General features: G+C 43.4%; 1 long non-coding RNA gene across 1 annotated transcript; it reads left to right on the forward strand.

Annotated features, from left to right (window-relative positions):
• The first annotated feature begins 19,997 nt into the window (after window positions 1–19,997).
• On the forward strand, window positions 19,998–47,305 carry LOC117201637 (uncharacterized). The gene is made up of 4 exons (XR_007477829.1): window positions 19,998–20,149; window positions 26,994–27,139; window positions 33,736–33,878; window positions 36,440–47,305. It is a non-coding gene; the product is annotated as an uncharacterized LOC117201637 (long non-coding RNA).
• Window positions 47,306–72,089: the final 24,784 nt, after the last annotated feature.

The raw sequence follows: 72,089 nt of genomic DNA on the forward strand, positions 1-72,089 counted from the left end.
CAGGTCACTTATCCGTTTTTCTGCCTCAGTTATTCTGCTATTGATCCCAACTAGAGTATTTTTCATTTCATTTATTGTGTTGTTCATCATTGTTTGTTTCACCTTTAGTTCTTCTAGGTCCTTGTTAAATGTTTCTTGCATCTTGTCTATTCTATTTCCAAGATTTTGGATCATCTTTACTATCACTATTCTGAATTCTTTTTCAGGTAGACTGCCTATTTCCTCTTCATTTGTTAGGTCTGGCGGGTTTTGATCTTGCTCCTTCATCTGCTGTGTGTTTTTCTGTCTTCTCATTTTGCTTATCTTACTGTGTTTGGGGTCTCCTTTTTGCAGGCTGCAGGTTCATAGTTCCCGTTGTTTTTGGTGTCTGTCCCCAGTGGCTAAGGTTGGTTCAGTGGGCTGTGTAGACTTCCTGGTGGAGGGGACTAGTGCTTGTGTTCTGGTGGATGAGGCTGGATCTTGTCTTTCTGGTGGGCAGGTCCACGTCTGGTGGTGTCTGTGGACTTCTTATGATTTTAGGCAGCCTCTCTGATAATGGGTGGGGTTGTGTTCCTGTCTTGCTAGTTGTTTGGCATAGGATGTCCAGCACTGTAGCTTGCTGGTCGTTGAGTGAAGCTGGGTGCTGGCATTGAGATGGAGATCTCTGGGAGATTTTCACCATTTGATATTACGTGGAGCTGGGAGGTCTCTTGTGGACCAGTGTCCTGAAGTTGGCTCTCCCACCTCAGAGGCACAGCACTGACTCCTGGCTGCAGCACCAAGAGCCTTTCATCCACATGGCTCAGAATAAAAGGGAGAAAAAGTAGAAAGAAAGAATTAGTAGAAGTAGAAAGAAAGGAGGGAGGGAGGGAGGGAGGGCGGGAGGGAGGAAGGAAGGAAAAAAAGAAGATAAAGTAAAATAAAATAAAGTTATTAAAATAAAAAATAATTATTAAGAAAAAAAATTAAAACAAAACGGATGGATAGAACCCTAGGACAAATGGTGGAAGCAAAGCTATACAGACAAAATCTCACACAGAAGCATACACATACACACTCACAAAGAGAGGAAAAGGGGAAAAAACCATAAATCTTGCTCTCAAAGTCCACCTCCTTAATTTGGGATGATTGTGGAGCTTTAATCCGCTGCTCCTGAGGCTCCTGGGAGAGATTTCCCTTTCTCTTCTTTGTTCTCACAGCTCCCGGGGCTCACCTTTGGATTGGGCCCTGCCTCTGCGTGTAGGTCGCTGGAGGGCGTCTGTTCTTCGCTCAGACAGGACGGGGTTAAAGGAGCCGCTGATTCGGGGGCTCTGGCGCACTCAGGCCGGGGAGAGGGCGGGGCACGGAGGGCGGGGCGAGCCTGCGGCGGCAGAGGCCGGCGTGACGTTGCACAGCCTGAGGCTCGCCGCGCGTTCTTCCGGGGAAGTTGTCCCTGGATCCCGGGACCCTGGCAGTGGCGGGCTGCACAGGATCCCCGGAATGGGGGTGTGGAGAGTGACCTGTGCTCGCACACAGGCTTCTTGGTGGCGGCAGTAGCAGCCTTAGCGTCTCATGTCCGTCTCTGGGGTCCGCGCTTTTAGCCGCGGCTCGCGCCCGTCTCTGGAGCTCCTTTAAGCAGCGCTCTTAATCCCCTCTCTTCGAGCACCAGGAAACAAAGAGGGAAGAAAAAGTCTTTTGCCTCTTCGGCTGGTCCAGACTTTTCCCCGGACTCCCTCCCGACTAGCCGTGGCGCACTAGCCCCCTACAGGATGTGTTCATGCCGCCAACCCCAGTTCTCTCCCGGCGCTCCGACCGAAGCCCGAACCTCAACTCCAGGCCCCGCCCGCCCCGGCGGGTGAGCAGACAAGCCTTTCGGACTGGTGAGTGCCGGTCGGCCCTGATCTGTGTGGAAATCTCCCCGCTTTGCCCCCCGCACCCCTGTGGCTGTGCTCTCCTCCGCGGCTCCGAAGCTTTCCCCCTCCGCCACCCGCAGTCTCCGCCCGCGAAGGGGCTCCTAGTGTGTAGAAACATTTCCTCCTTCACAGCTCCCTCCCACTGGTGCAGGCCCCGTCCCTGTTCTTTTGTCTCTGTTTATTCTGTTTTCTTTTGCCCTACCCAGGTACGTGGGGGGTTTCTTGCCTTTTGGGAGGTCTGAGGTCTTCTGCCAGCGTTCAGTAGGTGTTCTGTAGGAGTTGTTCCACGTGTAGGTGTATTTTTGGTGTATCTGTGGGGAGGAAGGTGATCTCCGCGTCTTACTCTTCCGCCATCTTCCCGGAAGTCCCCCGTCATTAATGTCTTGACGTCTGAAACTGAAGGAAACAAGTGATGACGCTACTGTGTTTCATCCTGGGCCAAAAGGAAAGAAGAAATGGGATCATCCTTCCACCTACACGCTCATGCTCTTCTCACGTGTTGTTTCATTCTCTGCCTCTCTCTTTCCCCACATATATGGACAGGGATCATGTTAAAACTGTCCTCTGGGCATGATGCTAAGTGAAATAAGTAGACAGAGAAAGGCAATTACTGTGTGATATCACTTATATGTGGAATCTAAAAAACACAACAAACTAGTGAATATAACAAAAAAGAAGCAGACTCACAGATATAGAGAACAAACTAATGGTTACCAGTGGGGAGAGGGAAGGGGGAGTGTTAATCTAGGGGTAGAGGGCAAAAAAAAGGGTTATTATGGGATTAGGTGAAATCATGTGTGTGAAACTTTTGAAAATTGTAAAGCACTATGAAATTTAAAGAATCTCTCATTCAGTTAAAATAAAATAAAATAAAATAACAAATAACCAAAAACTGCCCTCTGAACTACAAACAAATGCTTGTTGTCCTGAAATGAATCATTGGGCATTGTGTACCTGGCCCTTCCATACTCACTGCCAGCAGTAGCACCAGAGCATCTCACCCTGTTCAGGAGGGGCAGCTCTAAGGAAAGGGTAACCACTCTACACACGAGGGTCTCCTGGGTGAAGAATGGGGGGTTCTGTGGGATCTGGACCTGCCTTCATTCATTTAAGGCTCCCTCCCATGCAGGGGTTCTCTGGCTGCTCCCAGGCACTCACCCAGAGTGGGGCTGCTCGCCGGCCCCACCAGGCTGCCTGCTGCCTCCCTTGTAAGTGGGTGTGTGGAAAAGGGGCTGCAGGAGGAAGAATTCAAATGACTCAGAGCATCATGGCTATTGGGCCTGCAAACTGGGGCCGGGGGAGAACCAAAGAGCATCATTTTCCTACAGTCTCTCTATTGCATAAGACTGAACGCTGTATTGCGTTTTCATCTGAAGATGGGGAAATGAACACTTAACTGAAAGTTACGCGTATTAAATAGCAGAGTTGTGCCAAAGGGTCCAGTGGAGTTCACCATGGCGTGTACATGTGGCCCTCAGCCCCCAATTTTCTATGCATCCCTTCAAACATTTTGGAAAATCTATAGGGTTCTTGTCAAGTTTACATGCATTACTTTATCTAATCCTCAGGGTCACAGACTAGGGTGAGGGAGTGAGGTACTTGCCTCTTGTGCAAAATTTAAGGGGGTGCCAAAGACCCCACCCCAACTCAGGAGTCAAGATAAATAATATTTCAATGCAATATTTTTAAAACTAAAAATTAATGAAAAAAAAATCAAGATTTAAAATAAAGACAGGATATCCGTGTTAGTGATTTTTTTCTTTGGCCTCAGCTCCGAAATGTCTGGGCCTGGCACTGCTAATCCTCTCATTATACCCTTGGGGTAGGGCCATGTTGTAAATTGTGATTCCAAAGAGCTCAGCATTTACTCTGGTAAATGGTAGAGAGGCAACTTGAACTCGGAACCCCACTGTTTGTGCTTTTTTCTTAATAATGTAGCCAGCTGCTGGGTTTTGGGGGACCGATGTCTAATTTAGGAACAGGACACTCTGCCTTCTTCAAAGGCAGCTGGGACCCTGAGTCTCTGAAACAATTGCTTTTCAGAGGTGCCGGGAGATAACTCGTGGAGTGCCCTGAGAGTATAAGTCACCACTAACCCTACAATCGTCTGGTCGGGGGTGGAGTGAGCAAAACAGTGACTTCGGCTTGCCCGACAAACACGCTGAGGAAGAATTAGCCTGACCTGGAGCCCTTAAAGCCACATACCCTCTCCTTTAAATCTCTCAGCGGCAGAGTGGTTTTCTCAGGACCAAAGGCTGGAATCAGTTAAAGTATTTAAAAACAAATCTAAGAATCCATTCGGAGAGCGAGGGTGCTTTTTACAACCTCAGCGGAGGCTTTTCCACGCTGCATTTTTTTTTTTTTTTTTAAATTGCAAGCTAGCCTCTAGAGATTTTGTTTCCAGCACAGCAGGCTGACTGAAGGAGAAGGGGAGGCCGGTGGATGGGCGGCTGGAAGGCCTCCGGGATTGTTGCAGGGACCCATTTTCCCGGGTGCAGGGTGTAGACCCGGTTTCAGTCTGGTAGAGGCGCCGGGGTGGCCACGCCCGCCGCCCACCTCGTGGCTGCACGCGCACTGCCACCTACAGAGCTCCGGAGGCAACTCAGCCTCCCTCCCTGTTCTTGCCTCCGCTGGAGCCGCCTGGCTTAGGGATGGAGTCCGGATTCCTGCAGAGGCCTCCCCATTCATTACCATAACAAAGGCTTCATCTTCCCCTGGGCAGCTGAAGACACACTAAAAACCAGTTCTCACTTTAGCAATCTTACCTAGCTAACCTTCTCACCAGAGGCGCTGCACTTTTGTTTGTTAGTTTTTTGGGTTTTAAAAAAATTTTTATTGGAGAATAGTTGCTTTACAATGTTGTGTTAGTTTCAGGTGTACAGCAAAGTGACTCAGTTATACATATACATATATCCACTCTTTTTTAGATTCTTTTCCCATATTGGCCATTACAGAGTATTGAGAAGAGTTCCCTGTTCTATACAGTAGGTCCTTGTTTATGCTAGCAAGACTCCCTCCCAAATGCATCTTTAGGGTCCTTAAGTAAGCTCAACTTGCTTCATCAAGCTATAGTCCCTCTTTGCTGTCCCGCTGATTGTCAAAAGGTAAAAACTGTTGGTATTTACTGAGCACTGCTTGGGTACCAGGCTCAACGTTCTGTTCATGCTACAGGTGAGGAAACAGGCTTAGGACCATTATGTAAATTTGTCCGAGGTAACAGCTAGTAAGCAGCGGTGCGAGATTTTAGATCCACGTAGATTTTTTTTCTTTTTTACTCAAAAGCTTAAAAAATTTATTTTGTTTTATTTAGTCTTTTAAACAGCTTTATTGAAATATAATTTACATAACATATAATTCTCCCATTTAAAGTGTACAATTCAATGTTTTTTTAGTATATTCAGAGGTATGTGCAGCCATCACCACAGTCTATTTTCCTTTTTCTTTTTTTCCAATTAGAATTTTTAAAAATTTTTTGTTTCTGCAATAAAAATAAATAAATAAAAATAAATTCCTCTAAAAAAAAAATCCAGGTAGACTTAAAATCCAGGGCCCACATCCTTACTCCCTTGAATTATAACCCTTGAGAGACTCTGGGATTCAGAGCATCCAATCTTCATATATTGAGCATCTACACAAGCCAAGTGCTCTACTAAGGACATCATGTATTTTATCTTGTTTAATTGTTCCAACAGCTCTGTAAAGTACATACAGATGATAAGGCTATTTTACAAACAAAGAAAGCTAAGCTTAAAGAAATTAACAGCCTTCTTCCACTGGCCATTGTGGCTGGATGCAATGCCTCGAGTTAGGTAGGGCAGAAAGATGGAAAGAACTTGGATTATTGCTAATATTTTTGAGCCACTGAATTAGCCAGCCACCTGAAGCCACCCTGCCACTGGATTCCTTGTCATGAGAAAAAACAGATATACTTATTTTCTAAGGATTTGACTTAGGGTTTCTGTTATTTGTGGATGAAAGCATACTAGCTGATATCACTAGGATCACTTCCTCCAGGCAGCCTTGACTTGCCTTTGTTGCTCTCATCTCTGGTTGTAATTTTTTTTTTGGTTTGTTGTTTTTTAAAAAAATTTATTTTTATTTTTTTTGAAGTATGGTTGATTTACATAGCCACTGCTTTATTTATTTATTTATTTGCTGCACCATTTGGCATGCAGGATCTTAGTTCCCCAACCAGGGATCAAACCCATGCCCCCTGCATTGGGAGCATGGAGTCTTAACCACTGGACCACCAGGGAAGTCCCCTGGTTTGTCATTCTAAAAATTATATTTAATTGTGCCAAAATACACATAACATAAAATTTACCATCTGAACCAGTTTTAAGTGCACGGTTCAGTAGTGTTAGTACATTCACATTGCTGTGCAGCCGTCACCCGCATCCATCTCCAGAACTCTTTTCATCTCGCATCTTTCATTCAAAGAGCAAATCTCCACTCCCCTGCCCCTCACGCCCTGGCAACCACCATTTTACTTTGTCTCTGTGCGTGTGACAACTCTAGGTACCTTATATAAGTAGAATCATATAGTATTTGTCCTTTTGGGACTTCCTTATTTCACTCAGTAGAATGTCCTCAGAATTCATCCATGTTGCAGCATATGTCAGAATTTCCTTCCTTTTTGAGGTTGAATAATATTGCATTGTACGGAGAGACCACGTTTTGTTTTTGCATTCCTCTGTTGATGGACACTTGGATTGCTTCCACCTTTTGGTCATTGTGAATAATGCTGCTATGAACACAGGTGTACAAATATCTTTTTGAGACCCCCGCTTTCGGTCCGTGTGACTAAATACCCAGAAGTGCAATTGCTGGATTATCTGATAATTCGCTTATTAGTATTTTGAGGAACAGCCATATTGTTTTCCATAGTGGCTCTCTGATGTAATTTTACACTGATTTGTGTGATTATTTGATGGCCTGTCTTCCTGCTTTGAGAGCAGGCATCCTGTTTATCTTTGCCACCTTGCCTCCTGCAACTCTGTATCCTGAACAGCAAAGCCTGAGACAGAGTAGTCACTGAAATATCCGCTGAATTAATGAATGAGTCAGCTAATAAGAACACGGCATCGTAGAAAGACTTAGTCTCTGCACTTATGAGTTTACAAATTAGTCGGTGAGATGGGAACAGGGAACAAATAAAGGAAGGATATAATTATGTACTAAACTGTGGTTCTTCTTTTAAGTGTAGGAGGAGTTGAGAGAAGGAGAAATTTTCGTGGGTGGGGACAGTCAAGGGAAGATAGGTAGGTTTGGACTAGAAAGGGGGAAGGCAGTTTAGAAAGAGGAAACAGTCTTTTCCCCCAGCTTTATTGAGATACAGTTTAAAAATAAAAATTGTATATATTCAAGGTGTACAACTGGATTTTTTTTTTTTTCTTGGCCGAGCTGCGTGGCTTGTGGGATCATAGTTCCCTGACCAAGGATTGAACCCGGGCCCTCGGCAGTGAGGGCACGGAGTCTCAACCACTGAACCACCAGGGAATTCCCTGGATGTTTTGAAATACCTCTGCAGTTTGAAATAATCACCACAATCAAGCTAATTAACGTATCCATCACTTCATATAGTTATCTTTGTGTGTGTGAGATGAGAACACTTCATATCTACCCTCCAGCTCATGCAGTAGTTTTCTTTCTTATTTCATTTAGCGTATGTCCCCCAGGTTCATCCACATTGTCACAAATGGCAGGATTTCCATGTTTTTAAAGGCTGAACAATATTCCATTGTGTATATAGACCATGTTTTCTTTTTTCTTTTTGGCCACACCATGCAGCTTGTGGGATCTTAGTTTCCCAACCAGGGATTGAACCCTCGCCCTGGGCAGTGAAAGCGCACAGTCCTAACCACTGGACCGCCAGGGAATTCCCAAGACAGCATCTTCTTTATCCATTCATCCATTGATGAACACTTTGGCTGTTTCCATGTCTTGGCTATTGTAAACAATACTGCCATGAACATGAGAGTTCAAACATCTCTTTGAGATACTGATTTCATTTCTTTTGAATATATACCCAGAAGTGAGATTGTTGGATCATAAGGCAGTCTTATTTTTAATTTTTGGAGGAACCTCCATACTGTTTTCTGTAATGGCTGTACTATTTTACATTCCCACCAACAGTGCACAAGGGGAGGAAACAGTCTTCACTCGTTGCAGGGCTGGGCACAGGGTTAGTTAAGGAATCTGAAGACGTCAGTCCAGGGACAGCCGTAAGAAGTGTGGGTTAGGAGTGGGCCCAGGAGGTCCCAAGCACACTGTTCCAAGCAGCACTGGGGGATGCAGGAAGCAGACTCCACTTGAAAATTAAGCAGGTGGGCAGCACAGGGGGATCCAGCCTGTCTCCCTCCAGGATGCACATCCTAGCTGGGGGCCTGGCCAAAGCGAGGCATGATCCAGTCTAATAGGGTTGGGGGCTTAGGCAGGAATCGGGAATGCAGGTGGGGAGCACAGCATCATGCTAAGAACTCAGATGTAAGATGAAAACCATCACTAGAGGGTGTGAGCTGGGCCTTGCTTAGCCCTGAAACACTACAAACCTACACAATGAGAGGTATTCTTTGTGCTGAGGGGCTGTAGCCACAAAAGTCTTTTTTTGCCCCTTCTGGCTCTGTCAGGATGGGTTCTGGAGCTGGGACAGGACTGGGGCTGCAAGGAAGCAGGCTGGTGACTGGAGCAGTATGGAAACGGGTAAACAAGCCATGTGGGGAGGGAAGGCAGGAGAGTGGCCTGGATGACTGAGAGGCAGGGATCAGTTGTAATGGGGGCCAAGGCTTGATAAAAGCTGATATTTGGGCAAGGTTGGGCGGGGTGCTGGCAGTCAAGTGGAGGCTTCTCCTATTTCACTCTCCTCTTCCTCCAGTGAGGAGAAAAAAAAATCATTGCTTTAATATTTGAGCAATACTTTTCACTTTTAAATTAAAATTTAAAAAAAAAACACAGACAAATACAATAAATACTCCAGTATATTTACAAAGGAATTTTTAAAGATACTGTAGACTTTGTGCAACGTGACTTTAGCTTATGAGAGATCACCATGCCCGATTGTGCATCATGATTGATATTTAGACCAACTGGACCACAAACAGATTCAATGAAAAAGTCCAAGTTGGGGCTTCCCTGTTGGCGCAGTGGTTGAGAGTCTGCCTGCCGATGCAGGGGACACGGGTTCGTGCCCCGGTCCGGGAAGATCCCACATGCCGCGGAGCGGCTGGGCCCGTGAGCCATGGCCGCTGAGCCTGCGCGTCCGGAGCCTGCGCTCCGCAATGGGAGAGACCACAGCAGTGAGAGGCCCGTGTACCGCAAAAAAAAAAAAAAAGTCCAAGTTGGTCACACACACAATGGTAACTAAGCTACAGTGGTTGTAGATGACAGGCCGTCAATGGTGGAACAATAGAAAAAAATGAATTATCCATGGCTAGTAATTGCTAATAAATTCATAAGGTGTCACACACATTCTTAAAAATGTCTATGAATAAGAAGGAGGATGAAAACGGCAGAAAATAGGAATCAAGTAATGTCAAAGGACCTAAGTAGATTGTCTTGGAAAAACAAAACTTCGCTCATGTATGGCTTAACCCAGGAGCTTCAGATGCTAAGGTTGGACACTGGGGATGAATCCAAAGGCAGAACAGTCTGTTAGAGAAAGAGTGAGTTAAGACAAAGTCGTATTGTCAGAGGACTAAAAAGTGTCAGGGCTTCCCTGGTGGCGCAGTGGTTGAGAGTCCGCCTGCCGATGTAGGGGACACGGGTTCGTGCCCTGGTCCGGGAGGATCCCGCGTGCCACGGAGCGGCTGGGCCCGTGAGCCGTGGCCTCTGAGCCTGTGCGTCCGGAGCCTGTGCTCCGTGACGGGAGAGGCCACAGCAGTGGGAGGCCCGCGTACCGCAAAAATAAATAAATAAATAAATAAAATAAAAAGTGTCAATAACCCAATGAGGTCTGAGCTGGCATTTATGTGGTCCCAATTCTAGCCAGGGACCAGAATCAGGGACATCACAGAGCACTGCTATCAGGAGACTGTGATTCAGAGGCAGGAAATCCAATCCTCAAGGTGGAATTCCCAACTGATTCTCGTTTTTATGGCCGCAGGGCATGTGGGATCTTAGTTCCCCAACCAGGGATCAAACCCATGCCCCCTGCATTGGGAGCACAAAGTCTTAACCACTGGACTGCCAGGGAAGTCCCCCCACCTGATTTTGCTAAGACTTCACCAGCTCTCCTAGAAACTGCTTCCTTATCCACAGGCATCCTCTATAGCTGTTTCCCACCAAGTCCAGGGGCAACTCACCAAAGGTCCAGCTAGAAAGCTGAGGGTCCCTAGGCTCCCCTTTATGAGTCCCTGCTACACCCCAAGTCACTGCTGTTCTCTGGCCCCTGAAAACCCACTGACCAAGACTCGGAGCTCTCTCCACCCAAGCAAAGGAGACCCCTCCAACTGGGATTTCTCCCTGCTGGCTGTGGGCAGTTGAGCCCCTGAGCTCTCTGAGAGTTTACAACTCTTTCCACATTCCCAGTGGTAGTCCTGAGTTTTCAGATATCCAACCACCCACCTTTGCCACAGACTGAAACTAAATTCCCATGAACTGGGAAGGAAGCACCTTGGGAAATACTGCTCTATGCTCCTTCTCTAACCCAAGTCCCACAGTGAGGACGCAAGTCCTTCTTTTAAGATGAACTCCCTTTACCTTCCTTTCAGGGAACTTGGGGCCTACATTTTTCTCTTCCCCTTTGTATAGGAACCTTAATACTTATGGCCAGGCATGTGACCTCTGACTTCTAAGTCCCTTTTCAGTTTCTTTCAAGGGACACTTTGGAGGAGAGACTTTGGACTGGGAATGAAGGTCACACTAGCTCCTGTTGCCAGGCTAGAATTATTTTAAGGGAAAGAGGCCTCTTTTATTTTTTTCTTCCACAGGCTCCTTTCCAAAGCATTGTTTGTAGCTATTGTGTCTAAAAAAAATGGAAATGACTGCCTTTAAGTCTGACCCTTGCAAAAGGTCTAAATCTGTCCTGGGAACTGGGGTTACAAGAGAAAACAAGCCCAGGCAAAGAATTTATAGTCTCACAGGTTCCAAAGACAAGTAAACGTTCTGTCTAACACAGATTTGAAGGCATTTTTTTTTTCCTTAGAAAGCTTCCAGGGGTCCCCAGGATAAAGTTTCTAGCACAGTGTACAAGGCTTTTCTTTTTCTTTTTTTTTTCTTGTCTTTGTTTTTGTTTTGGCCACACTGCATAGCTTGCAGAATCTTAGTTCCCTGACTGGTGATTGAACCCAGACCCCTGGCACTGAAAGCCCGAGTCCTAACCACTGGACCACCAGGGAATTCCCTGTAGGGCTTTTCAAGAACCGATCCACCCAGGTTTCCAAACTCATCTCCTCCATCCACAAGTAAGTTTTCTACAGACCCTCTGACGATTTTGTGTTACTCCCTTTGGCTTGTGTGATGATTAATTTTAGGTGTCAGTTTGTCTGGGCTAAGGGATGCCTCAGTAGCTGGTAAAACGTTATTTCTGGGCGTGTGTCTGAGGGTGTTTCCAGAGGAGACTAGCATTCGAATCAGGAGACTGGGTAAAGCAAGTGCCCTCCCCAAGGTGGATGGGCAGAACCTAATCCACTGAGGGCCCAAATAGAACATAAAGATGAGGAAAGGCGAATCCACTCTCCCCGCTTGAGCTGGGATCTCTGTGTTCGCCTGTCCTGATTCTTGGGCTTTTGGACTTGGCCTGAATTACACCCTTGGCTCTTCTGGGTCTCCAGCTTGCAGAGGGCAAATTGTGGGACTTGTTGGCCTCCATAACCACATGAGCCAATCCCTAGAATAAATTTCCTCTTCCACGTATCTCTACACATCCTACTGGTTCTGTTTCTCTGGAGAACACTGACTAATACATCTTGAGTGCCTTTCTCCTTTTTTTTTTTTTTTTTTTTTTGTGGTATGCGGGCCTCTCATTGTTGTGGCCTCTCCAGTTGCGGAGCACAGGCTCCGGACGCGCAGGCTCAGCGGCCATGGCTCACGGGCCCAGCCGCTCCTTGGCATGTGGGATCTTCCCGGACCGGGGCACGAACCCGCGTCCCCTGCATCGGCAGGCGTACTCTCAACCACTGCGCCACCAGGGAAGCCCCTTTCTCCTTTGACTCCGCCTGTAAGCACCTCATCCTTTACGAGGCAGGGTAAATATCACTGGCCTGGTGACACTTTCCCAGATCTTCCCACAGGGACTTAGTAACTCCCTCTCTTCTGCTCCCACTTTGTCCATACCTCCTGTGGTGGCCTTGTAATGATTTATTTAGATTGCTTTCCTAATAGCCTATAAGCTCTGCCAGGGTGAACTTTGTTCATATCTGCGTTGCCAGCACAGAGTAGAAACTCAATGTTTGTTGAGTAAAATGAATGAACGAATAAAGTCTTAATTGGCAGGGTAATTTCGAGGGCTCAGGTGTAACATGGGTTCATTACTAGCATCGAGGAGGGAATAGGAGAGGCAGAAGATGTATCTTGAACAGTAAGATGGGGGGGTACTTAATTCTTAGCAATTTTGCCTCAGATTTGCTCTGCCTGGGGGGTTGTCCCCTATGGGAAAGAATGTCATTTGAATCAACATTTGATCATTGGCTCTATATGGGCATTTCTCAAGAAGCTCTTTCTCCACCTGACCCAAACTTTAAGTTAGGTGGTGATCATGTTTGGATTTCCAAATTTACGGTGTAATTTATTTAATTCTAATATAGTAATAATACCTTATAATTGTATGGTTTCATCTTCAAACATCAAAGCATTTTCTAAATATTAATAGACATGAACAGCCCCAGGGGATTGATGCTACTGGATCCCTTTCTCTGATGGATAATGTATGATGGAGAGCTAGCTAACTTGGCAAGGGATGTACAGATTATTATTTTTTTCAAAAACATTTTTTATTATAGAATATTTTAAACACAGAAGTAAGGAGAATACTGTAATGAACATGGATGTACCTACCATTCAACCATGAATTCATGGCCAATCTTACCCACTTCTACTTTCCCATGTTATATTGATACAAATCTCAGGTATCATACATTTTCATTCATAAAAATTTCATCTCCGAAAGATAAGGACTCTGCAAAAAAAAAAAACCAAAACAAACAACCTATAACCATGATAACTGTATCACACCATGGACAGTAAAGGATAATTTCCTAATATCAAGTATTCAATCCATTTTTAATTTCCAGTTGTTCTATAAACTTCATGAACTTAAAAAAATTTTTGACTTTTTTTTTTTTTTTTGGCTGCACTGTGTGCCATGCGGGATCTTAGTTCTCTGACCAGGGATTGAACCCCTGCCCCCTGCGGTGGAAGGGGTTCCACCAGGAATTCCCCAAATTTTGTGACTTTGACTCAAGATCTACAAATGGCTCACCTATTGTGTTGGTTGATATGTCTTTTATGTCTCTTTTATTTATTTATTCATTCTTTCTCTGTGATTTTTTTTTTTGTGGTACGTGGGCCTCTCACTGTTGTGGCCTCTCCTGTTGCAGAGCACAGGCTCTGGACGCGCAGGCTCAGCGGCCATGGCTCACGGGCCCAGCCACTCTGCGGCATGTGGGATCTTCCCGGACCGGGGCACAAACCCATGTCCCCTGCATCGGCAGGCGGACTCTCAACCACTGCGCCACCAGGGAAGCCCTCTCAGTGATCTTTATTTAAGGTTTGTCTCTTTTTTTTGTTTTATTAATCCAGTCAAATCTTTTTAATCGAGATATAATTGATTTATAACATTATATTAGTTTCAGGTGTACAACTTAATGATTTGATATTTGTATATATTGCAAAATGATCACCACAGTAAGTCTAGTTAACACCTATTGCTGCACATGGTTATAAATATTTTTCTTGTGGTGAGATTATGTTTCTTTTAAACGTATAGGTTCATAGAGTTCCCACTGTCCGGACTTTTTTGATCACATGTTTATGTATCATTTAACATGTTCTTTTTTCTTCTCTTCTTCCTGTAAATTGGTAGTTGGACCTAGAGCCTACATTAGAATTGGGTTTGATTTTTTTTTGACAAGTTTATAGGTGGTGGTGTTTTCATCCATCAAAAAGCAGATAATGTCTGGTTGTCTTTTTTTGTGATGCTAGCAGTTGTTGATGATTTATGTCTACATTAATTTATTAGGGATCACTTCATTGTTTATTAATGGGACTATATCAGGAGAAACTTCATCTACTATCAATGTAGGCCACGAAGAAACATCATGAATTCATCTTCCTTAAAGTTCTTTAAAAATGTATAGTATTAGGGCTTCCCTGGTGGCGTAGTGGTTGGGAGTCCACCTGCCGATGCAGGGGATACGGGTTCGTGCCCTGATCCGGGAAGATCCCATATGCCTCAGAGCGGCTAGGCCTGTGAGCCATGGCCGCTGAGCCTGCGCGTCCAGAGCCTGTGCTCCGCAACGGGAGAGGCCACAACAGTGAGAGGCCTGCGTACCGCATGTATAGTATTAGAGAATAATATTATTTACAATAGACAAGATGTGGAAGCAATCTAAATGTCCAGCTCGTTCAGATGCACCTTTCCATTCCACCAAGGAAAAGGGTAAGTTGTTAGCCAGTGCCGAGCAGGGGAGAAGCAGGGAGGATCCCCAAAACAAATGGTTTGGGCGGCTGCTGAGAACATCCCCCCAGATCCCTCTCTCAGGGTCAGAGAGCCACAAGCAGTGAGCTCATTGCAACCATCTTGGTACATCATCATGGCCATGGCTCTACTCAGGGAAACCCTGGGGAGCCAGGTGTCGTGAGAGCGCAGCCCCACGTTGGGCACAAAAAATGCTCGCTGCTCAAAAGCCAGTAAAGAGGCAAGTTTGGTGGAAAGGGAAGTTTGCTTTATTTTGGATACCAGCAATGGGGTGGGGGAGGGTGGACTCCTGTCCAAAGGCCGACTCCCCGCTACTGACAATCAGGGCAAGAGCTTTTATTGATGGAGGGAAACAGCACAGTCAGCTCTGACAGTCGTCTTGAAATTGGTCATGTGGTGGTCTGCTCAGCGTCGTCTTGATTGTTTTAAGTACGGTTAGTCTTTAGTTCCAGGGTTGGTTTGTTCCCATTTCTTTGACACCAGTTCTCAGAATTGTGGCAGCTTATGTCATGGCTACAGTCTGGTCATCATGTAATTAACTTCTTCTACCTGGTTGGGGCTTCAGTATCTACAAAACAGCTCAAAGGACATGGCTCAGAATATTATCTATAGCCCTTGAGGAGGAACTAAAGGTCCTTGACTTTGCTGAATGACTACACTATTATTATTTAGTCTTGTTGGACTGCTTTCTTTGCTTCTGCATTTTCTCACTTCTCTAATTAAACTAATTCTTTAGCTAAAGTTTTTCCACAGACAAAAGGCAGGTGGAGGACGTGGAGGGGAAGGACCACAGGGTCCTGCTCCATTTCAGCTGCACCGATTTACATTCCCACCAACAGTGTACAAGGGTTCCCTTTTCTCCACAGCCTGTGCATGCTTTCCTGAAAGCACTGAAATAGTATGGAAATTATCCGTGTCTCTCAACCCAACCAGTGTATGAATATTTTGAGAGAGTAAGAACCGAGCCTCATGCATCTATAGCCTTAGCCCCTGGGGCAGCACTTTTGTAGAGTCAGTGCGTAATAAATGTCAGTTGAGTGAATGAACAAATGATGCTCTGTTCTTCTTTACGTTCTCCTTATTTAATCCCTGTAGATCATTTCCTTCCTTCCTCCCTTCCTTCTTTTTTGAAAAAATAACCTACATCTCTTTATTTTTTTCCAGCTTTATTGAGATATAATAGGTAGATAGCATTGTGTACATTTAAGGTGTACAACCTGATGATTTGATATGCGTATATATTGTGAAATGATCACCACAATAAAGTGAGTTATCACCTCCATCATCTCACATAATTAAGATTTTGCGCCCCTGCAGATCATTGTTCTTCTTCTACAGATAGGCTCATCATCACAGATGAAGGCGAGGAACCTGCCCTTTAAATAAACCTGCCAGAATTCGGTATGTCTGAATGAGCATCCTCTCTTTTGCAGCACCAGCATGGCACTCTCCATGCTTGCTCCAGAGGTGACTATGGCTGTGGCCGTCAGTATCAGAGGCACGTTCCTTACATATCCTCAGTGGTCATAACTCTGTGTCATTTCAGAGCAGATTTCATTTTTGAAACCAGCTCCAAATAATCTGGAGTGAAATCTGATAAAAGGAGGTGAGTGACCCAACTTGAGAATGTCATTTTAGATTTAAAAGAAAGTCTTGGATGCCTCGAATCAGAGGCAGTTCCCAAGGAGGAATTCCAAATTCGTTGTCAGCGATGGCAATGTCAAGGGAATAAGCCTATAGACTTTAGGGGAGAGAGGACTCATTTATATTTGTAAATTCTACTGTATGGGTTTGAAAATCTCTTCAATACAGAAACAAACCTTTCAGAGCTGTATTCAAATAACAAATAAGAATGATACATTCAGTCCTCTGAAAGGTACTTTCTTTTCTGGCCAGGCCCCAGCTCAGGCTCCCAAGTTGGTCCTCCTGCAGCCACTGATAACATCACGGGCACCTCCAGACCCCTTCCTGCCATTGTTCTGGGTGTCATTGATGTTAATCAAACGGGGAAGGAAACACAATTCAGAGCTCACAAAGCGAAGGGGAACTGATTTTCAAGTTCATGACTTTCAAATCCATGGCACAAAAGCATATGCGTTTTAACTAACTAGGTATGTGAGGATGGAGTTACTGTTCTTAAATCTGTTCTTTTAATGGGAAATGCTTTTTAATCAGCGTTTTTGGAACTTATTTTACTGCACAAAGAGGTTTGTTCCCTTGCATTTTTGGTTTAATGCCTTCCTACATGGAAGTGTGAAAAGAATGTGTAAATAAGCCCCTGGAAAATCAAAGGTCTCATTAACTCTGAGTCTTACTTAATTCAGCAAATGTTTATTAAACACTCGTATGTTCCAGGCAGTGTAGTAGGAGCTGGAAATAGAAGCAGAGTAAGACATGGTGCCTCCCCTAAAGGAGTTTGCAATCTCATAATAGGATTGACAAACACACAAATAAATGTCAGAATAAGGTGCTAGCAGAGAAGTGTAGGAAAGAGGTAGCCTGGGAGGATGGTAGAAGACTTAGATCAAATGACATTTGAGTTTGATTTTAAAGGGCAGACAAAATCTTAGCTGAATTGGGGATTGTAGGCAGAATGGAAATCCAGATGGAAGGAAGAGAATAAGACCTGGAAAACGCAGAGGATCCTGGAGAAATGGTGCCTAAACCAGTCTCCCTGACCATTGGTGTGGGGAAGAGTAGAAGCATAGTCGCTGAGAGAGAGAATGGGAAAGAATGGACGCCTGAACCAGTCTCCACTCTTACTAAATGGGATTCCTCTTCCCTTCGCTTTTCTCTCAGACCTGACTGATTTCAGGCAGCTGCCCTGCAGACCTGAGAGAGAACGTCTTAATTCACTACTCTTCCTGTATACAGTGGTCCCTCAGTATCCGCGGGAGATTGGTTCTAGGATCTCCCTCGGATACCAAAATCAGAGCATGCTCCAATCCCTTGTAGAAAATGGCGTAGTACAGCTAGCTCTCCGTATCCGCAGGTTCCATGTCCACGGATTCAACCAACCGCACATCAAAATGGGTTTGGTTGAATCTGTGTTGTGAAACCCACAGATCTGGAGGGCCGACTGTGTAGCTACATCTTGAAAAGAAAAACTTTAAAAACACACTTATTGGAATTGCTGTTTTACAGTGGAATTTTATACCTTGAGCAAGAAGCCTATAAGGAACGTACTTTTGACCAGGGAACATTGTTGGAGCACATAATCACAGTGGATAAGTGAGCACTGAACAGGGTCTCTGTCTAGGGGTGTGAGTTTGGGGAGCAGGTATAGGAGGCTGCAGGTATAGGAGGCCTGTGGAGGGATTGATGGCTCTACGTCTTATCTTGGTATCCCCCAGTGAACTTCATTTCTCCCCAGTTGCTTTATTTATGTGCCCATCTATGTGTCTCCTCTCCCATCTTCTTCCCTTAACTCTACTGGCTTTTTCCAGATCCAATACCATCATACATACGCCATATGGCATGATGCTATAATTTGGCAAAAACCAGTAAAGTGAAATTAAAGTCTCCTTTATACTGCCCTTTCCCTTCCCTTTCCTTCTGTTCCTAGTTAATGTACTTTGTGGTTCTGAGGGAGGCTCACACAGCTGGTAGCCTGTGGAAGGAGCCATAAAATGATGTAAGATGCCACTTCAGGAATAAACACATTGATCCTGCAAAAGGCCTGAGCTTAACTGTGTAAAGGAAATCCAGGAGAGACCTGAAACAGACGAGTCCATTGTGATTGTGTTGTTTGGCATTAAAGTAGATCTGTTTTACCATATGTCACATATCCGGTATCTCCAAGGCATGAAGTATTCCACTGAAGCACGTTTTCAGAATAACTGAAGGTTATCATGTCAGGGGTAAAATTAACATTTTTTTATTAGAATCTTTATAAAACATGATCACTCTCTTGCCTTCATTTTGTGTTAGAATATTATAGAAAGAATATAAGAACAACCTTCAGGTACATTTTTTCCCTTTGTTTTAAACAAAAACAAGTTTACAGAAAAGTTGGAAATACTGTACAGAAAACTTGTTTCCCCTGAACCATCTGAGAGTAAATTGCTTACGTAATGCCTCATCATTCCTCTTGATACTTGTTATGGGCTGAATTGTGTCCTCCCCAAATTCATATATATTTTTAAAATTTAATTTATTTTGTTTGAATTTTATTTTATTTATTTTTTTATGCAGCAGGTTCTTATTAGTTATCCATTTTATACATATTAGTGTATACATGTCAATCCCAATCTTCCAATTCATCACACCACCACCACCGCCCCCCCCCCAACAAAATTAATATGTTGAAATCCTAATTCCTGGGACTTCAGAATGTGAGTGAATTTGGAGATAGGGTCCTTAAGGAGGCAATTAAGTTAAAATGAGGTCCAATGTGACTGGTGTCCTCACAGGAAGAGGAAATTTGGACACAGACACGGTACATAGGGAAGACAATGTGAAGACACAGGGAGAAAATGACCATGTACAAGCCAAGGAAAGAGGTCTGAAACAGATCCTTCCTTCATGGCCCTCAGAAGGAACTAACCTTGCTGACACCTTGACCTTGGACTTCCAGTCTCTATAACTGTGGTTTTGGAGGTTCTAAAATATTTCTCTGCCACATTATGACCAATAAAGTTAGATAAACCTCATTCACCTTGGTAGATTAATTTCATATGTGTTTAGTATTCTTTATGTGAGACAGCCTGGAGGATTAGAAATGACATAGGCTTTGGAGTTGGATGGACCTGGCTTGGAATCTTGATGTGACTCATGTCTACCTGTGTGACATTGTACATGTTGCTTAATCTCTCTGAGCCTCAGTTTTCAAATACGTAAAATGGGAATTAGAGTGTACTCCTTATATTAATAGAATTGCATAGCTGTTATCATTTTTATTTCTAGTTTAGAAAATAGGAGGGAGCTGGGTAGGACAGCAAGGAGGTCTCTTCCTTTCCCTCTGTTTCCTTAATTTCTTTCCTGCCCTGCTCTACTAGTTCACCTCTCACAGGAACTATCTTTACTACCTCTTCTATCTTCCTTGTTAAGCCTTCAATGTCATCCTCATTTCTATATAAGGATAGGATCTTCAGGGCTATGCTGTTACATCATGTTCGTTCGTAAGCATCAAGAAAATCATGGCGAAGGCTTTGATCTGGCTGAAATCTGTAAACTGGTGATTTCTCTCTTTCTAGCCCATCTTCTTTTCTGAATCACTAGAATAATTTGAAACTCCCTATATGTGTCATTGGTACAATGTTAAGTAGCATCTAGATTTCAATGACCATTATTTGTCATGGTCAGGACTTTATTGAGGATGGAGTTGGTGAGGCACTTAGGCTCTCAGTGGTTCCTCACTAGGAAGATTCAAGGACACAGCCCAATGAGTACATTCTGTTTGTTTCTGGCCGACTTTCCTTGTCAAGTGAGCTAAAGGTCAACTATTTATTAAGGTGGAGCAACAGCGAGGTGAGCCTTGGCTGAGTCATAGGTTGGGAGTTGGAGCACCTTGAAGCTGGTGATGGTTGGGTCCAAGTAAATTTGATTTATTTCCCACTGTTGCTGTTTTCAAAAGCATGAGGACGACAGGGAGAGGAGATGAGAATCAAGAGGAGAGAAAGCAGGGGAGGAGAAAGGGAAAAAGGTAAGGAGGAAAGAGAGACAAGAAGGAAACAGAACTGTCTGAGTGCCCTTTGTACGCCAGGAGCCATCTTATGCATCTCACACTATTATCTTGTTTGTTCCTTAAAACCATCCTGTGGAGCAGCTATGACTCATGTTTGTCCAATATCTGTTTTGGGCCACACGCTGTGCTGTAGGCGTGGTGATGTCATGATGAATACTTCCTTCACATCTGCCTGAACATGAGGAGTTGACAGTCTAGTAGGGGATTCTGATGTTGAGATAGTTTCCATTCAGGGGCCTTGGGTATGTATAAAGGACAATGAAGGTTTTTTAGGTGGGAGTAATCTATGCCACCTGGGGAAGGAGGTCTGGAAAGAATAAGGTGAATGTGGGGAGGGCCTTCTAGGTGGAGGGAGCAGTATATGCAGACTCATGAAGGCGTAGAAGATCGTTATGTGGCTGGAACGCAAGGAGTGAGGAGAGGAGTGGTTTGATCATGGTGGGCCTTCTAGGCCCACCCAACAAGTTTGGGTTTCATCCTGAGGGGGAGATACCTTAGCAGAGAAGTAAGTTGATGAAATTTGTCTTTTAGGTAAGTTCCTTTGACAGTATTGCAGAGAAGGAGTTGGAAGGAGTTGAGGGTGAAGCCTGGGAGACCCCAGAGAGGATAAAAACAGTCTAGATGCAGGGTGATAAATACCTAAACAGGACATTGATGGTGAGAAAAAGCCATGGACTCAATCAAGTAAATACTATAACATAATAGAATGTAATGATTGATTGGATGACGGAGGGGAGGATGAGGGAAATTGAGGATAACCTCGAGCTACTGGGTAGGGTGATTGGGATCTTGATAGGTCCGCCACCTAGTGCTGGAAATTAGTGTTAGAGATCGGTCCGGGCAAACACCCCTTTCTGCCTCACTATTGAAGTTGCCAAGGAAGCAGCAGCAGCAAACTCGTTCCTGTTGGAACCAGTGTTGGGGATGGAGCATGCAGATGAGGGTCTCTCTCCTCCTCTTCTGAATCCAAATATTGGAGTCCCAATATAGATGTGGGAGAAAGCTGGCCAAGTCAACTTGCCCATCCAGCCATAGGCACAAGTGAGGTAGAAAAGCAAGAGAGGGGAAGAATACACAGACTTTTAATTTATAGTAATTTCAGGCCACCAGTAAACGTGGCTCAGTCTATGTCTTGGATTGAGATCAATCTGTTTTACAGCTCTTCCACTTTGAGTGGGGTGGATGGAAAAGTAGGAGGTAAATGAAAAAAAAAAGGGGCAAAAATTTCCTTTCTATGTATCCTGGAGAAGAAATATAGAAGGAGAAATAGGCTTGGGACAGGGAGATGATAATCATTTCATTTTTGACATGCTGAGTCTAAGATGACTCTAGAAAATCCAGGTGGTTACGTACAATACAAAGTCAAAAATAGGATTCTGGAGTTCAGGAGGGAGTTCTGGGCTAGAGTAATGGGTTATGGCATTTTCAACAAATGGTAAAGTCTTGTCTGTGGTTGACAACAGGGCACAAAGAATGACAAGCATTGGGAACACTGGGAATTAAGGGACAAGTGAGGAAAATGAGCTCATGATGGTGAGTGATGAGAAATTAATAGTTAGGAGGAAAACCTGGGGAGTGTGAGGTCTGGGAAGCTACAGGAAGAAAGTGTCTCTAGAAAGGCTTATTAATAAGGTATAAGGACAGGTAAGGAGAATGACCTGAGACAGCTACAAAGAGAAACTGGAGAGAGAGAAGAAGCAGGATGAGTAAAAGGAAAGCATTTTCCAGCTGCCCCGAGAGTACACCTGAGAATGGAAACACCATCCATCATTAATCATGGAGCCCGTTTCCATGGAAATGCCACTTTCTTCAGCAATGGTCTGTAGTCAGGTTACAGCATTGGCCCAGGATTGGGGATCTGATGGGTGGATGTGGTGAAAGGACAAAGGGACTGGAGCTGAAAATGATGGGTTCAAGTTTAAAGGAAAGGAACAAGTTTCAGGTGAGCTTGAGAGACTGTATCTAACTGCAGGGTTCCAGAGACTCTCCTGGGATCTCTGTAGAATAAAAGAGTAGACTTAGAAGAAGAGAGGTAGTGGAAAGCAGGAAGGCGAGGAGATGGTGGGTGTAGACCGAAGTGTTAGAGTTTAAGGTTTTAGAGGCAGAACCGTTCCTCATGATGACAAGGGCCACCACTGGCCATGGGAGTAGATTGCAGATGGGAAAGGGAGTTGGCAGTTTATTGCCATTGAGGTTAAGGGATTAAGAGGCTATGGTGTTAGATGTGCTGCCCATGTGTATATTGAATTCATTTAAGGTGATGGCAGGTGCTAAGGTGGAGAGGAAGACAACCAGGGGTCAAAGTGCCCAAGGAATGTAGAAGCATGATACTCACTTTAGTAATTACTAATGAGAAGGGTGAAAGGAGGACTAATAAAATGGCCTGAACTTCAAAAAAAGGGATTTGGTATAAGGAGGTAAACATAATATCCTGGTAACATTATTAGAGAATTAAGAGAATGCTAGTACTACCTCTGGTGTCCATATAGAACCTAAAAAGGGTTCTAAGGAATTGAATATTTTTAGGGAAGAAACAGGCTTCAAGAAGTCAAGGACATAGAGAGAGAATTATAGAAGGATAATGTCATTCTGAAGGTTGCATATATTGCATTTGGTATTTTCTGTTTCATGGACTCTCTTCTACTATTTACCATTCATACATCGTTTAAATTACTATAACTCTATAATAGAATTTAATTTCTGGTGTTTCAAGTCCAACTTTGCTGCTCCTTTTATCCCTCCAAAATTTTGCAGCTATTTTCACTTAGTAAAATTATTCCCCTGTCATTCTGATGAGAAATTATATTAAATGTATACTTGGGTATAAGTGATACCCTCACCTTTTGTTGTAGGTCAAGTTTCCTGGGAAGATGAACTTGGAGAAGGAGATGCAGGTGCAGTATGTTTATTAGGGAGTATTCTGAGGGTCAGTACCTATTGGGCATGAAAGAAGTGGGATTGGGCAGAGGAGGGGGTTGAACTGTAGTGAAGTCATGACAAAGGCCTCCGCTGACCCCAGGGGAGCTCTTGAGCGAGGATGGAACTTCATAGTTGTCCCATATTGAGACCAGTGGACCAGGCCTTTGTAAAACTTCCTACCTCACCACTGACCAGTCATTAGAGGAGAACTACCCCAGGAGAGCAGGTGGCTTTCGTCAGTTGAGGGAAATTCCTGGAGAACAGCACAGCTAAGAGCCATCAGTAGCCCATGCTCTCAGCAGCTCAGGGAATAAGTGCCTTGTTCCCTAAGTGGGAAACCTGGATGGTACATCATGGCATCTGCTACAACAAAACGGGAACATACTGTGTCTCCTCACTTATTCAAATCTGCTTTTTTCCAAAGATGTTCAAAGATTCCAAACATCATAAAGACAGTTTTTTTTCATACACTGCCCACCACACTGCTTGTTACATTTATTATAGGTTATTTCATATTTTGTGTTGGAATGTTGAATGAGACATTTTCCCATTGTATTCTCTAGCTGGTTATTCCTACTGTGTAAAAACAGTGTACATGGGTTACTGTATTTATTTATTTATATTTTTTCAGCTTTATTGAGGCATAATTGATACACAATGAATTGCATGTACTGAAAGTGATACATGGGAATTCACTGGTGGTCCAATGGTTAGGACTCCATACATTCACTGCCTAGGGCCCAAGTTCAATCCCTGGTCGGGGCACTAAGATCCCGCAAGTTGCACGGCCAAAAGAAAAAAAAAAGTGATGCTTAGATGAGTTTTGACATAAGTATACATTTATAAAAACCTCTCCACAATTACCACCCCCAAAAGCTTCCTTATATGTCCCTTTGTCTTCCACTGGCCCAAGGCAACCACTCATCTGCTTTCTGGCACTATAGTTTGCATTTTCTAGAATTTTAAATTAATGGAATCCTACAGTATGTACCCTTTCTTGCTTGTCTGCTCAGCATTATTATTTGGAAATTCATCCATGTTGTTTTGTGTATCAATAGTTCGTTTCTTCTTATTGCTATCTAGTATTCTATCATGTGGATAGACCACAATCTGTTTATCCATTTACCTGCTGGTGGAAATTTGCTTATTGTTCTCAGTTTTTGGCAATTACACATAAAGGTGCTATGAATATCTACGTACAAGTCTTTGTGTGGACACGTGATTTCTTTTCTCCTGAGTAAATATCTACAAATGGAATGGCTGGGTCCTGTGGGAGGGATGTGTTTAACTTTTTTAGCAAACTGTCCAACAGTTTTCCAAACAATTTTCAAAATGATCGTGTCATTTTACATTCCCACTAGTGGTAAATGAGAGCTCCAGTTCTACCATAACCTTTGCCAATCTTCAGTGTGGTTTAAATTTTAGCCATTCTAATAGGTATGGATTCGTATATTATTGTGGTTTTAGTTTGTGTTTCCTTAGTGGCCAATGATGTTGAAAAACTTCTCATGTATTTATTGTATTTATTTTTACCAGATAGCCAACTGAACTGTCTATTTCTAAAATACCTTTATTGAATTAATTGGATTTTCTAGGTCCACAAATAAATCACATGCAAGTAATGATATTTATTTCCTTCAATAATGATGTCCCAATTCCTTTTTTTCTTTGTCTGATTTCATTGGTGACAACATAAATAATAGTAGTATCTTTGTCTTTTCCCTGACTCTGACAGAGTCAGTTTCATATTAAAAGTTGATATTTACTGAGCTTCCCTGGTGGCGCAGTGGTTGAGAGTCTGCCTGCCGATGCAGGGGATACGGGTTCGTGCCCTGGTCCGGGAAGATCCCACATGCCGCGGAGCGGCTGGGCCCGTGAGCCGTGGCCGCTGAGCCTGCGAGTCCAGAGCCTGTGCTCCGCAACGGGAGAGGCCACAGCAGTGAAAGGCCCGCGTACCGCAAAAAAAAAAAAAAAAAAAAAGTTGATATTTACATTAGAACGTTTAATTCTTTACATATACTTGTATTCCATCTTTATTTGCTAAGATTATGTTAAGAAGTTTACCTTTACAATTATTTAAATAATTACATAAGTTTCTCTTTTTCCCCTTTTAGATATAAAAATGGAATCAAACTCTATACAGTATTTTCTAATTTTTTGTGGGCTTTTATGATGAGCATCTTCCCATGCATTTAATATCATTTCATAACATTATGATTGAAGGCTGCATAATATTTTATTTTATAGAGGTACCATAATTTAGTTAGCTAGACTTCTATTATAGGACATTTAGGTTATTTATACTTTTTCTTTTGCTATTATAAATTTTGTTGAGATAACTATTCTTGTATTTAAATTTTGGTGTACATCTAGTCCTATTAACGTAGGCTAAAATTTCTAGTTTGCAATGCTACGTCAGAGTCTGAACATTTTAAGGCTTTTGATATTTACAAGGAAATCTCTCTCAAGAAAGCTAGTAGCCATTTATACGCTTACCAACATTCTAATCTGTTGCAGCAATTAGATAGATGACCAGTGCTGCCTCTGTCATTTTCGTTTGCCTTGGATTACTCTGAGTTCTTTAAATGTGTATTTATTTTTTGTTTTCTATTTTAGTGCTTTATTTCCTTTACTTTCTGTCTTCTGTTATATGTATAGTTGATCCACATTATTTGAGGATTCTGTATTTGTGAATTTACCCATTAACTGGAATTTATTTGTAACCTCAAAATCTACACACATGGCATTTTTGCAATCGTATACAGACACGTGCAAAGCAGTGGAGAATTTCAGTTGCTCGAAATACATGTTCCTTGCTGAGGTCAATCCAGGGAATGCTCTGCCTTCTTGGTTCAGCTCTGATTGTAACAAGCATCCTTTGTGTGGTCTATTAGTGCCATCAAGTTTTTGCATTTGTGTGCCTTTTGTTGGTGATTTCATCATTCAAATGGTCCCCAAGCCTATTGCTGAAGCTCTTCTAAGCACAAGAAAGCTGCGATGTGTCTTTTGGAGAAAATATGTGCAGTAGATAAGCTTTGTTCAGGCATAAGCTATATATAGTGCTGTTGACTGTAAGTTCAATGTTAGTGAATCAACAGTATATATTAAATACCTCATTTTATTATGCTTCACTTTATTGCACTTTGCAGATACCATGTTTTTTTTACAAAGTGAAGGTTTGTGGCAACCTTGCACAGTGGAGCAGGTCTACTGACACCATTTTTCCAACAGCGTTTGTTCGCTTTGTGCCTCTATGTCACATTTTGGTAATTCTTGAAATATTTCAAACTTTTTCATTATAATTATAATTGTTATGAGGGTCTGTAATCAGTGATCTTTGATGTTACTACTATAACTTGTTGAAGTATCTGCAAAGTGCAATAAAGTGAAGCACAATAAAATGAGGTATACCTGTATTTAATATATATTGTTGAAGGCTTGGTTGATAGTTAGCATTTTTTAGCAATGAAACATTTTTCAATCAAGGTGGGCACATGGTTTTTTAGAGATTATGCTATTGTACACTTAATAGACAACAGGAGAGTGTATCCATGTCTGTTATATGCACTGAGAAACCAAAAAATTCATGTGACTTGCCTTATTGAGATAATGGCTTTATTACGGTGGTCTGGAATCAAACATACAATATCTCCTAGGTGTGCTTGTAAAGTGTCTTTAAACAGAAAACATAGAAAATAAAGTTGTGTATTGACCAGTTGATGAAAATGTTGTGTCCAGAAACTCAAAGGAACATAACCCTGTATTTCCCGTAGGAGCAATGGCTCAGCGTTTGGTAATTCAGTGCTCAGGGGGGCTTTATAGACTATAACTATTGTATATAATGAGAATTGACTGTACTATGTTTTCTGTGGTTTTCCTTCAGTGATTTAGAAGATTTGCTTCAGCTCATCATCATCTTCACTTCCTTCTGAACACTTGCTTCTCAGAATCCCTTACCATCAGGCTTCCAGTTTAGGTTCTGCCAGTGAGAAGTACCCGTGTGAGATTAAGACGGTGGAAGAGAAGAAGGTACGTCTTCCTCCTCCAGCAGGATAGACAGACACATGGGCAGATGGTGGCGTCCTGGTTTCTGTGTCACACGAGGGCTGCAGCAGCTTCACAGTGAGATCTCACATGGTGCCTGCTTTGGTGCTTCAGGGAGCTGAGTTGATTGAATGGCAACTTCCTGCAACTTCTACATAGAATTTCCCAACACTCAACCAGTTTTCCCTGACCTCTGCTTGCTTAGATCTTCCAGCCATTCTGTAAGCACCCAGTTCCCTGTATTGCATTCCTCATTTGAGATACTAGTTTCTGTTTTCTTGACTGAAGCCTGACTAATACAGTATTGATACTAGACAAGGTGTGCCTTCTCTGTGAAGGAAGAAGGAAGCACAATTATTTTGATGACCAGAGTGCTGGTGCCAAGCAGAATCCACACGCTCTTTTTTTATTGAGCACACAGCTAAGCGATGTGTGCTTACTTTTCTTACTCACTTTCCTTGCATCTAGGTGGGGCCTTGTGAGAAGAACCCTTCCCTACTCCCTCCCCACTGCCTGCACTGGAGCCATAAGCAAGAAATACATTTTACTCTGATATATCACTAAGATTGAGGGATTTTTTTCTTTCTTTTTTTGGCCCCAATATGTGGATCTTAGTTCCCCGGCCAGGGATTGAACCCAGGCCACGGCAGTGAAAGCAGCAAGTCCTAACCATTGGACCGCCAGGGAATTCCCAGATTGAAGGATTCTTTGTTTTAGCAGTTAGCCTACTCTAATACAAATGGTATTTTTTTTTTTTTTTAACTTTTTGGCTGTGTTGGGTCTTCGTTGCTGCACAGGGCCTTTCTCTAGTTGCGGCGAGCAGGGGCTACTCTTCGTTGTGGTGCACGGGCTTCTCACTGCGGTGGCTTCTCTTGTTGTGGAGCATGGGCTCTACGCATGCAGGCTTCAATAGTTGTGGCACGCAGGCTCAGTAGTTGTGGCTCGTGGGCTTAGTTGCCTCATGGCATGTGGGATCTTCCCAGACCAGGGCTCGAACCTGTGTCCCCTGAATTGGCAGACTGATTCTTAACCACTGCACCACTAGGGAAGTCCCCTACAAATGGTATTTTAATATCGTACTGGTGCCTACTTCCTATATCTCTAAAAATATCCTTCACTCATAATTCTATTATCACCAATGACAAGAATAAAACAGTACTTATTGATTCCCTCCTAAGTAAGATGAAAAACTCACCATGCTTTTACTTCCATCTACTTTCACTCCTACCTGTCTTTGTTGGTATAATCTGGAATTGCATTGAGGTTATAATTAATTATTTTTTTGACATTTGCATTCTATCTTATAATCACATTTTCAATAATTATTAGGCTTTATTCAACACAGAACAGGTTTTAATGTTCACTAGCCATTCTTTCACAGCACAAATTAACCCTGTTGAGTTCTTTATTTGCTGTATGTGTTGGTTTCTGTAAAAAGCCTTTTGGTACCTGACTTAAGAAAGATCTATAGAGAAGATACACTTTCTGAGTCCTTGAATAGCTGAGACAATGTGTCTTGGTTGTTTTTGATACAGGAATTGACTGAGTCCATAATCTTGATTAACTACCTTATTCCCTCAAAACTGTAATAGTTGGCACATGTTCTTTATCATTTAAGGTGGTTTTATGGGAAAAGTTTGAAGTAGATGGGCTTGCTTTGCTTTTAGGTTACATTTCCCTCCTCCTCAAATGTTTTATAAGTTCTTTATTCTGTCATCTTGATATTTACCAATTCTACCACATGTACCTCTAGGTGGGTTTTTTGTCATTAACTTTGCTTGGTACCTATAGGTGGGTTTTTTGTCATTACCTATAGGTAGGTTTTTTGTCATTAACTTTGCTTGGTACTCAGTGAGGCCCTTTGAAATGTTGATACTTTTGCCAGATACACTGCTAAGTGCTCTGTATGTATGACATTATGACAACCCTATGACGAGATAGCTATTACCCCTCCCAATTTGCAGATGATGAAACTGAGGTTCAAGGACTCATAAGAGAAAAAAGTCTGGACCTGCCGAAGAGGCAAGAGACTTTTTCTTCCCTCTTTGTTTCCTGGTGCGCGAGGAGAGGGGATTAAGAACGCTGCTTGAGAGAGCTCCAGGGACGGGCGCGAGCCGCGGCTAAAAGTGCGGAGCCCAGAGACAGACATGAGACGCTAAGGCCGCTGCTGCCGCCACCAGGAGGCCTGTGTGCGAACACAGGTCACTAGCCACACGCCCTTCCGGGGAGCCTGTGCAGCCCGCCACTGCCAGGGTCCCGGGATCCAGGGACAACTCGCCCGGGAGATCGCACGGCGCGCCTCAGGCTGCAACGTCACGCCGGCCTCTGCCGCTGCAGGCCCGCCCCACACTCCGTGACCCTCCCTACCCCCCGGCCTGAGTGAGCCAGAGCCTCCGAATCAGCGGCTCCTTTAACCCCGTCCTGTCTGAGCAAAGAACAGACGCCCTCTGGCGACCTACACGCACAGGCGGGACCAAATCCAAAGCTGAGCCCCTGGGAGCTGTGAGAACAAAGAAGAGAAAGGGAAATCTCTCCCAGCAGCCTCAGAAGCAGCGGATTAAAGCTCCACAATCAACTTGATATACCCTGCATCTGTGGAATACCTGAATAGTCAACGAATCATCCCAAATTAAGGAGCCCTGTGGATGAAAGGCTCTTGGTGCTGCAGCCAGGAGTCAGTGCTGTGCCTCTGAGGTGGGAGAGCCAACTTCAGGACACTGGTCTACAAGAGGCCTCCCAGCTGCACATAATATCAAACAGCAAAAATCTCCGAGAGATCTCCATCTCAACGCCAGCACCCAGCTTCACTCAACGACCAGCAAGCTACAGTGCTGGACATCCTATGCCAAACAACTAGCAAGACAGGAACACAACCCCACCCATTAGCAGAGAGGCTGCCCAAAATCATAAGTCTACAGACACCCCAAAACACACCACCAGACGTGGACCTGCCCACCAGAAAGACAAGATCCAGCCTCATCCACCAGAACACAGGCACTAGTACCCTCCACCAGGAAGCCGACACAACCCACTGAACCAACCTTAGCCACTGGGGACAGACACAAAAAACAACAGGAACTACGAACCTTCAGCCTGCAAAAAAGGAGACCACAAACACAGTAAGATAAGCAAAATGAAAAGACAGAAAAACACACAGCAGATGAAGGAGCAAGATAAAAACCCACCAGACCTAACAAATGAAGAGGAAATAGGCAGTCTACCTGAAAAAGAATTCAGAATAATGATAGTAAGGTTGATCCGAAATCTTGGAGATAGAATGGACAATAGAATGGACAAAATGCAAGAATCAGTTAACAAGGACCTAGAAGAACTAAAGATGAAACAGGCAACGATGAACAACACAATAAATGAAATTAAAAGTACTCTAGATGGGATCAATAGCAGAATAACTGAGGCAGAAGAACGGATAAGTGACGTGGAAGATAAAATAGTGGAAATAACTACTGCAGAGCAGAATAAAGAAAAAAGAATGAAAAGAACTGAGGACAGTCTCAGAGACCTCTGGGACAACATTAAACGCACCAACATTCGAATTATAGGGGTTCCAGAAGAAGAAGAGAAAAAGAAAGGGACTGAGAAAATATTTGAAGAGATTATAGTTGAAAACTTCCCTAATATGGGAAAGGAAATAGTTAATCAAGTCCAGGAAGCACAGAGAGTCCCATACAGGATAAATCCAAGGAGAAATACGCCAAGACACATATTAATCAAACTGTCAAAAATTAAATACAAAGAAAACATATTAAAAGCAGCAAGGGAAAAACAACAAATAACACACAAGGGAATCCCCATAAGGTTAACAGCTGATCTTTCAGCAGAAACTCTGCAAGCCAGAAGGGAGTGGCAGGACATATTGAAAGTGTTGAAGGAGAAAAACCTGCAACCAAGATTACTCTACCCAGCAAGGATCTCATTCAGATTTGATGGAGAAATTAAAACCTTTACAGACAAGCAAAAGCTGAGAGAGTTCAGCACCACCAAACCAGCTCTACAACAACTGCTAAAGGAACTTCTCTAGGCAAGAAACACAAAAGAAGGAAAAGACCTACAATAACAAACCCCAAACAATTGAGAAAATGGGAATGGGAACATACATATCGCTAATTACCTTAAATGTAAATGGACTAAATGCTCCCACCAAAAGACACAGATTGGCTGAATGGATACAAAAACAAGACCCATATATTTGCTGTCTACAAGAGACCCACTTCAGACCTAGAGACACATACAGACTGAAAGTAAGGGGATGGAAAAAGGTATTTCATGCAAATGGAAACCAAAAGAAAGCTGGAGTAGCAATTCTCATATAAGTTATATATATATATATATATATATATGTAGTTTGCTTGAGTGCAGTGTTTTTTGTTTTCTGTACTGAATTCATTAGCATGGGTCGGTATAAAATTTAGCATAGGTCAATATGTAATTTGTAAACTAATAAGGTCTTAAAAGTGAGGAATTAAGTCTTTTAAATTTAATTATTTATTGTAAAGAGCAGAATAGCATACATAAACAGGTGCCTAAGGAAAACTTGTATTCTAATATGGAACTCTCATGAACACCTTTTTTTTTTTTCTTCTAACGGTATGATAGTAGGCCATTTGATTATTTTTATGGCTTTAACTTTACAACAATGAAATATTCGTAAATTTTAAAAAGTATTTTTCTTTATTTGATGCGGGTGGGATACTGGAGAAATGAAAGGTCAAACATCTATTGAGGAATCCATACTTGTCTATATATTGTGTACTTTTATTTCAAGAACTGATTTAAAATTCCTAAAAGGATGCTATAATAAGTTATTATGCCATTTTACAGACTGAATTAAGTGAATTTCAGGGAGGTATGAAACTTGCCTAAGGCTATCCAGCTACCAAGCGGTAGAAGTGAGAATTAAATCCAGGTATACCTATAAAAAAAAAAAAAAAAAAAAGAAGGCGAGGGCAGCACCAGGGTATGGGGTTGTTAGTTTTATAGGGGTGAGTAATTTCATACGCTGATGAGTGGGAGGAGTATTCCAGCTATTTTGGGGAAGGGGTGGGGATTTCTAGGAATTGAGCCACCGCCCACTTTTTGACCTTTATGGTCATCCTTGGAACTGTCGTGGCACCTGTGGGTGTGTCGCTTAGCTTGCTGATGTGTTACAATGAGTGTATACTGAGGCTCAAGGTCTAGTGGAAGTAGACTCGTCCGCCATCTTGGACCTATTTTGTTCTAATCAGTTTATGTTGTGTCCTCGGGCTATGTAATTCTTTTAAAGGTTGTGCCCTGCCCCCTTTCCTCCTGTTTCATATTGAATATATAATATTTACCAGAGTATGTTTTAATAATTAATACATGATATATTGTATAATTAATTTATATATCATATATATAATGATATCTATAGGTATTTGTTCTAATAAGTCATTAAAAATAAATGAATATTCTTTTTCTTTCATAAAAAAAATATATAAACATTTTTCTATGTCAATAAATATCCCCCTCCATATAAAAAAAAAAAAAAAAAAAAAAGACTCATAAGAGGTCCAACAACAGAACTGAGATAGGAACTTAGGTCTACTTCACTCCAGGATCTGAGGTTTTAGTCACTATACCATGCAATTTCTTTCAAAGGAAAAAAACTCTTTTATTGTATAATATCTAGCATTCTGCTTTTGTTCCCACAGTTCCTGATTCTTTTTCAGAGATAAGACATAATAATCGCCCATATAGTTTAGTCTCTTGTTTAGTCTTTATATCTGCTAGTTTTCATTTTGTCATCCTTTTCTTTTATGTTATCATAGAGCTTAGCAAAATGATTCTTACTTTAAGATTGAGATATAATCAACCCACAACGTATTAGTTACAGGTGTACAACATAATGATTCTATATTTAAATATATTGTGAAATGATCGCCATAATAAGTGTAGTTAACATCCATCACCAGAGTTACAAATTTTCTGCTTTTTTTAAACTTTTAGAACCTACTCTCTTAGGCAAACATTATTTATATTTGGATTATGTTTTCTTCACTTTTTGCCTGCTCTTTCCTGATTCTAATGCAGATTTAATCTTTTAAATTGAATATTTAACTTTTCATTTTTCCCTCCCCATCAATTTCCTTTTCTATTTCTCTACCTTTTAGCCAGATCCACTGACATCTCAATTCCTCTTAGTTTTTGCTAAAATCTTGTTTTACAGTCTGTTTTCTAGCATTTTCTCCTGTCTCTGTATTATACAGTGCTCCAGAGTCTGCTCTTCCTCTGCATCTTGGAGTACTGTGCTCTCCATCTTTTATGTCTCAGGATATTTTCATAGATACCGTGGAGCTTGTAGTCCCTTCAATGGCCCATTAAAGGCGGGAGGTCTGCCCAGTGCCCTTAGTTTCCCGTAAACAATCAGAATGGATGCTATTAGAATACTCCTCTCAAATCTCATGGTAGGATCCTGTCAACATAAGTTTACATTACTGGTTTAGCAGTACCTTATTCTGAGGGCGAAATAAAGACAGTTGATATAGAGGTTGGTGTGGGACATGAAGGGAAGATTTCATTTTGTGCCATTTCTTTTGTCACAGGGTCATCTTTTGGACCTGGCTCTCTGTTTAGGCCAGCCTCAATACCTGCAGTTTTACTTGGTGAGTTTGTGATGCTGCGCTCTTGGAAGCAGAACATGAGCCATTGGCGTGGATAGTGGGGGCAGCAGGACAGACCATTTGTGGTAGGTGGTAGCTGATCTCCTATTTCACATTATTACCCGGAGAATTGGGGCTATGCCTTCCTCATACAGAAGAATAGCACTGGGACCCAGACAGCTGGTCCTAAGCATAACAGAATCCTACCCCCTCCAGCAATGGCTCAGCCAGGACGGGCCCACACAGCTTCAGAACAGTCGGTTTAATGGCTCTGCAGCCACTCCCATGCCAGCAAACAACAGGGTGATACTGTGACCTCTAAGATTTGGAGCTCATGCCAGATGGTGTATTATGGCTCCACCCCGGGACTCCCATTTCTAGTGTGTCACCCCTCCTCCCTCTACAGGACCCAGCCCCAGCCAGTCATAGGATGCTGTTGAGCTATCAGATGAATTTAATTGAAGCTGGAGAAGTACAACTTCCTACCCCACCTGTGTTGTGTCTTTATAATACAACATGGTTATCTGTGAGGAATGCAGACATTCCCCAGCCTAGAATGGAATTCACATCTCTCTCTCTCTTCCTGTTTCATTCCTTCTGTCACCTACATTCCTGACCTGCCGAATGCTTATTGGACTTAACCACTCTTAATTAGCATTGCAAATGGTAGTCATGTTGATGGTGAAGGAGGAGGCACTGGTACCCTTGCTCCCAAATGCCAGAACCCTTGGCCTGATGTTGGCATCTGCAGCATGGACAGCAACACTGGCCCAGGATGTCTTTTGTTTGCCCTGTTATTTATTTATTTTTTATCGTATAGTTTCTTTTTCTTTGCATTTTATTTATTTTTGTATACAGCAGGTTCTTATTAGTTATCCATTTTATACATATCAGTGTATATATGTCAATCCCAATCTCCCTTTTAGATCCACTCTCTACTGCGCGCTATGGCCGGGGGTGGGGAGGCAGTTGAGCCACGTGGTCTCCTTCAGTGGCGTGCTGGAGCCTCAAAAGCTGATTATGTGCATCTGTTCCTAGCTCCATGTTTGGTGACCATGGCAGGAGTATTTACACCATGGAAATCATCAAACACTACCAATAAGCACACACACACACAGAGTTCAGAGCTTGTTGTTAAATGTTTATTGACCAGCACACCACTGTGGCTATACCAGAATACAGATAGACTCCCTTGCCCTTTGGCTTCTGGTTGGGTTTGGCAATTGGGAGGCCCCTGCAGGGGACTGAAGGATGAGAAGAGAGCGTGGTCAGAGTATCCTTTCTCCTGCCTCCATTCCTCACAGGTTCCCACAGATTGGCTGCATCCCTTTACAAAGGTGATAGCTGCTGTCAGGCACCCACTCCATGCATGTACCTCTCTAGAATCCAGATATTTCTTCTCCTTCCCTCTTCCAGTCTCTGAGTGGTACTGGCTCCAGGTAATGGATCATCTCTCTCTGGCTTCCATATACCAAGAGTGCCCTCATTATACTCTCCTCTAATAAGCCATTGGAGTGTGGGTCACTTGTTCCTCCTGTGACCCTGACTAATAGGGAACCTAAATCACATTGCTGTGCAGAGCTGCTTACTTGTTTCCTGGGTGCATCCCTGGGGCTCCGTTTACATAGCAGTTTCCAGGAGCAGTGGTTTTCAAACTCTTTAGAGCCTTGCTTGGGATGTTTTCTTCCAATGAAATCTTACCTCAGGACTCAACATACATATCCTCCTTGACTTACAACATGGTTACATCCTGGTAAACACATGGTAAGTTGAAAATATAGTAGGTCAAAAATGCATTTAATACACCTAACTTACTAGACATCCTAGCTTAGCCCAGCCTACCTTAAACATGCTCAGAACACTTACCTTAGCCTACAGTTTGGCAAAATCACCTAACACAAAGCCTATTTTATAATAAAGTGTTGACTATCTCATGTAATTTATTGAATACTGCACTGAGAGTGAAAAATAGGATGGTTGTAAGTGTATCAGTTGTTTACCCTCATGATCGCATGGCTGACTAAAAGCTGTGGCTTGCTGGCTGCCCAGCATCACAGAAAAGTATGGTGCCACATATATACAATGGAATATTATTCAGCCATGAAAAGAAATGAAACTGAGTTATTTGTAGTGAGGTGGATGGACCTAGAGATTGTCATACAGAGTGAAGTAAGTCAGAAAGAGAAAAACAAATACCGTATGCTAACACATATATATGGAATCTAAAAAAAAAAAAAAGGTTCTGAAGAACATAGGGGCAGGACAGGAATAAAGATGCAAACATAGAGAATGGACTTGAGGACATGGGGAGGGGGAAGGGTAAGCTGCGACGAAGTGAGAGAGTGGCATGGACATATATACACTACCAAATGTAAAATAGATAGCTGGTGGGAAGCAGCCGCATAGCACAGGGAGATCAGCTTGGTGCTTTGTGACCACCTAGAGGGGTGGGATAGGGAGGGTGGGAGGGAGACGTAAGAGGGAGGAGATATGGAGACATATGTGTATATATAGCTGATTCACTTTGTTATACAGCAGAAACTAACACACCATTGTAAAGCAATTATACTCCAATAAAGATGTTTAAAAAAAAAGAAAGAGGGCTTCCCTGGTGGCGCAGTGGTTGAGAATCTGCCTGCCAATGCAGGGGACACGGGTTCGAGCCCTGGTCTGGGAGGATCCCACATGCGGCGGAGCAACTGGGCCCGTGAGCCACAATTACTGAGCCTGTGCGTCTGGAACCTGTGCTCCGCAACAAGAGAGGCCGCGATAGTGAGAGGCCTGTGCACCGCAATGAAGAGTGGCCCCCGCTTGCCACAACTAGAGAAAGCCCTCGCACAGAAACGAAGACCCAACACAGCCATAAATAAATAATAATTTAAAAAAAAAAATAAAGAAAAGAAAATTATGGTGCCACACGTCCCTAGCCAGGAAGAGCTGAAAATTCAAAATCTTAAGTATGGTTTCTACTGAGTGCGTATTGCTTCTGCAGCATCATTAAGCGCGAAAAATTGTTAAGTCGGGGACTCCGTCTCTAGACATTAGATAAATAAAGATTCCTGCCTTAAGTGGGGCAAAGGGCTACCTGCTCACCATCCTCCACCGTCATCTCCCACGGCCACCATGGATATGGATACCCTTCACAGGAACCTGCGAGGACCCAAGAAGCACAATTTAAATACCACATTCCTAAAAGAGAGAGAGCATAGCTTGTATTTCCTGGGCACCTAGAGAGATGGGGGTAAACCGCAGGCTTATTTTCAAGCTACCATCTATAGAGCACTTAACTGCATGCCGGACCTGTTCTAAGTGTTTTACATTGGTTAGTTCACTTAATCCTTACAGCAACCCTGGAGAAGTAAGTATCTTTATTACCCACCTTGTGCCAACAAGAGGACTAAAGCAGTGTGCTTAAATCAGGATCACACCGCTAGGATAGCTAGAGAATTTAGTTCCAGAGCTTGTGGGCTTATGCACTCTGTATGTTCCCCCAAATCTCCTTTAGAGTGATGAGTGAGGAGCATTGGAATCCAGGCAGTTAGAAAAAACTCAACAGCCTCAGAATCCAGCCTGAGCAGCCCTCAGCGCCCCATTGATATCCTGGATGACTCCGCCCAACTTCCACATCTGACAGCTCAGTTATAGACAGTCCCTGACGTAGAAGGAGTTAAAGTGCTGCCCCTTGGCTATTTTAATCCCTCAGCTGGCGACACATTATGTGTTGAAATAACCAGTGAAATGATGCAAAGGCTGTTTTTTCTAAGGCTCTTAAAATTCTGATTGGTAGGGTTAATTGCTACAACCTTGGCTCTGAATATCTCCCCACTGTTCTTTCACCCCAGTCCGGATGCAGGAAGAAAGCACTGAGCTTCCCAGGCTGCTGCAGGCTTGAGGGCTGGTCTTCCCGAGAACAGGGCAAATTTGAGGACTTTGAACCACACACTCAGGGACAGAACCATCAATATCTGGAATGTTTTTTCTCTGAAATTTTGATAGCACCTCCAATCAGAAATGTAAAAAAAAAAAAAAAAAAGTAATAAAAGCCAAGCAGGAATTCCCTTGTGGTCCAGTGGTTAGGACTCTGCCCTTCCACTGCAGGGGCCACAGGTTCCATCCCTGGTCGGGGATCTCAGATCCCACATGCTGCGTGGCTTGGCAAAAAATAAAAAAAATTAAAAATTAAAGCCAAGCAAACCCCGCACAACTTGTGGGTTGTATAGAAGTCTCACATTTCTGATCTGCCATATGTGTGGGAGTGATGTCAAATGTTGTTGTTAAAAACACTTTATCCATTTCTCAATTAGGAGTCCTCAAAGATGTCAAGAGACCAAGAATATTTGAACAGTATAAAAGCCTAGTTCCTTCACCTATTTCTTCTTTCCTTGGGTAGAAAAATAAACTATTATTTGAATTATTGGGAGAAGCCGATAGGAAAGGCTTGGCTTTTATTAAAGAGCAGAAGTGAATTATTCATTCACATGAGGGTTGAAAGTACAGTCTCTGTCATACCCTAAATATCTGGAACTCTGGAGCCCAGCCTGCACGTTTCCTGGGAGCACGACTGGCTTCACAGTTTCTGGGGCTTGGTGGCAGATGAACATGGAAGGGCCCTTGCTCAAAATTACTTAGAACTTTAAGACGGCACCACCAGAGCTTCAGACTAAGTGCAGGGTTGGTCTGGGCGAGGAGCCGTTTGTGGACGTCCCTGGAGCTGGCCCTGCCTGTGTGCAGTGACCCATACTGAGTCCTGGGAGGATGGGAAAGCCTCCTTCTCTACCAATGGAGGCCCAGGAAAGAAGCAATCGTGTGCTCCAACTCACACTTAAGAAGGCTGGAGTCAGACCACTGCTCCCAATCACCCCTTCTTTCAAGCTTGTGGTGGAATAAGAATCCCATCCAAGGGCTTCCCTGGTGGTGCAGTGGTTAAGAATCCGCTTGCCAATGCAGGGGACATGGGTTTGAGCCCTGATCCGGGAAGATCCCACACGCCGTGGAGCAACTAAGCCCGTGCGCCACAACTACTGAGCCTGCGCTCTAGAGCCTGCGAGCCACAACTACTGAGCCCACGTGCCACAACTACTGAAGCTGGGGAGCCTAGAGCCCATGCTCCACAACAAGAGAGGCCACTGCAACGAGAAGCCCGCGCACCACAATGAAGAGTAGCCCCCCCTCACTGCAACTAGAGAAAGCCTGCACGCAGCAACGAAGACCCAAGGCAGCCTAAATAAATAAATAAATAAAAAATAAAGTTCTTGGTGAGGACTTCCCTGGTGGTGCAGTGGTTAAGAATCCGCCTGCCAATGCAGGGGACACGGGTTCAAGCCTTAGTCCAGGAAGATCCTACATGCCCAGGAAGATCCCACATGCCGTAGAGCAACTAAGCCTGTGCACCACAACTACTGAGCCTGCGCTCTAGAACCCGTGAGCCACAACTACTGAGCCCATGCCACAACTACTGAAGCCTGCATGCCTAGAGCCCGTGCTCCGCAACAAGAGAAGCCACCGCAATGAGAAGCCCGCGCACCACAACGAAGAGTAGCCCCTGCTCGCCGCAACTAGAGAAAGCAATGAAGACCCAACACAGCCAAAAATAAACAAATTTATTTAAAAAATCCCATCCAAGACAAAGACAAATACCATATGATATCACTTATACGTGGAATATAAAATATGACACAAATGAACCTATCTATGAAACAAACAGAATCAGAGACATAGAGAATAGACTGGTGGTGGCCAAGGGGGAGGGGTGTGAGAGAAGGTAGGAATGGGAGTTTGGGGTTAGCAGATGCAAACTGGAATATATAGGATGGATAAACAACAAGGTCCTACTGTATAGCACCGGGAACTATATTTAATATCCTGTGATAAACCATAATGGAAAAGAATATGAAAAGCAATGTATATACATGTATAAATGAGTCATTTTGCTGTACAGCAGTAATTAACATAATATTGTAATTCAACTATACTTCAATAAAAAATAAATTAAAAAAAAAAAGAATCCCATCCCCTACCCATTCAACCAGTATTTGTGTCACTATTGGATGAATCCCACTTTCTGGAATAAAGAGGAGAGAATCAGTTCATGTTACACGTACATTACTTTTTTAAAAAATACGCTTTATTTTTTAGTGTTAGGTTCACAGCAAAATTGAGAGGAAGGTACAGAGAGTTCCCATATACTTTCTGCTCTCACGTATGCACAGCTTCCCCCATTACCAACATCCCCACCAGGTGGTATATCTGTTATAACTGATGACCCTACACAGACACATCATTGTCAGCCAAAGTCTATAGTTTACATTAGGGTTTATTCTTAGGGTCATACATTCTGTAGGTTTGGAGAAATATATAATGTCATGTAACCACTATTATAGTATCACACGGAATAGTTTCACTGCCCAAAAAATCATCTGGGCTCCACCTATTCATTCCTCCTTCCTCTTTCTTTTTTCTTTTTGGCTGTGACATGTGGCTTGCGGGATCTTAGTTCCCCGACCAGGGATTGAACCTGCGCCCACAGCAGTGAAAGCACAGAGTCCTAACCACTGAACCACCAGGGAATTCCCCCTCCTTCTTCTGAATGTTTTATACATTTTGTGTGTGTGTGCCATTTGTCAGTCTGGTGAAGTCTTTGGATATTTTCTCCCAAATAAGATTTTTAATGCATAAAATACAATAATAATTGAAGTACAAAAGGGAGTCGTATACTAAAGTTACGAAAACATTTAAAAACAAAATCGTTAGTAATATATTTGCTTCTTCATTAGCACATTAAATTCCTAGACCTGACAGCAAGTCTAACACCTACTATAATTTTCAAGTAGTGATGATGGGCATACATGATCATTTGAAATATCTGCAGTGATTCTGATGTGCAATGAAAGTATTAGTGACAGAGCTACAGGGTCTACTGAATACAACTGTGGTTTTATCCATTTATTTTTGGCCCATATTCATAAGGGAAGGAAATGCTAGATCTCAGAGAGAGGATGATGAGAATAAAGCTGTGATATATATCTTTTCCCACCCAACCTCTCACGCCCCAGGCTGGTATTAAGCGCTCGTCTGTCTGCTGGGACATAGCACACCAAGTTGCTCCCCTAAGAGCTGGCCCCTACCACACGGGCATTGGCTAAGGAGCAAACCGGTAAGGGAGGGGGACGCTGGAAGGGTGGAAGGGAGAGAAGTTCTTCCGTTTCGCTCACCGTGTCTGCCAGCGTCCTGCCAACGATAGTGTTCCATCCTAGTAGCGGAAGGTGATTCTAGCAGTGGTTGGTTCCAGTTTCCAGTTGTTTCCACGCTCTCAGAACCAGCCTCCTGGTGTCCTCATGAGACACCACCCGCTGGGTACCATCCTCTTGGCTACTCAAACAAACTATCAAACACTGGATAGCTTAAAACAACAGAGATGGATTGTCTCAGGTTCTGGAGGCTGGAAGTCTGAGATGAAGGGGTGGGCAGAGCCGAGCTCCCTCTGACAGCTCCAGAGGAGAAGGTTCCCTACCTCTTCTGGCTTCTGGCGCTGCCTGCAATCTCGGTGTTCCTCAGCTCATAGATACATCATGGCTCCAGTCACGTGCGTGCCGTCTTCTCATTGTGTCTTCACATTGTCTTCCCTCCACGTATCTCTGTGTCCTCATCTCTTCTTTCTATAAGGCTATCGTCATACTAGATTAGGACCCATTCTAATGACCTCCTTTTAACTTGATTACCTCTGTAAGGACCCACTTTCCAAATAAGGTCACATTCAGAGGTCCTGGGGGTTAGGTCTCCTATATATATATATATATATTTATTTATTTATTTATTTATTTATTTATTTATTTATTTTATTTTATTTTTTTTGCGGTACGCGGGCCTCTCACTGTTGTGGCCTCTCCCGTTGCGGAGCACAGGCTCCAGACGCGCAGGCTCAGCGGCCATGGCTCACGGGCCCAGCCGCTCCGCGGCATGTGGGATCTTCCCAGACTGGGGCACAAACCCGTGTCCCCTGTATTAGCAGGCAGACTCTCAACCACTGCGACACCAGGGAAGCCCTCTAATATATATTTTTTGAGGGGACACAATTTAACCTATCACACCTCTTCTCAGGGGTCTGGGTCCCAGCTCCGTGGAAACCGTCTCCAAGCTTCTAGTTCCCCCAACCCCAGGTGGGGAGCTGTTTCCTACAGTTATCATTTCTGAGCTACCTAGTGTCTTCCAGTCCTCCAGGCTCTGATTAATCAATTCCTTACATTACATTCTCTCTGTTAAAATAACTGGTGTGGTTTCACTTTCCTGGCCAGACCTTGGCTGACTTAGAGGACCCCTGAATCTTCAGCGTGGATCCCAGGTTAAGAGGATCTGATGTCTTAAATAGATATCCAGTAATTATTTCAAGAAAGAATCAGGAATTATAAGTGAGGAAATGAGACTTCCAAAATGTATACCCTTTTGTCTCGTTTAAATGTCTCAGTTGTTCCCTTATTGTATTCTTGTGTTAGATACTAGAAAATGAGATGGACCCAGGAGTTTGTCTTCAGAGGCAGTGAGAAAGGAGGAAGCTGTGTGTGTGGGGGGCAGGGGTGGGGAGGTCTTGGGTGAGAAGCAACCCCATGGGGTAGAGAAGAGGGGCAGCATTAAGAGAAAATGAAAGTCATTGAGTCCCTGGGACTGGGGCAGGGTGGAAAAGAAGAATATAGTAGCTGGGCCTGGGAACCAGTTCTGGGAATCCCACAGGGAAAAAAGCTTTGGTGCCCTTTAACCCAGTCTCTAGAAAGCTCTCCTAGGAAAATAATCCAAAAGAAAAAATATCTAAACCCCTTGACTTTTTCCCAGCCTGTCAGGCCTGTGGGTACAGACAAGGGTCCATTAACTGATGTCCATGGTCTTTGGCATCCTGGCCCACATGCGGAACTGGACGACTTCAAGCCTCTGCTTGGAGCCTGCCAATCAGTTCTCAGAGTCCCTTGCAAGGGTCTCATACGTGCTAAGGGCCAGACCTGCTTCTGTTCTGCTCTTGCCTGTGTGTGGAAGTCCTCAGCCTGCAGGCCATGAGAGGGTGGTGCTTTGCTTCTGCCCCAGCTGTTCCACCCACATGAAAACGCTGCATCTGGGCCATTTTCATGGACATGGCAAGCTCTGCCAATGTGCCTGGCTGTCCTTTTCACATCTGGACCAGGAAGTGACACTGCTTTGCCCTGGGTCTCACAGACCTTTCATCAAAAAGACGCTTTCCCCTTCTGCCTGTTCACCTCCTCTTTACATAAGACCAGACCCAGTCCAGTCTTGGACTTCAGACACCAGTCACAAGTCCAGGCAGTCACCTGTGCTTTGACTGTCCCAGTATATCTCAGAGGTTCCCGTGACCTCCTCCTTGGGTTTGATTAATTTGCTAGAGCGGCTCACCGAACCTGGAAAACCTGTTGACTCACTAGATCACTGGTTTATTATGAAAACTTATCACTCAGCAAGAGCCACATGGAGGAGATGCATAGGACAAGAAATGGGGGAAAGGGCGTGGAGCTTCCATGACCCCTCTGAGGCCGTTCTCCCAGTATCTCCACATGTTCTCCAACCTGTATGCTCTCTGAACTCTGTCCTTTTTGGGGTTTTGTGGAGGCTTCATTACATAGGCATGATTGATTGAATCATTGGTCATTGGTAGCTGACTCAACCTCCAGCCCCTCTCCTCTCCCTGGAAATCACAAGGTAGGGCTGAAAGTTCCAACCCTCTAGTCACGTGGTTGACTCCACAGGCAACCAGCCCTCAACCCTTACAGAGGGCTGTCCAAAAGTCACCTCGTTAACATAACAAAAGGCACCTTAAGGGCTTGCATCAGGAATGGGTCAAAGGCCAAATATCTATATTGCCTATTATAGTCACGATATCACTGGCCCGTGGATAAAGATGGTCCCCTCTGCTGCTCCCTCAGTGAAACAGGGAGCATAACTCCTGCTCTGTGAGTCTTCCGGAGCCTCAAACTGGTTCATGGGTGTGAAGTTATTTCAATAGTTTGAAAGAAAGAACAAGTCTTGCTACTTTTTAAAGGACCTGCTGAAGAACTTTGGACACTGTGCTCTCAAGAAGAATGACTTTTCTAGAGACTCACTCAGAGGACTTACCAGCAGGTGCATGAACCCCTTGTTGAGGGCACTGGGGTTTGGGGTGAGAGGACCTGGATTCAAGACCCGGTTCTGCCATATTCCAGGCACGTGACTTGGGCCTCACGCTTCCTCATCTGTAGAATGGGAATAACAATAACATCTCTTACAAAGCCCTGTTGTGAAGATCAAATGAGGTGAGTGAAAGTGTAAAGAAAAAAAAAAGGCATTTGCCATTATTATAATTATTAATATCTATGTTATATATATTTATATCTATATAAATTATAGATATTATAATATTATAATTATTATATCTATGTACCTAATGATTACAAAGGTATTCATTAGGTACATAGATATAATAATTATTATATCTAATAATTAGATATAATTATTAGATTATTATATCTAATAATTATTATATATGATAATATATATATATATATGATTTTATTAATTACAATGGAGCATGGGCTAGGGTTAAAAGGGCACAGAATTGCTTCCCTGGTGGTGCAGTGGTAGAGAGTCCGCCTGCCGATGCAGGGGACGCGGGTTCGGCCCCGGTCCGGGAAGATCCCACATGCCGCGGAGCGGCTGGGCCCGTGAGCCATGGCCGCTGAGCCTGCGCGTCTGGAGCCTGTGCTCCGCAACGGGAGAGGCCACAACAGTGAGAGGCCCGCGTGCCGCAAAAACAAACAAACAAACAAGCAAGAAAGGGCACGGAAGACTGGCCCTGCACGCAAAGGTCTTGCGCACAGACAGAAAACTGTGGCCACCGGTGCTCACTGACAGGCGAGCCCCACCCAGTAAGCGCTGGGGTTGGGGGGGTGGCAGGGAGAAGGTTGAAGTTAAGGGTTCACATCAGTTCCTCCGTGGGGGAGGAACTGATATCAGAGGGCTCTTCAGGCTCCCTGTAAAGGGGTGGTAGGGGTAACAACAGGGACATTCAGTCCTGCCAATCTGCCCCAGATCCCAAACTAGATCTAGGGGCGGAGCCTCCGCAGGCAAACACGCCAGCTTCGAGTCCGGGAAAGAAGTCGGCTCCATAAGCAGCTGTCAATCAACCACAGTCATCCCAGCTCTAGGGTCTCCAAGCATCTTGGGAGAAGGCGCTGCTTCCCAAGTCTTTACACCCTTGAGATGGCATCACGCATCAGGGGAAGGGGGTGGGCTCAGCCCACCTCCGTCACTCAGATCCCGCGGTGGGAGAAATCCGGGAGAAGAGGGCTCTGGCGATGTGGTCCTCCGCCCGGCGGAAAAGTGGGGGGCCCTCTGCGTGGCCGAAGTCCGAGCCAACGGCAGGGAGGGGAGATGGAGTTTGGCAGCAACCGCCCTTGGTGGTCTGCCCGGGGAGACTCAGAACGAGCAGATTTGGGTCTCTGCGACAGCGCCCCAGCCTTGCTTCAATGGCCCTTGACTTCCCTAGCTTCTTGCCACACAGCCTGAGCTTGTTTTTCTCGCCTGTAATAAAGAGGTTGTTAAAACGACATGAAAAATCTAGTCTCGAACTTGCTAATTATTCAATAAATAGTAGCTGTCATCGGCGTGGTCACAGTCAGCAGCACTGCCGCATCATCCGTGGGTGGCTGAGTCAGACCCGCCGGACCCCGCGCGGGACCTCGACTCTTTCCAGGCGCTTTCGCTCCCCGGCCTGGGAAGGAGCTGCAAACGTCCTGCTGCCCAGGCAACGAGGAGCCCGCGCGCAGAACCGGGAGCAGACCTTGCACGCGTCCTTCTTCCCCTCGCTCCCCACGCTCCAGGTTGGTGCATCAAACACCTGGATTTCTACTGGCTTCCATGCGATCGTTCTAGTGCCCACGAGGACCGCAGGCGCTGGCTGAACTCCAACCCAGACAACCTACCTGGCTCTTACTCCCCGCATCTCAGTGGTTCTATTGGGACCACAGAGGGGCTATTGTGATGTGGTGGGAGCATTTTTATTGCAACAAAAATGGCATTTATTGGGGTTGCCAGTGATGGCAGACACCCTGCAAAGTGTGGAACAGTCCTGAATAACAAAGAACTGTGTGGCATGACTTTCAGATGTCCCTCGGGACATCCATATAAGTGAAAGACCATTTATTATTTTATCTGAGCTGGGATCTAACCCAGTTTATGTATAAACAAAACGCTTTTTTTTTTGCAAGATGTTTAAATTGTGGTAAAAAATACAGAATGTAAAATTTTACCATTTTAACCATCTTTAAGGGCACAATTAAGTGGCATTGAGTACATCTGCAATGTTGTGCAACGTCACTGCAATATAATTCCAAACCTTTTCATTACCCCAAACAGAAGCTCTCTACACATGAAGCAATATTTCCCTCTTTTCCCCGCCCCCAGCCCTTAATAACTTCTAATCTACTTTCTGTCTCTGTGAATTTGTCTATTCTAGGGACCTCATATAGGTGGAATCATACAATATCTGTTCTTTTTTTCATCACAAACTTTGCCAAGGGTTGTTCACCACATGGGAAAATTACTATCACCGGAGACTAGGCCATGCATAGTATCTGAATCATCAATAAAAGTTATATGCATCTGTCTGCATTTGTAACATTGAACATGGCTGCAAGCATTTGACACTTTAATATGCTTTCTAGTGTGATTATGTCCAAACATTCATGTATTGAAATACATTTTATTTTATTTTATTTTGCATTCCTTTTTATTCCCAAGTTAAAGCATTATGGTTTTTTAAAAATTATGTATTGGTAGCTTAAATAAGCTGTTAATATCATTTTAGGTTGGTGACGGGGTCATTACAAAATATTTATTACTAAATGGGGCTTTGGGCTTAGTGGGGCTGAGAATCAGAGACTTATACCCTACAGTTCCTGACAAATGACCAGGCATGAGGGAACGTATCCCCAGAAGTGAGGTGCTGTTGACCAACCTTGAATATGACCTGTGTTTACAACCTTACACAGCCAGCCCCACCCCTCAGATAGGAAATCCTCAAACCACTGAACCGATTGTCTCTTTGGTCACCACTGCCTGACTGTTGAGGTCTGACCAGTGCAGACCATAGGGATTTTTGCTCCTGTCCTCAGTGTTGGCCATTGTAATTACTGTTGTTCTTAGCCTTAATGATGGGCATAGGCAGCCTAAACAAATTGAGATCAGATTATTTCTCAGCAATTACCTAAAAGTGAAGCTGTATTTTCAGCATTCAACAAAATGATTGATTCCAGCACAAGTCCTGCGCATCTCATGTGTTGACCGAGAATCAGTATTGACGCTGCAAAGAACAAAACGCTTTATTTGGGGTCTTAAGAATTGCAGTTTGTGGGAGTTTCCTGGTGGCTTAGTGTTTGGGATTCGGCGCTGTCACTGCTGTGGCCTGGGTTCGATCCCTGGGGGGAATCTCACAAGCTGTGCGGCAAGCCCAAAACTTTAAAAAGAGAAAAAAATAAAAGAATTGCAATTCAGGGGACACAGATTTGGGTAAAACTGAAAAAGTGTGCCGAGGAAGAGAAAGAGTCAGGGGCTTATATAAGCAAAGCCTTGAGGCTGTACTCTGACAAAAGAAAGGAAATACAGTGGTTGCCCTTAAGTGATAGGATGCCATGAGCTCTTTTAGGGTAAGGGCCCAGTAAGTATCTTGAGTTTCTGGCAGATGTTCTGGATGTCTTCACTAGGACAATAAGTGGTCAAAAGGTCAGATTCCATCCAGATTGAGACGCGCATAAGTCACGTTTCCTCAGCAGCCTTCCAGCTCCATTTTAGAGAGCACTGTTAGCAATAGTGACTCCATTTTGATTTTCCTTCCACACATGAAAGGGAATTTGGGGTCACAATGTATTCATATTCTTGTGTCAGACTGACCTGCATCTTGTTGGGAGCATTCAGATATCAGATTTCGTTTCAATAAAATGGCCAGGAGTATTACAGATACTGTCTCCTAACCAACTGCCCCTTTATTATTCACACTTCCTTAGATCAGCCCCAAAGTCTTTCTTGAGAGTGTGTAATCTCACAAGATATTAAATGGGCTCAAATTTGGTTGCTAAAATCAGTTATAAAAATTTATACTTTTATGAATATATATATATGTGTGTCTTCTGTTTTCAGGACAGAAGAGTTTTCATCTGACTTGCCAGGCAATGCCTTAGACAAAAAGTTAAGAAATCTATATATATATATATATATATATATACTTATAAATATATATATTCTATTATTATAATGTATTATATATATATATATATAAGATTTTTGGAAAAAAATCATAATTTAAAATGTCAGAAAAGTAAAGAGCTCAATGTCAGGACCCCATATGCCTGAAAGCTTGGCCGAGCCCCAAGGAGTCATTATACATATATAATGTGAAACAGCCTTGGAGTTTGTCTACTGTTGCACTTCGAATGAAAAGGACATAATGTGACCCATGGAAGATGCAGTCCTTACATTTCCTCCCTATGCCAGTATTCCGTCGCTCAACTGCTTTCTAGCTCTGTGCATGGAGCTGATGCCAGCACAGATGAGTAAGATCTTTGGCCTCAGGGAGTCTGAAGTCTCACATGATGACTGACCAGCAAACAAAATATGGCAATGCAGTGCGATGGATGTTTTCTCAGAACTGTGGACCCTGGAGTGGTCACACTGACTCAGAAAATGAGGTCTGGGGAATTCTCTGGCGGTCCAGTGGTTAGGACTCTTGTGTTTTCATTGCCAAGGGCCTGGGTTTGACCCCTGGTCAGGGAACTAAGATCCCCGTGGGCAAAAAAAAAAAGAAAGAAAGAAAGAAAAGGTGGTCTGGGAAGGCTACTGGGAGCAGAGAGCATAGGGCAGTTCACACACACACACACACACACACACACACCGTCAGTCTACTCAAGTTCTTTAGTGAGTGCCTGGTTGAAATGCCCCATTAGGCCCCCTCTGTGTCATAATCATTAAAGAGATGGTTTGAGGCAGAGAATTGTCAAGGCCTGAGCCCCTGTTGTGAACAGATCTAAGCCAATTTGGTTGCCTGCAATTACGAGGTCTTTTTGTAGATATTGGAATCCTCAAAAGTCTAGAGACTGTCATACAGACTGAAGTAAGTCAGAAAGAGAAAAACAAATATCATATATTAGCGCATATATGTGGAACCTAGAAAAATGGTACAGATGAACCAGTTTGCAGGGCAGAAATTGAGACACAGATGTAGAGAACAAACGTATGGACACCAAGAGGGGAAAGCCACGGGGGGCGGTGGTGGTGCTGTGATGAATTGGGAGATTGGGATTGACATGTATACACTGATGTGTATAAAATTGATGACTAATAAGAACCTGTTGTATAAAAAAATAAATAAAATTAAATTTAAAAATTAAAAAAATAAATTTACTAAATAAATAAATAGATGGAGAAAAAAAGAATTCCTCTCTCTCTTTTTTTTTAAAATTTATTTTTATAATGGGGTATAGCTGATTTTCAGTGCTGTGTTTCTTGCTGCTCTACATCCAGTTTATGCACTTACAGAGAGACATCAATAAATTCTTAAAAAAGTTATAGCTAAGTTAGGGCTGCCAATGTAATCCTTTTGTAGGAAACATACCAGCAGCAACAATATAAAATCATTTGATACTGCCTTGACAACTGTTACAGATGGAATTTTGCCCCCTCCCATTCGTAAGTTGAAGCCTTGACCCCCAATGTGACTGTGTTTAGAGATGGGGCCTTTATTTTTTTATTTTTATAAATTTATTAATTTATTCATTTTTGGCTGTGTTGGGTCTTTGTTGCTGCGCGCGGGCTTTCTCTAGTTGTGATGAGTGGGGGCTACTCTTCGTTGAGCTGCACGGGCTTCTCGTTGCGGTGGTTTCTCTTGTTGCGGAGCATGGGCTCTAGGCATGCGGGCTTCAGTAGCTGTGGCGCACAGGCTTAGTTGCTCCGCACGGGCTTAGTTGCTCCACGGCATGTGGGATCTTCCCAGACCAGGGCTCGAACCTGTGTCCCCTGCATTGGCAGGCGGATTCTTAACCACTGTGCCACCAGCGAAGTCCCGATGGGACATTTAAATATGTGATTAAGTTAAAATGAAGTCATTAGGGTGGGCCCTAATCCAATAGGACTGGTGCTTTTATAAGAAGAGGAGGTTGAGACAGGCATAAGTGCACACAGAGGGAAGACCATGTGAGGACACAGGGAGAAGGTAACCATCTGCAAGCCAAGGAGAGAGGACCCAGGAAAGACCAACCCTGCTCACGTCTTAGACTTCCAGCCTCCAGAATCGTGAGAAAAGAAATGTGTGTTCTTTAAGCCATCCAGACTGGGGAATTTCGTTATGGCAGCCTGAGCAAACTAATACAACAGCTGAGTTCAAAGTGTTCTGCTAGGGTATCATATAATTTTTTTAAAAAGACTAAAAACGTTTACAAAAGATTTTAACTTAGCCAAGGTAATAGGAATAATATTTTGAAATATTAAACTGACATGTTTTTCATACCCCTGTAAATCATGTCTCCCCACGGCCTTCCACCATGGATGTTAATCTGTAAACAGCAGGACAGGTGAGGGTGGGTCGTGCCTGGAATAAAAAGGCCATTGATGAACTTCGACTTTCAAAAGCTGACTTTGTTGATTCCATATTGAAATTATAGTTTTGAAAGCCAGGCTTTATGGAGAGAGAAAATGTTTATTTTCTGAATTTAAAAGCTCTCTTTATATTTGGGGGGTTAGAGCTGGCATTTTGACACATACGCCTTAGGTAGAGAACTTGAGTTATTTCATAAGGGAGATGCTGACCAGACAGGAAGTCAGGAGAGAAAATAATCAGATACTTGTGTCCTGGCTTCTTCCCCTGAAGCGGGACCACGTTCTACATGTCCAGGTGGCTTGGGAAATCTCAGAGCAGTGGCTTTGTTCCTCACTTTCCAGGTACAGATGAGGGAAATGTCAAGTCCCAGAGAACTGCTACCTCTAACATGATGCCATCCACGTGGTGAGTCAGAAAGGGCTGAGTGAAAGGTCTAGACAGAGAGCACAGAGAAAGGTCCACTCTGCAAGGGCTTCTAGGCTCCTGTGTGGTAGAGAAGGGTCTAGATGGTCCTGTGTGCTCCTAGCGGAGAATGTAGAAGGTAGCTGAGTTGACAGCCATAGACAATATGTAATGCATGAGCATGGCTGAGTTCCAATAAAATGTTATTTATAGACATCAAAATCTGAAGTTTTTTCAAAATCTGTCTTTTATATAATTGGCACATGTCACAAAATATCCATCTTCTTTTAGTTTCTTTCTCCCAGCCATCTAAAAATATAAAAATTATTTTTAACCTACAGGTTGTACAAAAACAGTCAGTGGGCTGGATTTGGCCTGTAGTTTGCCAATCCCTGGGTTAATAAATAATGGCAAATACTTAATATACAAACAAATGCACTTTACTACATCCCTAATTTTTCAAAAATAAGATGGTTGTTTTTTTGGGGTGGGGAGGGGATGCAAAAATCTGTTATCACTTTGGTCTAAGCCAGGGTATTTGATTAAAAGAAATAAATCAGATGTTGTTGGATTCGTTTATTCTTTTTTCTTTAAAGTCGGTTTCTGCCAATAGTGATGTTAGAAAATGCTATTTTGATGAGGAAATAATGAGATCATTTGAGTTATCACTGACACATGATGTCCGTGAGAGCAATCTTTACCAGCTGCCAGGTCTGGAGGATGTGAAAAGAGGAAAAAGGATTCGTTTCTTTAATGTTATTTAACTCCTTATGTCGCTGTTTGTAGCATGAACAGCACGTGTGCATGCATGTGTGTGTGCCTATGTGTGTGTGCCTGTGTGTGTGTGTGTAAGAGAGAGAGAGAAAGAGAGATGGGAGAGGGAGAGAGGGAGGGAAGAAGAGGTGTGGGGGACAGTAGGGGAGTCTTTCCTTTCCTACAGGCACTGATCCAATCTTTGCTTTGCATCAGTTCCTCACTGTGCAATCTGCCGACCACCATTAGTTATTACTCATGCTTGGCCTGTAGACGCCTCCACCAGAAGTAACACTGGCTGCTGGGGTCAGTCATTAGAGACAAGGTTGACAGTAATATAGCTCCAGAGTTCCAAGATATTACAGAGACAACAACTGGCGCCCATCCACCTGCAACCACCAGGAAGGGAGAGGGGAGCAGAGCAGGTCAAGAAGGGACAGGAAAATGACACTGGCTAGGAGCGCTGACCCAGTTCTAACTTTCCTCTGAAATACAGTCATCCCTTGATATCTAAAACTCACTCTTTCCTGAAAATGTGTTGAATGACAATTTTTTAGAGAGTGGTAGCCTTATTTTTTTAAGTGGGAAAAATAATAATGCTTCCCTGGTCACCTAAAACCTCAACTACTTTTTTTCTGAAAAGAAAAAAAAAAAAACACAAAAAAACCCACCATGATACTCTTAAGCATAAAAACCCACTAAGAATTTTTGAAAAAAAAAATAAAGCATTTTAAAGCCTCAATTACATAACAGTTCATGAATTCATTATTAGGTCTCTATGTGGAACATATATTTACAATATCTCTGAGCCATATCAGTTACAATTATGTTTTCCCTCTACACCATGCAGTGGACATGTACAGCACTGTGAGTCTATAATGAAATAACAAGTCAACAGCATTAAAGTTATTGTCTACACTGGACCCAGATTGTTAGTGCCCCCAGGTGCCCTGGGGATCCTAACGTGGAAATCATGTAGGGCTTCATCCCTAGGCCAGGGTGGGGAAGAGGATAGCTCACTATACCCTGTAACCTGGGCTCAGGGTTACTGAGTGTGCTCACAGGTCCAGGCATGCCAATTTCTTGCAGTAGAGTTCAGAGTTTGATAGTGGATTTTGGGTGACTATGTTTTCAAAAAGCAGCATATTTTCTGATTAGTGCAAGTTCCGATAAAGATATCTGTATCTTCATAGACACAGAAAAAGACCAAAACTTGCCAATCATCATCAATTCATACTGATAATCAACCCAATATCTGAATTTGGAAAGAGGGTCTACTAAGATCAGGGCCGAGGGAATCATGGTGAAAGTAAATTGATGAGCAGGTTGCTCAGCCTGCTGCCAGCTTGGAATAAGGGCACATGCCTCTTTAGTCCTCATCCTGGATCAAAAACTCAAGGCTCGAACCAACCAGTGAATGGTGAAGCCATCTCTCTAAGGCTGTTCCTGGAAGTAGCCTGTTCCTGCAGCACAAGGACCATTCCAATCCCTTGATCTTCACTGGGTATCACTACAGTTCAGAACACATCCATACCATGACTGCCACTCCCAGAGACGAACAGGAAGAGAGAGACAGACAGACAGAGACAGAGACAGAGAGACAGAGAGTTGATGCTGGGGAAGAACATGCCTTGCATCTTGGTGCATCCTAGAAAGAACAATCAATCAGTCCCCTCAAGGAAATACCATCGGCAAAGTCAGGGACAGGAAGTCCTGGAGGCAGGTCTCCAGGATTATATCCTTTCAGGTATTTCAACGGATAATTAAATCAAAGTAATAGGCAGTGGAGGTGGGTAAGGATTCCATTTAAGTCCAGCAAAGACAGAGTAGATGATGACTTCCAAGATAATAGAAACTGGGTCAGGAGCCATGTCCGTCATGCTAATATCCAGCTGATGGTCTGAGAAATCCTTGTTACGTGAAATAATAGATTTCCTTACTGTGTAAGTTGAATTGACTCAGGATTTTTGGTTAATTGCCATCAACGATAGCTTAAGATCAGGAAGGTAATCAGAGCAACATGAAAAGCTTCATTTGAAGCTGCAAAGGATAGAGCTGATACAGTGGATAAGCTAAATCAATGACATGAGAAACAAAATCTGAAAAGTTCTAGAGAAACAGAAAGAAAAAGACAAGTGTGAGGGATTATTAAGATAATCAATATGGATGATAGAGTTTAGAGATCCAACCCACGGTTTACTAGGGCTCTTTAAGAAACAGAATAACTCAAACAGAAGCAATGATCAAGGATGAAATGGAGACAATCTTTTTGAAAAAAGCCATTGTGTGTACATAGAAAAGAATCATCATATTTCAAAGTGAGGCTCTGAAAACAGCATCTTACTTCCTGGAAAAATTTAGAATGACAAGGATAAAGAAAAATATCTTCTACATTAATTTGGGCTTCAAAACTGGTGTCCTAAAAGGGAACAAAACCAGACTGTCCACAGAATTTTCTTTTGCAAAAGTGAATGTCAGAAAAAACATAAAGTATCAGCAACTCTAGCATTCTTTTGAGAACATTTTATGTAGTAAAGTTTGTTTGTGTGAGAAATTAACACAAAAACATTCTTTGCTATGTAGAGCTCACAAAATATATCCATGCATTCTTCTTGAGAAAAATTGCTTCATATTGCCAACTTAAAGATAAACCAAAATTAAGAACTCAAGCATGGCTAAGTCATCCTAAAACAAACAAACAAAAGACCCCAAAAACACCAGGTGAAGAAAGTTCTTGGTTTGAGCTCAGACTCAGGAATCTACATGGACTGCATGCTTTCAGGGGAATCTGCAGCCTGAGAATAAAACTCAACATGCCAGGTCTTCACTCAGCTACTCCTCCTCTGCTTCAAAAATTCTTTGCCAGGAAATGAGGTCCCTGCTTCCTATCCTCCTACCCATGGTTAACCTGTTCGGCCTTGTTATTATTGTTATGACTACTGAATAACCAATACTGATATATTCTAGCTAAAAAGGCTTTATCTTACATATTTGGAACTCTGAGCTAAGATAATTAGGGGAAAAAATATTTTATTTTTATCCTCTAGGAAGAGCTGCGTAGACTACGATAATAGACATTTGCATAGTTTTGGAACTCAAGTCATGATTTCCTGCATCTAAAAAGCTTGTATTACAAGAGTTATTAATTTTATTTTAATTAATTTGATTAATTTATTATAGTTAAAGACTTTTGAAGACTTTAATTTTTTAGAGCAGTTTTGGCTTCATAGTAAAATTGAGAAGATACAGAGATGTCCCGTAGACCCTCTGCCTCCACACACTCCCCCTCCCCCACCAGATGGTACATTTGTTACAACCGATGGTACATTTGTAACAGCTGCTGAACCTATGCTGACATATTATAATCACTCAGAGTCCACAGTTTACAGTAAAATTCACTCTTGGTAATGCACATTCTGTGGGTTTGGACAAATGTATAATGACACATGTCCACATTATAGTATCATAAGAATAGTTTGTTTAATAATATGCATTTAAGTTTCCTCCATTTTTTTCATGGCTTGATAGCTAATTTCTTTTTAGCACTGAATAACATCCTGTTGTCTGGATGTACCATAGTTTATTTACCCATTTACCTACTGAAGGACATCTTGATTGCTTCCAAGTTTAGACAGTTGTGAATAAAGCTGTGACAAACATTTGCCTGCAGGTTTTTGTGTGGACATGAGTTTTCAGCTCTTTTGGGTAAATACCAAGGAGCACAATTTCTGGACTGCATGGTAAGAGTATGTTCAGCTTTATAAGAAACTGCCAAACTGTCTTCCAAAGTGGCTGTAGCATTTTGCATTCCTACCAGCAACAAATGAGAGTTCCTGTTGCTCCACATCCTCTCCAGCATTTGGTGTTGTCAGTGTTCTGGATGTTGGCCATTCTAATACTTGTGCAATTGTATCTCACTGTTGTTCTAATTTGCATTTCCCTATGGCATATGATGTGGAACATCTTTTCATATGCTTATTTGCCATCTGTATATCTTCAGTGGTGAAATGTCTGTTAAGGTCTTTGACCCATTTTTTTAATCAGGTTGTTTGTTTTCTTATTGTTGAGTTTTGAGAGTTCTTTGTATAGTTCGGATAACAACTATACAAAAAGTATAAAAGTCCTTTATCAGGTGTGTCTTTTGCAGTATTTTCTCCCAGTCTGTGGCTTGTCTCTTCATTTTCTTGACATTGTCTTTTTTTTTTTAATACGCATTCTTATTTATTTATTTATTTATTTATTTATTTATATTTTTGGCTGTGTTGGGTCTTTGTTTCTGTGCTCGGGCTTTCTCTAGTTGTGGCGAGCAGGGGCTACTCTTTTTTTTTTTTTTTTTTAACATCTTTATTGGGGTATAATTGCTTTACAATGGTGTGTTAGTTTCTGCTTTATAATAAAGTGAATCAGTCATACATAAACATATGTTCTCATATGTCTTCCCTCTTGCGTCTCCCTCCCTCCCACTCTCCCTATCCCACCCCTCCAGGCTGTCACAAAGCACCGAGCCAATATCCCTGTGCCATGCGGCTGCTTCCCACTAGCTATCTACCTTACTACGTTTGTTAGTGTGTATATGCCCATGACTCTCTCTCGAGGGGCTACTCTTTGTTGCGGTGTGCGAGCTTCTCATTGCAGTGTCTTCTCTCGTTGTGGAGCACGGGCTTTATGTACACAGGCTTCAGTAGTTGTGGCACGCGAACTCAGTAGTTGTGGCTTGTGGGCTCTAGAGTGCAGGCTCAGTAGTTGTGGTGCATGGGCTTAGTTGCTCCACGGCATGTGCGATCTTCCTGGACCAGGGCTCGAACCCGTGTCCCCTGCATTGGCAGGCAATTCTTAACCCCTGCACCACCAGGGAAGCCCCTTGACATTGTCTTTTGCAGAATGGAAAATTTTAATTCAGTCCAGCTTATTGCCTTTTTTCTTTCATGGTCATGTCTGTTGTGTCATATCCAGAGAGTCATCTCCAAATGCAAGGTCATTGAGATTTTCCCCTATCTTCTAGGAGTTTTATAATTTTGCATTTTATATTTCTGTGATCTATTGATATTTTTGAGTGAACTTTTGTGAAGGGTGTTATGTATCTAGATTCTTTTTTTTTTTTTGCATGTGGATGTCCAGTTATTCCAGCACCATTTGTTGAAAAGACTATCTTTGCTCCATTGTATTGCCTTTGCTTCTTTGTCAAAGATCAGTTAACCATATTTATGTGGATCTATTTCTGGACTATTCCATACCATTGATCTACTTGTCTATTCTTTTGCCAATCTAAATTATTTTTATTTTAGTTTTGATAAAGTAATATGCCACCTGGTGGTCATGACATATTCCCTTTCTTCTTAATATTGCTAACATATTAAGTGACCATACTATTATGGTATCATAGACTGCTGGAGTCCAGAGGTATAAAGTATTTATTTACTTCTCAGTGGAGTCCATTCCTCCCAGGCATCTAAATGCTCATTTCTCCCTCCGTGTCCTCTGTTGTCTCCTGCAGTGTCCTCACTGACCCCTGTGCCATCTTCTCAGCACCCCAGCTCCCTTCTGGGGTAGAAGTGGAGGCAGCATCAGTCCCTCAACTTTAGTACGTTTCAGGAGGCACATCAAGCCTTTTAGATTCTTTAGCATGACCCATCCCTGAGACAATGAACTTTTTCGTGCCAGTACTAACCTCTTTTCCCTGCAAACCTCAGATGTGTTGAGGCTGCCAGAGTCTTTGGCAAAGACTTTCTTCTAGGGCTTCCCTGGTGGCACAGTGGTTAAGAATCTACCTGCCAATGCAGGGGACGTGGGTTTGAGCCCTGGTGCGGGAAGATCCCACATGACACGGAGCAACTAAGCCTGTGTGCCAGAACTACTGAGCCTGTGCTCTAGAGCCCACGAGCCACAACTACTGAGCCCACGAGCCACAACTACTGAAGTCCGCGCGCCTAGAGCCCGTGTTCCGCAACAAGAGAAGCCACTGCAATGAGAAGCTCACGCACTGCAATGAAGATTAGCCCCTGCTCGCCACAACTAGAGAAAGCCCGTGCGCAGCAACGAAGACCCAACGCAGCCAAAGATAAATAAATAAATAAATTTATTAAAGAAAAAAAAAAAGAAGGGAGAGGCAAGGACCTGATGGGAAAGTTTTTCCTGGTGGTGAAATTATGGAAACTTTTTTTCTTCCCTTTGCCTTTTTGAATCTTTTCAATGTTTATGATGAAATAAAAATTATTAAAGAAATGTAACAAAGGAGCTTAGTTATCCATAGAAGAAATAGTCTATAAAGATGGATGAGGAGTTCTAGCGTCACCAGACCCGACTTAACCAGATTCTGCCTCAGGAAAGCCTGTCAAGTCACCTGGGGGGAGGGGGCAGGGAAGATAAACTTCCATCTCAAACTTCGGTCCTAATGGAGGCTGCAGAGCTTCCACCAATGGCTCTGGTTTTTGACCTTGAGTGGACCCGCTGATTGAGGGCACAACGTCCCAGGGAAAGCAGAACCCCAGATGATGTGCCCAGCCAGCACCTCTGACACTACTCCCAATTCCCAAAAGTGACCCTGCAAAGGGTGATTCCCAGCCCACTCTCCCCACTGTGACCCGACACTGGGCAGGCACTGTGTTCCCGCCTCTGTCATCATCAGGTGATGCAGACTTGGGGAGCTTCCAGAGGTGAGAGTAAGTGGGCATGTGATTTGAGAGTAAACAAGAAACCCAGATGTCCAGTGACCGAAGAAAGGATAAAGAACGCATGGTATATACATACAATGGGACATTATTCAGCCTTATAAAGGAAGGAAGTTCTGCTACAACATGGATGGACCTGGAAGACCTCTCTCAGCTTAGTTAGTGTCAGTAGCCAGACTTCTCACTTGGTGGCTCAGGGTTCTCAAGCAAGGGTCCCAAGAGACAAGAAGTGGAAGTTGCCAGTCTCCTGTGGCCTGGAAACTGGCCCAGCATCAATGCTGCCAGCTTCTATCGGTCCAGGCAGTCACGGAGCCCAGCCAGATCCAGAGGATTCGGCTGGATCCACAGATTCCACCTCTTAATGGGAACAGAGGCAAAGGATATGTGGCCTTCTTTAGTTGGCCCCTGTCCACAAAGCTCTTCCCCAGATGGCCACCTGCTTGCTTTTCATGACTCCGACCTCAGCTCAAATGTCATTCATTCCCTGACTATGTGGGCAATCAGTGAGGCACAGTGGCCACCCCACCCTCTCCTGCTGTCCACCTGCCCTTTATCTTCTTTGATTGTCCTCATAGCTCTTATCACCATTTGAAATTAATTTGCATATTTCTCTTTCCCCCCTAAAATCTAAGCAGCATGCAAGCTGGGACCGTCTTGTTCACCATTTTCTCTCAATGATTTGGCACACAGTAGGCACGCAAAAGTACCTGTTGAATGAATGAGTGGTTACAGAACTGGCAGAGGGATGGGTTGATCTGGACGTCTGGCCAGCGACACTTTCCACCGAGCACTGCAATGCCCTGGTGTTCAATTAAGACTAGCGTCCCCACCCCAGTGTCGCCCCCAGCAAGGGGTGGAGCCCTCACCTGCCACGGCTGTGAGCCCTGCCGATGTCAAGGGGACAGCCACATCAAGGGGGACATGGAGCTGGCAGGAGCTGAGCTACAAAGAGTTTGGGAAGGTATTTCTCTACACCCCATACCACCAAGATCAAGTCCAAGCAATCAGTCTAGGTCAGAGTTAGGCAGGTAAGGGGAAGGGTGTTAAGGAGATGAACGGAGGAAGGTCTGAATGCAAAGGAACAGGGTATAATACTACTAATCTAAGAAATCATCTCTAATTTAAGAATTAATTGAACATATTGAAACAGCAGAGGCTATGCAGGCAGAAACCAGCCGCAAACCGCGCGCTAAACGGGTTGGACACTGGTGCTGTTCGTGGTGCTGAGCACAAAGATCCCAGAGATTGGGCTGCTGACCCTCCTGCCCTCGACAAGGACCACTGAGCGCCCAGCAACTGCCCCCAGGGGGCGCCCCTGCTGCCCTTGCTTCTCTGCCTCTCTCGCTCGTTTCGAAGTCTGGAATGGGTTCCTCCTATTGGCCAACTTGGGTCACGTGCCCACGCCTCGCGGCAAGGGAGTACTTGGTATTTTCAGCTGGACCTTTGCCTCTCCCCTTGACACATATGGTTGGAATTCCTGAAAGGAAAGCGTTTAGACTCTGTGCAATCACATCAATGGTGAAATGGCAGAGACAGTGTGAAGAAGCCACTGCAAAGCCTGGTCATTGTAAGAATTCCTTCCAGAACATTGGAAAGTATACCAGGACCGTGACCACCCAAGCCTGGACTCCACGTTAGGATTTGGTGGAAGAGACCATTGGATAGAACAAAGCTGGCTATGGCTGACGGGGATGTCGGCAAGATTCCTCCTGGACACCAGCCCCTTGAAAGGGGGTTGGTGAACCCCAGAGAGCCAAGACAAAGGGCCATAGTGTGCTCAAAAAAGGTGCTGCCTGGACTTTTTTTTTTTTTTTTTTTTTTTGCGGTACGCGGGCCTCTCACTGTTGTGGCCTCTCCCGTTGCGGAGCACAGGCTCCGGATGCGCAGGCTCAGCGGCCGTGGCTCACGGGCCCAGCCGCTCCGCGGCATGTGGGATCCTTCCGGACCGGGGCACGAACCCGTGTCCCCTGCATCGGCAGGCGGACTCTCAACCACTGCGCCGCCAGGGAAGCCCCAGCTGCCTGGACTTTTCAAGGCTACAATTCCAGATCCCACTGGGGCTCTGGGAAGGATGAGACGTATATTAGAGACTTATATTAGATCCCTTGCTTGAATGTTGAAGTCACCTGGAGAGCTTCACTGTATACTGATGCCTAGGTCCCACCCCAGAAATCCAGATTTCATAGGTCTGGAGTGATGTATTCACCATTTTAAAGTGAACAGTTCAGTGGTGTTTAGTACATTCATTATGCAACCATTACCTCTATTTTGTTGCAGAATATTTTTGTCATCTCAAAAGGAAACCCCGTACCCATCAAACATTCACTCCCTATTTTCCCCAACCCCCTTTCCCAGCCCCTGGGAATCACCAATCTTCTTTCAGTCTCTGTGGATTTACCTATTTTGGATATTTCATATAAATGGACTCATTCAATATGTGACATTTTGTGTCTGTCATCTTTCATGTAGCATAATGTTTTTGAGATTCATCTGTGCTGTAGCAGGTATCAATACTTCATTCCTTTTTATGGCTGAATAAATACTCCATCATATGACTATACCACATTTTGTTTATCCATTTATCAGTTGATTGGCATTTAAAAATTTTTTTTATTATAGTTGCTTTCTGATGTTGTGTTAGTTTCTACTGTACAGCAAAGTGAACCAGCTATAAATATACATGTATCCCCGCTTTTTTGGATTTCCTTCCCATTTAGGTTACCACAGAGCCCTGAGTAGAGTTCCCTATGCTGTTCAGTAGGTTCTCATTAGTTATCTATTTTATACATAGTATCAATAGTGTATATATGTCAATCCCAATCTCCCACTTCCTCCCACCCCCTGCCTTCCCCCCATGGTATCCATACCTTTGTTCTCTATGTCTGTGTCTCTATTTCTGCTTTGTAAATAAGATCGTCTGTACCGACTTTTTCAGATTCCACATATATGCGTTAATATACGACATTTGTTTTTCTCTTTCTGACTTACTTCACTCTGTATGACAGTCTCTAGGTCCAAGTTGATGGGCATTTGGGTTGTTGCCACTTTTTGGCTATTGTGAATGATGCTGCTATGAACATTTGTGTACAAATTCTTTTTCTAGTATCTGTTTTCAAAGCTTTTGGTCATATACCTAGGAGTGAAATTGCTAGGTCATATAGTAAATTTACCTTTAACTTTCTGAGGACCTGCCAAACTGTTTTTCTATAGCAGCTGTACTATATTACAATCCTAACAGCAATGTTCCACTTTCTCTACATCTTTACCAAAAGTTGTTATTTCCACCCCCTTTTAAATTATAGCATCTTAGTGGGTATAAATTGGTTTCTCCTTGTGCTTTTGATTTGCATTAGCCCTAATAACTAACACTGGTGAACATCTTTTCATGTTTTTGTTGGCCATTTGTATATCCTCTTTGGGGAAATGTTCATTCAAGTCCTATGTCCATTTTTTTTAATTGAACGGCCTATTTTATTGTTGTTGTTGTTTTTGTTGAGTTGTAAGAGTTCTTTATATATTCTAGATACTAGACCCTTCTCAGATATATGATTTAGCGAACATTTTCTCCCATTCCACAGGTGGTCTTTTCACTTTCTTTGATGTACAAAATGTTAAAATTTAAAGTCCAATTTATCTGCTTTTTCTTTAATTGCTTTTGCTTTTGGTGCCATATCTAAGAATTCGTTGCCAAATCCAAGGTCTTGATGATTTACCCCTGTTTTCTTCTTCGGGTCCCCCCCCCTTACATTTAGGTCTTTGATCCATTTTGAGTTAAGTTTTGTATATGCTGATGGGCAGGCATTGGAATTTTTTAAAGCATCTGTAATGATTCTAATGGCAGTCAAGTTTGAGAATCACTGCTCTAAATAGCTGAGGGGGAAGGACTGGAGGATACTTATCTATGTATATTTGAAGAAGACCTGATAGAATTGGGCTGAAAAGGCAGGAGCTGGTACTCTCTGAATTGGTCATTTTGTTTTGGATAGAATCCAGTTTTATTACGCAAGCCTTGGGGAGATATTTTAAGAAGTTGGGGGGGCTTCCCTAGTGGCGCAGTGGTTAAGAATCCATCTGCCAATGCAGGGGACACGGGTTCAAGCCCTGGGCTGGGAAGACCCCACATGCGGCGGAGCAACTGAGCCCGTGTGCCACAACTACTGAGGCCCTGGTGCCTAGAGAGCGTGCTCCACAACGAGAGAAGCCACCACAATGAGAAGCCCGCGCACTGCAATGAAGACCCAATACAGCCAAAAATAAAAACAAGTAAATAAATAAATTTATTAAATAATTTTTTAAAAAGTCAGGAGAACTCACTGCTCTCACTGTCACTGCCTAGGGGACTCCTCCGAGGGTAGTGGAGCTTCACTGGGTTGGTTTCAGAACTGAACCTGCAGAGGAGGGCAGTGGCTCCAGCTGTGGGGAGAGGCAGATGCTAGGGAGAAATAACACGTGTTCTGAAATGCGGTCTGGGGTTGGTTGGCAGGTAGACATTGGGCAACTAGCAAGTCTTCCTATGCCTCTGTTTCCCAGTGGGAATATTGAACCTAGAACCCTGTTTCTGGCACTCAGGAGTGAGTTACCTGCTACCCAACGTGCTCAGGTATTGAATTGTTTTGTATTATCAGGTACCCTGCGTACACTGATTGTGACTCACATGGAGTTACTAGCTTTTGAAGCATTAAAATAACATTTGAATACACATAATTTCATTGTTCTTTAATGATTCAGAAGGAACCATGGCATCTTACAGTGTCTTAAATCCTGTCTCCAAGCCTGTTAAGAGACCACGTGCTTCAGAATCACTTAGTGTGCTTGTTAAAAATGCAGATTTCTGGGCCCTAATCCAGACCAGTGAGTCTGAGTCGCTGGCATTTAGAGACCAGATATTTGGATTTTAAAACACACCGTCATGTTTAGAAGCGTAGCTCTTAGGTGCACTACTTGAGAACCACTGCTTTACTTCCATCAATATGAACATTAACATTTACTGTATGGAAGCTACAGAAAGTAGGAGATTGAGTCTAAACTCTTTTGGTTCTCTGACATATATTGGACATAATTTCCCTCAGTAAAAAGCTATTGTAAACTTTAACTTGTTATTTGCATATTTGCCTAAAAACAGGGAGTGTAAATTTCAATTATATAATATCCTAAAAAAGTACATAGTTATCTACCTGAAAATAAATTTATATATTTATTCTGAAAAGGTACCAAAATAGTTTTGCTGGAATGATTTAGTATCTTCAAGAGCTTTTCCTTCTTTCCTGTTTTTAGTAGAGTGATTTGTCCTCGTGGGATTCCATATATCTCTAATGTCAATAATAGGTATCATTTTATTCTCTCTCCGTTTTATTTTCTGGCACCTCCATGATAGGCAGTTTATTTCCCCATTAGGTGGCGCCCTCTAGCCAATGCACTAGGCGGAATTGCCATTAAGAGTGCCACGCGTCTGAAAAAATACAGCTCTATCAATTGCACTTATTTATTATTCTGAGGATTTTTTTAATCCTCAGAAGTGACTACGGAATTGGAAAGAATCTAGACTTCTTGATTGTTTTAAGGGAAACCATTTATTTGGATATAACCCTCGTGCTATCATAAATTCAATGAGATCCAGAACAAAGATGCTGGAACATGGTGGCAAGACTGCAGAGGTGGAAGTGAACTGGCATTGACGATGCTCCGTTTCTTCAGGTACAGGTTATTGCTTGGGTAGGAGCCTCGACCGCATTGTAGAGACACTTCCACCAAACACAGACATGCGGTGTAAGGTACAATGTCCCAGGTGCATGGGTAGCTCAGGCTTGATTCCGCTAAGAATCAAAACTTGGATGTCCAGTCCGGTGGGTGGTGTATGACAGCAGGGATTCTAGATATCAGGCAACCATGCGGCTTCAGCTAGAGAAATACATGTGCATTCATGATATTAACTGCCACCTCCCCACCCCCAAGGGCTGGGGAAGACAAGAAATAGTGAGCTTTGGCACCCAGGGGAATTTGATAGCTAACAGAGGCAATGGGAACACAGCCAACCAGGCTACGTTCAGTGCAGGACGCGGGCCCTGGGGGCAAACGAGGTGAAAGGCATGGGAGCTGGGAATTGAGGCAGAGACTCAGGCAAATGGGCCAAGCAGATGTTTCAGAACCGCCGTGGGTCACAGTATCCATCATCATACTTTTCTTTACCGGATCTCCTAGCCAGAAACCCGGGGACACATTGCACTCAATGGCTGGGTATACCCCTTGCAAGCAGTAGTGCTAGGTGCTTAGGAAAGGATTACTCTGAAAGAGAACATCAACAAATCAAGGCTTCACAGGGTTGCAAAATGCCATCCTGAATTGTGCCCAAACCAATATGGCTTTAGGAAAGGGAGATTTTTAGAGTTTAAGAGAGCTCCCTGGTCTCGTTTGACGTCTGTATATATATCTGAAATGAACACCCTCCAGCAAGGGAGTCAGGGAAATGTAGTTTTCAGCATTCTGGTCTCTGGTACAGGAGGGCACGGAGGAGGTGATATCCGTGCTGGGTGAGTGAGGGCTCCATGTCTGCCCCATTTAGACATCTTTGCCTGATCTACTCATAATATGCTCTGATTCTTTGATTAATATCATTCAGCCTTTGCCATATTTGTTGTAAATTAATTTCCCAGTTTGCTACTTGCCTTTTAGGGTTTTTGAAAAGTCGAATGTTGAGTTTTCTTACTGGAATTTTTTTTTTTTTTTTGCGGTATGCGGGCCTCTCACTGTTGTGGCCTCTCCTGTTGTGGAGCACAGGATCCGGACGCTCAGGCTCAGCGGCTGTGGCTCACGGGCCCAGCCGCTCCGCGGCATGTGGGATCTTCCCGGACTGGGGCACGAACCCGTGTCCCCTGCATCTGCAGGCAGACTCTCAACCACTGCGCCACCAGGGAAGCCCCTGGAATTTTTTTACTTATTTTTATGCAGAACGTCCCTTCCCACTCAGAAATCAGATACAGACAGTTCCCGACTTATGATGGTTCAACTTAGGATTTTTTGCCTTTACGATGGTGCAAAAGTGATACGTATTCAGTAGAAACCGAACTTCAAATTTTGAATTTTCATCTTTTTTCAGGCTAGTGACATGCAGTACAGTACTCTTTTTTTCTTTTTAATTAAAAAAAATTAATTTTTAGTGGCGTATAGTTGCTTTACCAGTACTCTCTTCTGATGCTGGGCAGTGGCAGCGAGCTGAGGCTCCCAGTCAGCCACGTGATCAGAAGGGCCAGCAACTGATACACTTACAACCATTCTGTACCCAGACAAACATTATGTTTTGCACTTTCAGTATAAAATTCAATACATTACATGAGATAGTCAGCACTTTATTATAAAATAGGCCTTGGGTTAGATCATTTTGCCCAACTGTAGGCTAAAGTAAGTGTTCTGAGTGGGTTTAAGGTAGGCTGGGCTAAGCTGTGATGTTTGGTAAGTTAGGGGTATTAAATGCATTTTTGACCTATGATGTTTTCAACTGACAATGGGTTTATCAGGACATAAGCCCATCGTAAGTTGAGGAAGATCTGTATTCATTTATATCTTTTTTCTTTCCTCCCTGTCTCCCTCCCTTCTCCCCCCACCTCTCTCATTTTAAAACCTTTAACTCTTTAATTCTTCTAGAATTGGTTTTGGTTCATGATATGAGAAAATAATTTATATTTACATTCCTTTCACTAACCAAACATCTTAGTGACTTCTACTGAATAACTGAAATTCTTAAAACGTGAAGCGTTTTTCCAAGGACGGCAGATTCTGGGTTTCTAGCCCGTGGCTCTTGGCAACTGGTGCTCTCAGATTAAACAGAGCATTCAGAGGTTAGTTTCAGTATTTCAAAAGCCCTATGAGAAATCAGTTTATCCTTTAGAAAAATAGTTTACCCGTGATAAAACTCAAACATTAACTATGTTTTCACTTTTTTTTTTGGCCGCACTGCACGGTTTGCAGGATCTCAGTTTGCGGCCAGCGATTGAACCTGGGCCACGGCAGTGAAAGCCTGGAATCCCAACCACTAGGCCACCAGGGAACTCCCTGTTTTCACTTTTGATTCGAATTTTATCAACTCAATTCAGTATAACTGAGCAAACATTTACGGAGCACCTGCTGTGTACCAGGTTCTATGCAAGGCCTTGGATGCCTCATGGCAGTGACGTGTGTTGTCTCATGGAAAGACAAATAGAAAATAACCAATAATTGAAGTTGTATGAATAGATGCTTCCAAAGCGTGAGGTCTATGGAGGAAAATAATAACGTGAGAAAATGTTACAACGTTTCTTAACGTCATGGATCGTGTCTATTTATTTTTGTATACTCAGCACCCAGCCCAGTGCCTGACACCTGGCAAGCACTCCAGTGATTGATTGAATAATGTTGAATTGAAAAGAAATTCCAGATGCTGAAAAGACCATGAACCACAGCACTACATACTCCCTTTCTCTAGTTTGTAGTTTTTAAGCCCTTTTGGGAAGCAGTGAATCACAATGTTGTATATTGGAGCATATTTTTATAGAGACAAATTTTTTTTAATCAAACTCTGAGAAGATTCTATAACTGCCCCCTTCCAATTAAGAGACGTTGTTCTTACCAAAATATACTCTTGTGAATAGGATTTTGAAAAAAAAATCCTTATTTTATTCATGAAATCATTCCTTAAGACCTAGATTTCAGGGAGGCAGTGGGTATATTTTTTAAAGAGGGAAATAAATATCACTCGGTTGCTTGAGGACCTTGAAAAAGTGCTTCTCCCTTCCCAATTGCTTCGGAGGTTCTGGGTACAAAAAGAAGCCCAGATGGAGGATAAGTGCTAATAAAATGCGCCAAATTGATTGACCAGCTGGAAGCATCACCTACTCTCCTGTGTTCCGAGTGACTTAACCGTACGCTGTATTAACTGCCCTGTAGGCTGGATGTGTCCAGGAAACTTCCCTCCGAGGTCACACATCTCCGTGAGAACAGTCCCGGCAGTGACCCAGCTGCTGCAGTGGATGCTTGAGTCTCTGGAAAAGACCAAGCGAGGTACACATCAGGCCTGGCTTGAAAAGTCGACCGCATCACAACGCTGCAGCCCATCACGCTGCATTACTAATCTGTACACACACACACACACACACACACACACACAGGCTTGCCTGGTGACTGCTGTATCAGGACCCATGGGGACCTCCTATGAAAAACAAACAAATAGAAAATCCAGGAATCAGAACTCATAATCGAAGTTTTGAGGAAAGGCAAGCCAAGTAGTCTATGATATGCAGCTGCATCTTCGAAATAAAGAGAAGAAATACCGGAATAGGTTTTTCCTGTTAAAATCAGTTTTTACCCCAAAGGCCTAGGGAAACTTTGAGAGACTGAACAAGCCATCTGGCGTTCAGTGCGGGGCTAGACTCAGTACTGAAGAGAATGTGGGGAAAGTCCACTAGATGGCGCCCCAGTCCAGGCAAATCGTCCCCGGATTTGGGGAAGGAGTCCGAGTTCGATATTAATGGCAATATCCTGGAGGCACATTAACACAAGGCCTATTGATTCTTTACCTAGATAATGCAGTTTCTACTAGAAATACCTTCTCTCTGCCACCCCACACTCAGCCTTTTTTTTTTTTTTAACGGGGAGCCAAAAAGAAATAGTGATGTTCCGTCATTTACTTAACTGTGTTCCTAAAAAGATGTGTGTAAACTCATTAATTGCATTACACACTTAGGGAAATGATTCTTAAATTATTGGCAGTGATTCCCACTATTGGCAGTACATTAGCTGTGTACTAGAAAAGCCTGGATTTGGAGTTGGAAGACTCAGTTTGGGGACCTGGATCTTCCAGAGGTGTGACATTCACCAGAGCATGGGGTCTCAGTGTCCTCACTGAGGGTGACAACACTTACCTTACTAGTTATTAAAAAACCAAGAGTGACAACAAAGAATTCCTTTATTCGCTGGTAATGCAGGATGCAATATATACTGGTGAATCCAGACGTGGAATTATTTTAAAATATTCTGAGGGAAAGAAAGGGGAAGAGATGAAATACTAGCAAAGTTTTGAAGAAAAACGAGGGTTCATTATGTTATTGGGCCTACTCTTGTGTATGTTGAAACTGTTCCATAATAAAGGATTAAAACAAAGTCTTCCAGTACAAGGCTGGTATAAGGATGGAGTGAGAGGCTATAAGTGCAAAACAATTGTAAATTGCTGTTTATCTTTTCAAGACTTCCATGTCTAGAAATGAGGGGTTTGGAGCAGCTGAACCATTAAGCTCCTTTCACCATCCATTTTTATGAATGTCTAAAGCCAGACTAGCTTGTAAGTGGTGCACATCTGGGAACAGATGTCTCGTCTGTCAGGCCTCAGTGCTCCTAGGAGAGGACTTCCTTCTCCACCCCATCTAAACCCTGGCCCTATGACCTCACTCTCATTCTTTATTTTTTTTTAATTTATATTTATTTATTCATTTTTTTGGCTGTACCACACGGCATGTGGGATCTTAGTTCCCCGACCAGGGATTGAACCCATGCCCCCTGCAGTGGAAGCATGGAGTCCTAACCACTGGACCGCCAGGGAAGTCCCCCTCTCATTCTTTTTTTTTTTTTTAATTTAATTTATTTATTTTTGGCTGTGTTGGGTCTTCGTTGCTGCATGTAGGCTTTCTCTAGTTGCAGCGAGTGGGGGCTACTCTTCTTTGTGGTGAGTGGGCTTCTCATTGCAGTAGTTTCTCTCATTGTGGAGCACGGGCTCTAGGCGCACAAGCTTCAGTAGTTGCGGCACGTGGGCTCAGTAGTTGTGGCTCACAGGCTCTAGAGCACAGGCTCAGTAGTTGTGGCACACAAGCTTAGTTGCTCCGCAGCATGTGGGATCTTCCTGGGCCAGGGATTGAACCCATGTCCCCTGCATTAGCAGGCAGATTCTTAACCACTGCGCCACCGGGGAAGCCCCCCTCTCATTCTTATATTTATTTATTTTCATAGTGCTTATCAGCACCAGTGTTTTGGGCTGACTGTCCCTCCAACCCCACTCCAATTCGTATGTTGAAGCCCCAACCCCTCAATGTGACCGTATTTGGAGATAGGGCCATTGCAGAAGTACTTAAGGTTAAATGAGATCACACGAGAGGGGCCCTAATCCAATAGGACCAATGGACTGATGTCCTTATACAAAGAGGAAGAGACACCAGGGATGTGTGTGCACAGACGAAAGGCCATGTAAGGACAGAGCCAGAAGGTGGCCGTCTGCAAGCAAAGAAGAGAGGCCTCAGGAGAAGCCAAACCTGCCAACACCTTGATATTGGACTTCCAGCCTCCAGAACTGTGAGAAAATAAATTTCTGTTGCTTAATCCACACAGTCTGTGGTATTTTGTTGCAGCAGCCTTAGCAGACTCATATAACCAGAAATAACCTTTCTTGTTTATTTCGACATTTCTAATCTGACTCCCCAACCAGGATGTAAATTGCGTGGGACTGTGCCTGGCACACAATAGAGCACCAAGAAACATGCTAAATGCACACGAGAATGAACTTTTAAATACATCAAAGGAACTCACTCTATACTTATTTACTTTGTAGAGAAAAGTCTCTTTGTCAGTTAGACTTGTCCCCCAGAACTGAATTTTTAAAATGTAGAATAGAAAGTTTTAAATCAGAAGGCATGTGCAGTGGTGGAGGGGCGGAGTCACTAAAATATGTTGCTAGCCATCATCCTCTATCAGACACTCCTTGGTCATGAGCACCTTGGGCCTCTTAAAAAGTTTAGCCAGGCTTTAAGGAACCAGAGTGTTCTTTATCCGAGGATGATAGCAGGTTGCAGAAACACACCCTAGCCATGATCAAACCCTCCTATCCTGTTTGTTCTGACCTACTCTATCATTTCCCCAAGAATTTATTTCATCATCAGAATAAAAAATACACAAACAAGATAATCTTGTTCACATGATACTGCCCAGATATTGGAGGAGGGAATTCCCTTAGACTCCAGAAGGGTCTCCTCCAAAGAAAACGACCATTAATCAGAAACATGTGTCATTGTCATAAAATAAAATAATGCTTAGTGTGTTATTGATTTATTTATGTCTGCACCCTGTTTCTTTCTTTCTTTTTTTTTTTTTTGCGGTACGCAGGCCTCTCACTGTTATGGCCTCTCCCGTTGCGGAGCACAGGCTCCGGACGCGCAGGCCCAGCGGCCATGGCTCACGGGCCCAGCCGCTCCGCGGCATGTGGGATCTTCCCAGACCGGGGCACGAACCCGTGTCCCCTGCATCAGCAGGCAGACTCTCAACCACTGCACCACCAGGGAAGCCCCTGCACCCTGTTTCTTTAAAATAAACTTTTAATTTTGCATTCATTTGAGATTTACAGAAAAGCTGCAAAGACAGTAGAGAGTTTCCATATATCCCTCACCCAGCTTCCCCTAATGTTGCCATCTACATGACGGTATGTGAGCAGACAAGAGTGGAAGAATTCAACAGTCAGCAGGAAATGAGTTAAAGAACTACCAGTGTCAGTGGGAGCAAAGGCAGGCACCGGGGTGCTGGCTTTTCTTCACCTGTACTTGGCAGCAGGAAAGCAGATGAAGTGAATCGACCTGGGCTTCCCTGGGTTGGGAGTCATCGAAAAAGGAGGCGTGAGTGAGTTCACGGTATGAGAGATGCTTTAGAAGCTACAAGAAGGAGGACGGCACGTTCACGGTGGTGAAGAGATGAGAGGCCGCGTGTCTGTGCTGCACCACCTGCAGCATGTGTATCCGCAGCATCACTGGATGGTATTCTCCATCCCAGGCTCTGACATGGCAAAGGGGTGCAGGACGCCAGCATGTCTGACCCTCGGACCTTGGCCGTGGCAGGAACAGCGTGGTCGTGGGGGTGAACTTGGGGGAGGATGACAGGGGAAGGTGGCAGATGCAGGGCTGAGAAAAGAGGACGGTCTACAGAACGCGGGTGAGCCACACTTCTGGGGGAATCTCAGAACAATTTGGGTCTCAGATGGTCTGGAATTCCCAGTGAGGTTGAACACCGAGAATACAGTCTTTAAAGATTCCTTTCGCAACTATTTTTCCTGCCATGCTGGTGGGCCTGAGAAACACAGTTGTAACTACTTTATAGAACTGGTGTAAGAACTTAATGTGATAATACAGGTAAAGCATTCGAGGGGTATCTGGTGGGTGCTCTAATGAACATCAGTTCCCCTTGCCCAAGCACTCAGCGTCATGCTAGGTCTTGCAGAGAAACAAAACACTTGGGCTCTGCTTGCAAGGAGCTTACATTGTCGTTGGGAAGAGAAAGCAAAGGTTTGACACACAGGCCTGCCCACCCCCACAATCCCTACCCCTACCCACCCATGGCAGGGAAAGCTGTGTCGTATTCAACTGTCCAACTGTATAAACAGCCCCTGTGGACACAGTTATATCACAGTCATATACCAAACCAGGGAAGACGAAGACATGGAAATGGACACAACAGGAATTCAGTGGAGAGGATGGAAAAAACTCTAATTCTCAATGGCTTTAGAAGAGATTCCATTTGAGATGGGCCTTGAAATAGGAAGGTGGGATGTAGAAAACTAAAGCACGTGATGGTGTGTGTTCCCGGCCGGAAAAATAGAATTGGTCCAGATACAGTTGGTTTCAATGCATCTGGAATATATTTAATAATCATAGTGATAATAATACTAACGATACTGACGATAGACATGTCCTGAGCGTTTCCAGGGTATCAGACATTGTGTATAATCTCACCTCGTAGCAATCTTAGGGGGTAAATCATTAGGATTCTTTTGGCTGCAAGTCAGAGAAAGCTGACTTAAATCAGCTGAAAAATAAGGCATTTTCCTGGCTCATGTAACTGGATATTTGGAAGTAGGGTGG

This window comes from Orcinus orca, chromosome 6 (assembly GCF_937001465.1).
Source record: "Orcinus orca chromosome 6, mOrcOrc1.1, whole genome shotgun sequence".
In the NCBI taxonomy this organism is placed as follows: domain Eukaryota; kingdom Metazoa; phylum Chordata; class Mammalia; order Artiodactyla; family Delphinidae; genus Orcinus; species Orcinus orca.